The sequence below is a fragment of the Indicator indicator genome, chromosome 4 (genome assembly GCF_027791375.1).
Source record: "Indicator indicator isolate 239-I01 chromosome 4, UM_Iind_1.1, whole genome shotgun sequence".
Classification (NCBI taxonomy): domain Eukaryota; kingdom Metazoa; phylum Chordata; class Aves; order Piciformes; family Indicatoridae; genus Indicator; species Indicator indicator.
Genome location: NC_072013.1, coordinates 6,460,110 through 6,530,617, shown reverse-complemented (window position 1 = coordinate 6,530,617; position 70,508 = coordinate 6,460,110). Strand labels below are relative to the sequence as shown.

At 43.6% G+C, this 70,508-nt stretch overlaps 4 protein-coding genes across 5 annotated transcripts in view; 3 read left to right on the top strand and 1 right to left on the bottom strand.

The window, feature by feature from the left end:
* Positions 1-19,420, bottom strand: part of TTC9 (tetratricopeptide repeat domain 9) — a 24,668-nt gene extending 5,248 nt beyond the window's left edge. Inside the window, exons 1-2 of the mRNA XM_054400618.1 lie at positions 19,051-19,420; positions 37-219 (exon numbers count right to left, since the gene is read on the bottom strand). Of these exons, the coding sequence (XP_054256593.1) occupies positions 37-219; positions 19,051-19,420 (553 nt within the window). The remainder of the gene's footprint in view (positions 1-36; positions 220-19,050) is intronic.
* A 23,324-nt stretch (positions 19,421-42,744) lies between these two features.
* On the top strand, positions 42,745-52,792 carry MED6 (mediator complex subunit 6). 2 transcript variants are annotated; one of them, XM_054400321.1, is made up of 8 exons: positions 42,745-42,777; positions 46,818-46,977; positions 47,965-48,056; positions 49,440-49,522; positions 50,226-50,334; positions 50,780-50,895; positions 51,691-51,718; positions 52,304-52,792. In XM_054400321.1, the coding sequence occupies exons 1-8, from the start codon at positions 42,756-42,758 to the stop codon at positions 52,432-52,434; spliced, it is 741 nt and encodes a 246-aa protein (XP_054256296.1). In that variant the 5' UTR covers positions 42,745-42,755; the 3' UTR covers positions 52,435-52,792. The 2 variants fall into 2 exon arrangements, with proteins under 2 accessions (XP_054256296.1, XP_054256297.1); XM_054400322.1 differs by lacking the exon at positions 50,780-50,895 and having other exon boundaries at positions 52,304-52,360.
* A 6,424-nt stretch (positions 52,793-59,216) lies between these two features.
* LOC128981430 (disintegrin and metalloproteinase domain-containing protein 21-like) lies at positions 59,217-61,385 on the top strand. The gene has a single exon (XM_054400219.1). The coding sequence runs from the start codon at positions 59,217-59,219 to the stop codon at positions 61,383-61,385; it is 2,169 nt and encodes a 722-aa protein (XP_054256194.1).
* A 2,005-nt stretch (positions 61,386-63,390) lies between these two features.
* SYNJ2BP (synaptojanin 2 binding protein) lies at positions 63,391-70,164 on the top strand. The gene is made up of 4 exons (XM_054400137.1): positions 63,391-63,454; positions 66,642-66,778; positions 68,285-68,380; positions 69,837-70,164. The coding sequence occupies exons 1-4, from the start codon at positions 63,391-63,393 to the stop codon at positions 69,978-69,980; spliced, it is 441 nt and encodes a 146-aa protein (XP_054256112.1). The 3' UTR covers positions 69,981-70,164.
* The last annotated feature ends 344 nt before the right edge of the window (positions 70,165-70,508 follow it).

Below are 70,508 nucleotides of genomic sequence, written 5' to 3'. Positions count from 1 at the left end.
TGCGTGATGCCAAGCCCATGCCCGCTTCCCCCGTACCTGTCGGCTGGCGGGATCTTGCCTCTTTCAGGTAGTAGAGAGCCTTGTTGAAGTCACCGAGGTGGTAAAAGGCCACTCCTGATCGATAGAGGGCCTTGAAGTTCTCGCCTTCTTTCTGAAGCACTTTGAGGCAGTACTCCTTGACTCGCTCGTAATTCACCAGCTCAGCCTGGAGCAGGCAAGCTGCAGGGGATGGGGACGATGGGCAAACAGACAGACAGACAGCAGAACGTTAGTGCCGGTGGCGTCATTTCTTCCTGCCCTGCAATTTGCACTGGGAAAACGAGCGGTTTAGGTGAGGGAAATGACTCAGTCCCGTAATTCAGACAGGGTGCAGCCAGAGGGATTGTTTGCCAAAGCTGATTGTTCGCAATTTAAATACAAATGCTTCTATTTTTGCCATTGCAAAGAGAAAGAATTGTGTTTTCTCTGGGGGTGTGGGGAGAGAGTATATAAACAGCTTCTTTTGTAGTTATCACTTCGCAGACTGAGGGCTGGAGCTCAGGAAAGTAAAAAAAGGCAGTCAGTTCTCTGACAAGGAAAAAAGGAACTAAATTACATCCAAGTCTATTATTTGTCTTAATCCAAGCTTGTTAAAATTTACAAATAACCTCTAACTGCCTTTTATTCAAGAGGCCCTGTACGGAGTTTTGCTATAGGGAACAAAGTGCTCTGCTCTTTAGCAACATGCTGCCAGCAAACCAGACACCTGGAGTTACAAGACAGGCAACAAATGTGCTACACGTGTGCTTTCTGCCAAGTATTGCAGCACAAGTTCTTCCCCGGAGGTCAGTTCTGATGATTTCCTCAAGGAAAAGGCAAACACAGTGAGGCAACAGTGTGCTGAGGACCGTGTGCTGAAGGACAGTTGCTGCATAAATGTCAGGGAACTAAGAAAATCCCCATAGTGAGCTTCCCACAGCTCGGAGTGAAATAGAGGAAAAGGGGAGATCCTTCAGGTGTGCTTTACAGCTCTGTTTGTGGCTTACTGTAGTGCTTACTCTGGTGGGTTCAACTTTGTTAGGCATAGTCAGCGTTAAGAATGATTTGGGGAATACTGACAGGAACAGGACACAGTGCAGTCACAATCTTTGGGAAAATCAAAAAAATTGTGGTGTCCAGAAGCCCACCTGGTTCTGTAACCCAAGGCAGCTTTGGAATTGACATACTTTGGGGAAACAAGGCAGGATGTTGCTGCAAGAATCAGTTCAGAGGCTGGCAGTGTCAAGTGCCAGGGCATGGAAAGAAATTTCCCATGGCAGGTGGTGTTACTCAGTGTGTCTCTGGCAAAGAGACTCACTGCTCCTGGAAATCCAAGTCATCACAGTTCAGGTGTCACCAGTGAACTGCCAGGCTTCATTTTTTGCATGGTAACTGCAATCTCCAGCTGGGAGGACACAGTGCTAGGTCAGGAATGTGATAAATCTTGATCCCCTTCCCCTGCACCCTTTAAAGTAAGCCCTGCACCCATTCTGTATCGCTGTTTTGTAAGCAGGAGATTGGCTAGATGACGTCCAGAGATTCCTTTCAACCTAAATTAATCCAAGTCTGTGATCGGTTAGCATGGGCAGAATACATGCCTAACCCAAGTACATGTTTAAAGTTTAAACAGCTAACTGGGAAAGACCATAAACAGACTTTTACCAGTACAGAACTGATGGTATAGATGTGTTGAGCAAGGACAGTAGAACTAGCCCTACTTCTGTTGCCTTTGGTTGAGTGGCACAGTAACTAGCAGTGAGAACTTTGTCCCGTGTGCTTTAATGATGGACTCTTAATATGTTTTAACAGTTTCTGCCATTAAAGTGCACAGGTATTTCAAAAGCATCTGGTTGCTCACTATTTTATTGTCAGTTTAAAAGCACCTATGTTTCTAAAAGCTTAGAAGCATTTCCTTATCTGGAGTTTGTCCTTTCCTACTTGTCAAACGTTGATTTTTTTTTTTTTTTTTGTCACTCCATTTCTAATGGAGCTTGAAATGATTGTGCCTTGTTTTCCTCTATTTTTCAAAGCTATTAAAAAGATGACTGTGTAGATTTACTGCCAGCCTCACGATCCTGGAAAAGGGATCACTTTGTTTATCTGCTGACCAGTAGCATGTCTAGCAGTGGCAGTAACTTTCTGCACACTGCCAATCTGGTCCAGCCTTTCAAGTTCTATGAAAGTGCCTTTCAGAACAACGGCAAGGGGTGGGTTTCAGTCTCTCTGTTCATTTAGTACTTGGTATTGCCAGAGCCATAGAAATGACTCTTGTGAAAAATGACAGGCAGCCTATTCACGTCTATGAACGCAATAATTCCATGTTAGACTTGCTTCATGGATTGGTTTAAAAGAAAAAAAGCTCTTTCACATCCTGCTAATTCATAAACCCAAACGGGCTTCAAGATATCCAGCTGGGTTCTTTTGGTGACTCACGCTCCCAGCAAAGATTCTGCAGGGCATCCCCAGTAACCCTGCACATGGCAGAGAGCAGTGGGTACCACATGGCTGGCAGGAGAGATGTGTGTTCATCTGAACAAAGCGAGCAGATGGGTGTGCAGGAAACAGTTCTGCTGGAAGAGTTGGCCATTTGGAGAGCCACTGTTGGAAGCAGCTCTTGGAAATGAACCTGGGGGGGGAGGAGGTGAGTATCTCCTTTATACATATTCAGAGGTGTGTGCTTGCAGTTCTTAGTGGGCTGGAATGATCTTAATGGGCTGTGATTCAATACAAATATCGAGGCTGTTAGTAATTCAGCTCTCAGATGGAAGAGACATTGAGTCCTCGCACTTCCTACCTAATTCAGTCAGAAGAGAACTGTTTTGAAAACTGTTGTTTTGCATTTTTGACTGGGAGTGTTTGTTTACCACATCAAACACCTCATCGCTTGCTTTCTTACTTCATAATAGGCCCCCAGTGAATCCTTCTGAGGAACAGAGCTCACTCAAAGAGACCAAACAGAGACATTTATTCAGCTCTCCCTCCTGCTTTCCCAAAACTGAATGGGCTCAAACCTGCACAGCACCATCTCTAGCAGCTCTCTGGCATTAGAAGGGTGCACTTTACTTGCAAATGTAAACTTACAGGCAACAATTCCCTGCAGGTCTCATTGTAATATGGCATCTGGGGGCTACATCTCTCCAGCTCTGAATGTAGGGAGTTCTGCTTCCCCACAGCATGTGACAGTTATCCATCATACTTGGTTGTCCATTCTCAATTTGGCAGCTGATGTACTCTGTCAGTTTAAGCAATAAGTAACTACTAATTTCTAAAACGTGTATGTCATGTGGTGATGAAGAGACCCTGTCTGCTATAAAATAAGCTGTTTTGAAACTACTAGGTATGAAGTGTGCTAAGGGGAGGGGGAGGAGGTAAATGTTACTACCTCCAATGGAGGGGCCCTGTCCATCCTGCTCCCCAGTTGTTGATGTTTAAGTAAGGAAATGGGAAGTTTGGCCGATTTTCTTCATAAGAGGACTGTTAAGCCTAGATTTTTTTTTTTTTTAACTTGTGGACTCAATCTATGCCAGCCAGTTCCATGAGTTGCAACAATGTGAATGATGCAATACAGATCTGGTACCAGTAGAAAACAGTACCCTTAGAGCAAATTTGTGTGGCCTTCCTCAGCACAAGGTTAGACCAAACAAAGATTAAAGCACCTGTAGAGCCAAATCATGTCTGCATCTGAAACCTTTCTCACTAACAGTGGTGGGAAGTTGTAACTAAAATCCTGGCAACTCAGGGTTTTGTATTCTACTTTATTGCACCTTGAGTTAGCGGTCAAGCACTGGAATAGGATGCCCAGAGAGGTGGTGGAGTCACCATCCCTGGAGGTGTTTAAAAAAGCCACTTAGACATGGCATATCAGGGTATGGTTTAATGGCCACAGTGGTGTTAGATCAATGGTTGGACTCAATAATCATAAAGGTCTCTTCAAGATGGAACAACTTTATGATTCTGAGTTAATTTTGATCCCTGAGTATCTTTGAGGAAGATATCTAAACTTGACAGGTGCTAGTGAGAAAGGATCTGTGACAGCCCTTTTCTTCCAAAGGTTAATCATCTTTTTAAGAAATGATATTACATTTCTGTGCTGTTTTCTGTGTGAATGCCTCTGCAGGTTATGTAAATAGCTCAGCTTGGCCCAAACTTTCAGCTTCTAATTCTGGCTGAGCCAAGATCAAAGCCTGGAAGTAGGATATATGTACGGGTCTTAACATGGAGATTTTGAGCAACAGTATGGGGAGCTTTGCCCACCTGGCAATTTTCACCAAGGGGTAAATCTCCATGCCAGAACAATCCACCAGACACAGTCTATATCAGTGGCTAAATTCCTGCTGTAGGCAAGGCTCAAGACTCATCCATGTAACAGAACACTTAAGAGTGAGCCAAATTACTCTGCAAATAACACTAGCGTATCCCTACCCTGTGGCATGTTCCTTGGGCTCAGCACATTGTTAGTCATAACAGGAATTCCATTTGCTGTTGCTCTGGGAGATGAAAATGCCTTTGCCCTCCAGGAATACCTTGGGTTGCAAGTTCATGTTTCACCAACTCCTGTCTTGCTTGCAATATATTTGCTGTCACTCAGGTAAGTCAGCAGTGCTGCCTGTTCTTATGATTGCCTTGTACCTTCCACCATAGGAGAGAATCAGCTGCTTATAACTTTAGTTTTTCAAGCTTTTGGTTTCAACTGTTCCATGTGCAGTGTCTGCCTTTGGAAATGTCAGCCAAGTCTCTTCAGGTATTTTTGAAAAACAGGCTAGGGAAACATAACTTCTTTGTACCTTGCTGAAGATCTCTGGTGACTGCCTCTCTGGATTTGTCTGATGCCTACTCATCACTTGGCTTTGCAAGCTGAAATCTGGCAGGTATCATTTGTGTCAAGCAGGTGCCTTCTGTCATCACTGGGTTAATCTATAGCTGGCCAAGTGACAATCTTCCAAAAATAAAACCAGTATAGTACAGCGTATAGTATTCTGAAGAGATGTTCTAGGATTTTAGTACCAGTCCAATGACTGTACTCCCTGGGTATAATCCAGTCTAGGAAAAATTGGGGATTTGGAAACTTGGAGAGGGAAAAAAAAAACCTCCAATTGGCTCACTAGTCATAGGAAGAAAGAAGTGCAGAAAGTGGAAACCAAGCTGAGAGGGGTTGTCTGTGTTATGACAGAAACACAGGGAGACAAGCTTTCAAGGGGAGGAGACCAGGGCTGAGCCACATGAGTGCAAAGGCACCAAACTGTTGAGGTGATGAAAGGGGTATAAGAGTGAGAAGGGAAAGCCTAGGGCAGAAGTGGAACTGTGAATCTGGGACAAGGTGCTAGGGGCAGAGAGACCCAGTGCAGCCAGCCTGGAGACCAAGAAGAGCATTTATAGCGGTGAAATTCAAGCAGAGAAAACTGGTCTCCCTAGGTGTGTATGGCAGCATCTTCTGTAGCAGATAGATCACTTAACCACAAGTACATTCCTGCTCTGAATCATTCTTTTCTCTGCTGGGTGTACTCACCAAAAAAATACTAACCTGCAATGCTGAGGGCTAGCCCTGGACTCTGGAGTTGGTGTCCTCTGCAGGAGCTAGCAGTAAATCATGTGGCTGAACCACTCTTGTATAATTATGCAAAAGGATCTGAATCCAAATGACCCTTGTTTTCCATTCCTTAGACTGAAAACCAGCCTGTATTGTGGTGGTGGGTTTGGTTTTTGTTGGTTTTTTTGTTTGTTTGTTTGTTTGTTTGTTTTTTGGTGTGGTTTTTTTTTTTTTGGGGGGGTGGGTTTCTTTTTTTTTTAGTTACAAAGAGAGAAGTAGATAAACCCATTTCTGCTTAAACCTGAAGTGGATATTCCCTCTTCACTGTATTTATTTTTACTGGAGTTGAACAGTCTATGTGGATTATCACTCCTTAGCAAGTGCTAGGTACAGCAACCACTACAAACTCAGTTTGTATTTCATAAACTGACAGCGTCTTTCCCAGAAGTAACCACAACTAAACTCTGCACAATACTTTGCTTTCTGATCTGATTTTGCCCCAAGTATAGCAGCCAGAAGCTTGCTTAAAATCTGTTTAAATTGCAGGAAGATGGTACATAGTCTTGCCCTGGTTCTACCCTGGAAAACATGTGACTGATGCTTTCATGCTGCTGCCTCAGGGTTTTATTCAAGCATTTGATTAAGACCTTTATATATCATTGAACAGCCTTTGTTCTCGTAGTATCTCTTTATATAGACTCAAAATAACAGAGCAGACCAGGAGAGTCATACTTATGAGACCTGAGAAGACTTGGCATCCTTCATGGTGATGCTTTTACTCAGGGGAAAAAAAGAAAACATGGTAGTGATAACTTCTGCTTTGATTTAAGTGTTTGGGAAGAAATATTATTGTAATATAACAGCAACAATAACAAGAAATTAAAAAAAAAAGGAGTAAAAAAACCCCAGTAAAATATTTTTCTTGAAATAGACAGCATTTTCTAACCATGCCACTAATGGATGCATCATTAATCTCTGCATGCTGCAGCCTGTGTAAATGGTATTTACAAAAAGCACATGGAGATTGCAGCATCCACTTGAAGAATTAGAAGGGATGCCATTACTACACAAGACTGGAAAAAAAAGAAGAGCCATGTGTTAGTCATTTAAATTATCATTAACTGCTAAAATAAATGAGGTAAAATGTATCTCACAAGATGTAGAAAGGGTTACCTTAGATTAAAACTCACTTTGGTCTTAACCTAATGTGATTTAGATATACAGATCTGGAGTACTGGAATATTATACAAATTTCTCTGAAGCTGAAGTTATTGATCTTGAGTGCAGAGCCCCCACAGGCTACCTGTGGATGGCACAGCCTGATTTTTTTTTTTTTAACCTGTGTTAAGTTTTCACCCTGGATTGGCACTAAAAGGAACCATATAACACATGGGAATGTAAGAAGCCTACACCAAGAGAACAGAGCAGAGGTAATAAAGCATCTGTATCTACACTAAGCTCCAAGTGTGCTGTGCCTTTCAAGAATGCATCCCAGCATTCCTCAAAAGAGGATGTTTAAAGCATCTTTCCCACCACCCCACCCCTACAGAAATGCTGCATGAAATTGCACTAGGCTAAGACAGGAATTAGGATTTGTAGTTTCCAAACGAACTCTTCCATGAAATATTTCTCTTCTTTCTCTATAGTCCAAGCTTACAAACAGAGAGGATTTTCTGGCTTCTCACCAATAAAAAGATAATTATAGACAGCTTGATAATATCTGGCAATAGGCTAATCATCTGACTCCTCGTCCCAGACAACCTTAATGGGATGAAACCGGAGTATCAGAATGACAGTACAGCTTCCCAGCCAGTGGCTTTCCTTTACTTCTCTCTAGGTACCAAAAAACCCTAATCATCCTCACATGCTTCTGCTTGTGTGGAAAATTAAAAGCCAAATTGTATGATGGGTTCTCTCTCTCTCTCTCTCTCCATAGGGAGAAATTAATGCTAAACGAAGTGTGGATCCACAAATATTTGGGAAGCCCAAAGAAAGCCACCTCTTCCAAGCTGCCTTCCCCTTCTTCTCACTCTGCCTCGCAGTTTGTAGAAGAAGTTTGTAGAAGCTGTAGAAGAAGTTTGTAGAAGCTGCGCCTCCCCATCCTGCCTTCCTGGTCATGCTTTCATTCCAGTGCATAGCATGGTCTCAGTTCTCTGCTGCTCCCGAGTTCTTCATTCCTCTTCTGGAAGAAAGGCCCTGACTTCACTGTTCTGATTAGCTTGTCTAGGAGAGAGAGTCAGTAGTAGTGACTAAAATATGTGGATGTTTCCACACATCAAAAGGTATCTAGTAGGCAGAATCTAGGATTCTGCTTACTGGCATCCCTTGGAGTGCACAGGACTGGTAAAGAGATAAGTAACTGCAACAGTGCTCTACTGACTGTGGAGTTTCAAGGCACTGTCAAAAGGGACAAAGATGACAATGTGATATAAACCCAGTAACATAACCTGGTACACAGCAGTACTTTTATTTGGGATGGCAGTTGGCAATACGAAATTTAAGATTGTACTCTTTGGGACTATTAATTTTTTTTTTTTTTTTGCTAAAATATGTCAGCTTGTGAGCTGGAAACAGTCAAAGAGGAAAAGGATGTGAATATGCTAGTGGATTGCAGGATGACCGAGTTATTTATGTGACATGGTTGTGGACAGGGAAATGAGAATCTCAGAAGTTTATTCATAAATCCAAACCAGTTAGCAGTGGTTCCCAAGCATGAAAATGTAATATTGACTTTACAGTTTTTATCCTATCTAACATAGCAGAGAATGTTCTGATTAGTTGCATGTCTAAGCCTTCTTTTCTAACCTTATTAGGTTCTTTAACTCCATGATACCTTCTGGCACTGTACTCCAAGCCAATCAGCCCTGGGTTTAAAAAATTATTTTGTATTAATCTACTAATTTAATTTACCCCCTTCCACCACATGAGCCAAGCTCATGGGCTGCCTTGGTCTGAGCATAGTAGAGAATATATAAAGGAAAATGAATACGTTTTCTTTGTACTTCCAATATAGACAAGGGAGGATCTTATGCTGCTCTGATTTCCTTGCAATATGAATGCACTACTGTGTCTTAAGCACTGCAAAGCATTTAAGAGGATAGCAATCTAGGATTTGAGTTGTGCTAGGATTAAAAAAATATGGTGACTGAAGGAGTTGAGGCTGAATTTTGAGCTGTGTAGTTTGACGAAAAAAAAACACAACAAAAAACATTGCTTACAGGCATGGGGCTGAGATTCTGATTTGATTCTTTTTGAAGCATTAGACAAGAAGAAAAAGGTGCCTTTGCAGAATGACGGCTAGGGCTGACTTATGATGGCTTTCCAGAGTGTTGTGCAGACTTCTTGCCTCGTCATTCTGCTTCTGCAAGACCAGCTGGCTAGGCTGATGACCTCCCAGGGTCATCAGGGCAGTGCCTGTTTGTGAGAGGCTGTAGCCATTCCATGGATTTATTCTCTGAAAGTGTGGAGGAAACAAGCTTTCTGCCCCTTGCCTCTCTAGGAGCAGGAATGTGGCAGAGAAATGTGAATTCTCACAGCTTCTTCTCTACAGCTGGCTGAAAGATCATTCTTTCTGTCAGAAACGCGTTTTGTTTGAGGGTGAATTTGTAGATTAGATGGTGACCGTAAGGATACTGCAGCACACCAAAGCTAGATACTTTTTAGTGACATCAGGCCAAGAACAGCCAAAGGAAACACTAAAGGTCTGACAGAAATTTTTAAGTCCCAAACATTTCCTCTGCTTTTAATTTGCTTCCAGGAGTAAATTTCCTCTCACACTACACTGGGGAATGTGCAGGGGAAAGGATTTGTTTTTTTTATTCCCCTTTCCATCTGCTTCAGGTAGCAGCAAACAGCTCTGTTGCCCAGAGTTAGGTCTTTTCCAACTTGAAAGACTTAAGTAGCCTGCAGAAGAGGAGGCTCAGGGGATACCTTATTGCTCTCTACAACTACCTGAAAGGAGGTTGTAGACAGGTGGGGGTTAGTCTCTTCTCCCAGGCAAGCAGTGGCAGAACAAGAGGACACAGTCTCAAGCTGTGCCAGGGGAAGCTTAGACTCGAGGTGAGAAGAAAATTCTTCACAGAAATAGTAATTGGCCCATGGAATGGGCTGCCCAGGGAGGTGGTAGAGTCACTGTCCCTGGGGGTGTTCAAAAAAGGCTTGGATGTGGCACTCGGAGCCATGGTTTAGTTGTCAGGAGGTGTTAGGTATTAGGTAATAGATTGGACTTGATGATCTCTGAGGTCTTTTCCAACCTGGTTGATTCTGTGATTCAGTAAGTAAAGCAGCATCCAGCTGGGCCTATCTGAAATCAGTCTTTGTATGTTAGGTTAAGCCTTACAGATGGATCAGATGGGTGGTGAATTTTTACCCCTGCCTGATTAGGCTCTAGCATGAGGGGCCTGAACCCTCTTGCTGTACAGAATAAGGTGACTTATAGTGAGGTAGATGCCTCTCTTGAATTTCCTGAGCTTGTCAGATACCTCAGAGTAACATCAGAGATATGAAAACTGACAGGTGCAACCAGGGCATTAACAGGAGCTTTGGAATCAAAATTTGAGTAAACCTAGTTTGGTGGCTCTTTGCTGGTTGACAGAGAAGCTCCTTCCCAGCAGTTCCCAGGCAACTAGATCGATGGCTAGATTAGGAGAGTTTTGCTGCTGCCACTCCAATATGAAATGAATTGCTGTTGCCATCGATGCAGAACAATCTACATGACAGCCCTCTAAACTGGCAGCAAGCAAATGCAATGGGCAGTGCCCTTACTAAAGAAAGGGAGGGAATACTGAGCAGTAGTAGCTAGAAAAGTACTCACTTTAGAAGGGCAGAGAGCTGACCTGTCAAAATTGTTTGAAGAAGGGTTGGGTTGAAGAAGGAAAAAAATGCTGTAGCCTTGCAACCAAGTGTCCTGTGTTCTGAAAGGTTTATGCAGCAATGTAGAGATGGTTGCTCTCTCCACAGAGGGACATGTAAGGAGTTCCTGCCTTGCTGATGCTACATATGAGTGAATAGGAATCAGATGCCTTGATAGCCAGGAGCTTGGGCCACAGGATACTGACTCCAATTGAGAGGCTGCTGCAGAACCATTCAGGAGTGGTGAATTAGTCTAAAGCTTTCAAGACAAATATGTGCTGCTGCCGTGGGTGAAGTTATAATCATAGCTATAGAGGACAAGCATGTGTTAAAATGTATGCCCTGGATTGGAGGAGTTGGTAATTTTATCAATGGGTTTGAAGCAGAATGGGTGTGAAGATATGGAATAGAGTCACATGCTTGCACCTGTACTTGCTGTTGTGAAGAGGTGTTCCTCCTTGTTATACACAAATAGGTAGCCAGCACCAACTGTCTTCCTGTAGGTATTAGAGCAGAGATTGTACTGCAGCTTGGGAACAGCCGGGAAGGGAAGGAAGGTCCAACCTACTGCAAGCATAATCAGTTCAAAGGAATCTGGTACAACAAGGTGCTGTGGGGCAGAGTATGAGAACAAAAAGAACAAGAAGGCTTCACTGACAGAACAGATATGGGAGAAGCATTGGAAAGGACAAAATTTTGTCTAGGAGGTAAAACAATAGGACATAACTACATCAGAACTGGGAGAGCCAGAGGAGGAATTCAAAGGGTAAAGGTATGAACTGCATAAGCAGTCTTGACTTTTGAGCTAAGAAACATGATGGGTACACAGGACAAAGCCAAGGAGAAGCAGATGGTGCTCTCCAGTCTATGAGCCTCAGGGCAATGGTGTGTCAAGAATTTTGGAGAGTAGGGAGAATGGAGTGGATTTTGAAATTAAAATTGTGACATTAGCTACATCCTATGGATAGTAACAGATGAGCTCTGGCATGTCAAGCTATGACAGCTAAAGACCATTGCTCCCAGCTGTCGCTTCTGCCATGGGTCATCACAGACAGAAAAATGTGACTGTGCCTTATTCATTTCCATGAATTGTCTTAATATTGTTTCTAGCAGTGCCCTAAAAACTCCAAATGGCTGCGCTGAGACAGACTTACCTACTCCAGCCCCACCTTCAATGGTTGCCAATTGTAGCTGCCTAGGCAAGTGTGTAACAGGAGCACAGCAAGCTACAATGTCCTGCTACCAGCCCCCAGCGTTACACGGGGGAATGTGCCCAAGCTGAAGCTCTGCTTCAGCAGTTCCAGCAGAGCTTCCAGAAGCTGCACTGACGCTACAACCTTTGTTAAATAGAACAAAACAGTAATGCTCCACACCACCACAAGATTTACCTGCATTCATCTATCAATGTCCTAAGCTTACTGTTTCCCATCCAAGGTGCAGTGCAGGAATAAACAAAAGGAGACAAACTCCTGGGCAGCCGTTAGTAACAAATTTCTAGTTAATTATAGTGAATATTGACTTTTTTTTTTTCAAATAATTTTCAGTCTTCACTATTAGTCACTGGTATGGTTGCTTGAGCAAGCTGAAAACAAGATTAATAAACAGTTGTCTTCCTTCTACATCAGTTTCTCATCCATAAAGTGAGAGAACAAAGATGAAAATAAACAGCCAATACATTTTCTCAAAACTTCATTATATATCTTCTCCCTTTCTTCGTTTGGTTTCTTTAGTTTCATTGTCCTTGTATGTTATTTTCTGTGAGACAGCGCATCAGCAAGAAACTGGGACCTGGCAACATTTAGAACTTCCCTTTTATTTATTCTATTTACTTTTACTGTTCCTTTCCTCACAGCAGCTCCCTTATCAACTGCATATTAGATCTCAGCCTAAAATCTCAGTGTGAAAGCTCCATTCTTGGAGCATTACTTATACTGTGCAGAGGACACTGATAAGGAACAGGGGATGTAGCAGTTCTAGGAGGAAGGCTGGAGGGGCAGATCTGCACTTGGGCTTGAAATTTCTGTGTCTGAGCTCAAGTCAGTAGGAAGAAAAGAAGGATACTTCAGCTGCTGAACCTTGCAGAGGTGGCCCAGCTCTCAGAAAAGGAGGAAACCATGTAGCTCATGGGTGTGTTTAGCAATAGATTGCAGACCAGGTTTGATTTTTTTACTGATTTTACTGAACCAGCTGAGCCATCTTCATCAAAGCAGCGATGGAAATCTGTCGAGGTGTAAGAGGCTGTGACTCAATGGAGGAAAGTCTAGGACAGCATTGCAGAAGATGGAATAAAGCTGGCAGGACATGCTACTATAGAACTCTCAGAAAACATACCAGTGTTCTCAAGGTGAGAACTCCAGCAGGAGTAGGGAGGTGATTGTCCCCTTGTACTCAGCACTGGTGAGGCCACACCTTGAGTATTGTGTCCGGTTTGGGGCACCTCAATACCGGAGAGATGTGGAGGTGCTGGAGCAAGTGTAGAGGAGGGCAATGAAGCTGGTGAAGGGCCTGGAGAATAAACCCTATGAGGAACAACTGAGGGAGCTGAGGCTGTTTAGTTTGGAGAAGAGGAGGCTGAGGGAAGACCTCATTGCTCTCTACTACTTGAAAGGATGTTGTAGAGAGGTTGGTGCTGGTCTCTTCTCACAGGTGATTAGTGATAGAACAAGAAAGAATGGCCTTAAGCTATGACTGAGTAGGTTTAGACTGGACACTAGGAAGAAGTTTTTCACAGAAAGTGGTCAGGCATTGGAATGTGCTGCCCAGGGAGGTGGTTGAGTCACCAACCCTGGATGTGTTTAAAGATCATTTGGATGTGATGCTTGGGGATATGGTTTAGGGGTGAACTTTGTAGAGTAGGGTTCTCAGTTGGACTTGGTGATGCTGAGGGTCTTTTCCAACCTGAATGTTTCTGAGAGTCTGTGAAGAAAAACCAATATTCTTTATGTTCTTTATGCTATGTTCTTGAAACTTTGTGATTTTTTTTTTTTGTTTGTTTGGGATTGTTTTGTTTTGGGTTTTTTGTTTTTTTAATATTTCCTGCTTCATCTCCCATGGACTCATCTCAGCTCACCAAGACTCCTCTGGGCAGTCTGACCAGGGGATCCATACCTTCTCAGTAACCTGTTTCAGGTAAATGATAAGGTCATTTATGAGGCTTCTCCTCATTCAAAGGGAAGGGAATTAAATATGTGGTAGCAGTGCAGGAAAAAACCACCAGAGACTCAGGTTTTGAAAACGTTTGGAAGAACAGTGATATATACAGAGGAAAATGCATCTCCTGCCTCAGCAAGAGAGATGCTGTCAGACATGTATTGTTTGAACCAAGTTCGGTGGCAGCTTGCCATCCTTTCTCTTCCTCCTTCCTACCCCCTAGCATCTGGATGTATTTCCATCCCATCCTCTCAAAGCACAAGAAACTCCCTGAAACTGGAGAATTTTGTTCTCCAAATAAAAGGGAATAGAATGTTGAGTATTTCTAAAGAGCAATTCATTAAAATGGCTTCAGATCCCACTTTTTCTTAAATGCATGTCAAGGTTTGGACCTATCACTAAAAAAAAAAACAAACAAACAAACAAACAAAACAACAAAACCCCAACCAACCAAAAAAAACCCAAACCAAAACACATAGTGATCTGTGTTTATTTCTTGCTGCAGTTGCACCTACCTGGAGCAGTACTTCCACCAGGCCTGTAAAAGAAGACATTCCCATGCACCCTGGCTGAGTAGGTGCATATATACCAAGTGTCAGGAAAGTCCCCCTCAATCAGTGGAAGTACAAACCACCTCCTGCTGTTTGCTGCACTCTCTCTCTTTTCTGTTGCATGACATTCTTACAGAGGCTGTTTTCTGTTGATGCAGCACATAAACCCTTTGCATCAAGCAACAATCCAAGACTGCTTTAACACCCACAGCACCATGTGTCCTGGTAGAGTCTGTACTTGTTAACAGTTATATACTGAGATGGGATTTTTAGCAGAGACTCCTTGTGAGGAGGCCTAGTGGGTGGTCAGCAGAGACAAGTTTTATCAGCTTTTCTCATGTTTAGTTATTATTTTTACTGGGATTAGGTATGAGAAGTATTTTTACTTGAATTTCTCAGTGGGGCTACTCAGTATCTGTGCAACTGGTTGACATTTGGGAATAGTACTAATAGCCCAGCCTAGGGCCAGAGGATGCTAAGAGTGTTGCTGGGAGTGACATGTTTTGTGGGACTGTCACTCTGACCTTTGCCTAGTCATGACAGTACCAGTGCATAGTTCTGCCAGTGTAGGAAACCAAACCTCATTAACCAGGCTGAAATGTATCTTGCATGGCTACGTTTTGTTACACTCTGTGCAGCTTTGTGTGCCCTCCTGCCAAGACTACTACAGTAAACTAACCGTACCTGAATGGGGACATACACTGTTATGTTTCATTTACATTCATGTAATTAACAAAGCCTTGCTGTGCTCCCAAGAGGTCATAAATGCAGACAGATAAACTGAGACAGATAAAGAACGGAAAGATTTGGTGAATGTAATACAATGGGGTAGCAGAGAGATGAGAGGATAAGAAACCCAGATCCCCCCAGCATCCCTGCTTGTTCTCTCCCTGGTTCCATTCCTCCTGTCAGGAATAGCTCTAGCATTTCTACATGCTTAGGAAAACCAGCAAAAGTTTGCTTATCACGCTACAACATTCCCTCACTGAAAAAAAAAAAAAAAAAACAAAACCCAACTTAAAACTGTGCTTACCCTAAGCATTTTGCTGCTTTGGAATGATTAGGACTTGTTTCTCTCTGCAGAGTAGACATAGTCCTTTTGATCCTGTAAACTTTTAGCCCTAATGCTGGAGTGAAAGAACACTTGTGTTTAATGAGAGTAATGGTTGCACTTACAGGAAATGATCCCTACCTGTGTGCAGTACTTAAAGTATTTAAGCTTCTTCTAGATCAAAGTGCTGTAGGAATAGAAAGAAGACTAAGGTCTCCTGAGGGGTATTTGGCCAGTTTGCTTTACTGCAGGCATTCGTCACATACTCCTTCTTCTAAAAGGACACAAACCACTGACTTGGGGGAAACTCATGCACCATCAGGATGAGGTTGTTGTCCCTGTTCTTTATTTTTCAGTAGGGCTGAGAGAGGCAAAAATATGTCAAGTGACTTCCTCAAGGTCAGAGACCATAGTGAGTCATAAAGAAAGGACTGTTTGCCTTACAGCCCTGCATTCATTCCACAAGGCTGTATGCTGCTGGTAGACTTTTTCTTTGCCTACCCCAGCAACTTCTGGGAACCTTGACCATGCTGCTTGTTGCTTGTATTTTTGGTGACATTTATCAGAAAGACTTGTGGGACAATGGAGGGGTATCAGAAGACCCATGTGAGAACACAGCAGCATTGGCTTTCGCAGATGTGAAGGGGAGTTCCTTTAAGGCAAAACTCCTAGAGCTTAAACTGAAGCCCAGCTAGTAGCTTATTGAAAGAAACATGAGCAGCACTGCCAATGGCAAGCAGTGAAAATCCAAGGCTGGATTTACAGTCACAAGAATTTAAGCCCCAGCAGATTTGGGCTCCTTTGAAATGGGCTAAATAGTTTAGGTTGTGGAGATGCCACGTAGCTCTGCACCAGGGGACCTTGGAAAACATGTTGAACATTGTGGGGGTCTGATTAAATGCAAGAGCTGCCCACCCCACCTCACAGTATGAACGTGCTCTACAAAAGCTTAAAAACAATCTGTGTGCATTTGTGCCTTAATTGACATTTTGTAAGGCAATACAGGCACTGACAATAGTTTAATGTTTGTCTGCATGTTCTTACTCTGTGTAATCACTCGGATTTAAAAAAAAAAATCAACCAACCCCAGCCTTTGCCCATGAGATTGCCCCAAATCCCCTTTGGGTGTGTATTTCTCACCTACTTATTTGGCTAAATGCATATTTACCTGTAGCTGATGCTCTCCTCTGACTGGTATGCTGCATCTAAACAAGTAATTGTGTATGTGCCACTACATTTGTGATGCAAAGCCTCTCTGACAGGTGGATGTGTGGTGGCCACACGAGAAATGACAGTGCAAGAGCAAGGTGGGTTTCTTAAAAGCTAAGCTAGAACAGTAAGCAGAGGTGCTAAAAGAACTTGTTAATAAGGACACTCAGATGACAGCTGCTAATGCCAATGGGTATGCATCAGAGCTAAGTGAAAAATGGCTTTCTCCAGAATTAACATGTACTGCTGTTATGCTCTTGGCACTACGCAGATTTGTTTATTTTAAAAACAGCTTTAGGCACCCATTCCGTGCTCAGAAGCAAAACTTCCTGCACCTCCTCTCCTTGCAGTGTCAAATAACACTGCCTTCAACTCCAACAGAATGCACTGGTGCCTCTGTGTAGAGAAACTGGTGGCTTTTGCTGCAGCACACTAAGAAAATCAAGTTCCACTGCTGCACCTCTTGAAGTTGCTATTAGAAAGGCATGCTAATCATTATGACAGTTCTGGGGAAACTCCCTGTTGCCTCTTCCCTTCAGACAGTATTCGCAGATCCTCCTGCTAGAAACAAAGCTCTGGGACTGGGCTAGGAGCAGCAACACTGCAATTCCAGTTCCTCTGCACAGTCCACTCTCCGACATGCAGGGCATTTGGCTGCTTGCAGACAGCCCAGCAGCCACATGAAGCTATGGGTTGATGAGACAAATGCTGTTCTCTGCTCTGTGCATGCCATCTACTGAAAACACGTGACAACCGTCTGTGCAAAACAACAGCTTGACCTGCTGTGAGGTTATCCCAGGAAAAGCACTGCTTGCAACTCCAGGGTTAATTATACTTGTTTCCTCCTGTGTTCACACTGGTTAAATTTAGGAAAAAATCTGTTCAAATCTAGGTTAAAGATGGAGCATGTTTCTCACACTGTTTGCTACCACTGATGAGATCAGATACAACCAACAGTTAAAAGAAATTCCCTGCACAAACCCAAAATGGTAATAAGCAAGCTGGACAATGACCATTATGCAGGACAACTCTGTCAGCAGGAGCAGACACGTTTCTAGCAAGTGTAACCTGTGTACTCAGCAGAAAGTGCCACAGGGGTGAATCCCACCTCTTTGCCCTACCACATTTACCTTCTACCTACCACATCTCCTTTGTGTATGTAGCAGGGAGATTGGCTGAGAGCACCTTTTTTTTTTTGAGCCCGAGAACTTCACAAGCTATATTGTTTGGAGTACTACAGGCTCTTTGTGTAACCCTGCCAATCTAAGTGATCCTTGCCAAATACAATGGATCTTAATAAACCTGTGAACAGAAATTTGAAGAGAGAGACAAAGTCACAGCTGTGGTATCCCTCTGGAATCTCACCTGCCTCTCCCTTTATGCAATTTCAACAGGCTTTTGAAGGATGAATATTTGAAAACAGGATGAAAGTGGTCTAAACTGCCCCCCATTACATCTCAAAAGGTACATCAAGTACAACAGATTGTCATGGATTAAGACAAGGGAAGATGCTGGCTTAGTGTTTCAAACCATTTGCTTTATGCTGCATCTTTTTTAGCACTAAACAGGAAAAAAAGCTAACCAACTGTCTAGAAAGCCCAACGCCAAATGATGATGACAGCTGACACACCAGTGTCCTGGGTTTTGCCATTTTCCCCACCCCAAGGGGTAATAAGTGAGCCTTAATTCTTCTGGAAAACAGCACAGCTTTATTAATGTTGTCACTTTGTGCACCTCACCCAGGTTATGAACTCTCTCTTCCCTGTGCATACCTAGGCACAAGTTTTTGCTTCAGAGATGCTTTCAGGCTTGGAAAGGAAAAATCCATGCCCTGCTAGGGACCCAAAAATAACCTCGAGCCTGTAGAGGCACCCTTCTCGCTTGGGTACAGCTTCTTGAAGCCAATGGGAGTCCTGTCCCTGTAAAGGACTTTCAGCATCAGACTACAAAGTAGTTAACCCCCCCACACCCTTTCCCTCCACCTTTCTGCAGCACCTCTTCTAAATAGATGGCAGGGAGCAATGGGAGTGATGAGCAAATATCTACTGCCCACAGTGGTCAGTAGTGAAAGGCAGTATGGTATCTGCTTTCAACTTTCACTGCTAAGACGCCAAGAAATTCTTTTTATATCTAGTACTATTTGGAGCTATTGCAGCAGCGCCCAAACCCTTCTCCTTCCTTACATCAAATGTGGTAGAAGGAGTCTGTCTCTCTGTAATACTGTTAATTACAGGCACCAGAACGGGAGCTGTGGTGAAGGCACTGAAGGACATCTCGGGCTGAGGGAAAATCACAGCATGCAATGTTGGCCACTTCCCGGGCCACAATTTCTCCAAGTCTGAGCATCCCACGTACGTGCCGCTGCCTTCTCTCCTGTTTCCCGGGGTAAGAGGACACGGGGATTCACCCACTGGCGGCGGCTGGAGCAGCCCGGGGAATGGCTGAGGGACCGCAAGGCTGCAGGGGAGACCCGGTGCAAGGAGCGGCCTGACGGAGCCCCCGAGGAAGCCGGGCCCCGAGCCGTGCACCGGCAGCACTTCTGCGCCAGGCGTGAGAACGAAAATAAAAATGGAAGACAACGGAAGGAAAAGGGGATGGAACGGGCTGAGAGGCGAGGCAGGGCTGTTTTGCGGAGGGGAAAGGCAATGTGCCTGGCCAAGGTGGGGGACCCCGCCGCCCCGCGCCCCGCTGACCTGCCAGGCTGTTGTAGCAGTCAACCTCGATGGCCTCCACCGCCTGCCGCTGCTCTTCGCTGAGCCCGGCGGCGGCAGCGGTGGCGGCGGGAGGGCGCTGCCCGGCCGGCTCCTGGCTCAGCAGCAGCAGCAGCGCCTTGAGCTCCAGGAGGGCGCGGTGGTACTTGCCGATGGCCTCCCGGAATTTCTTGTCCTTGTAGCACTGCGCCCCTTCGCTCTTGAAATCCAGCGCCCGCCCGATGAGCTCGCCGGGCTCTGCGCTGCCCGCCGCCGCCGCCCGCGGCTGGGCTGCCCCCGCGGAGCCGTGCCCGTCGCCCGCCCCACGGCCGCCGGCGTTCAGCTTCCCCGCCGCCGGGCTCGTCCGCTCCATGGCTACGGCGCCGCCCGGCTCCCGCGCCGCCCTACGCGGGCGATCCCGCGGCGCCCGCCGCCTCGCTGCCGGCCTTGCCCCCGCGCCGCTCCCCGGCTCCGCCGCTCGCTCCCATCCTCCGGCGGCCGCCGCTCCTCCTCCCCCGCCCCGCAGCCCGCGGGGCGCCCGCCTCCGCCCGCCCCCGCCACCGGCCGCCCGCCGCAGGCACCGTCGCCGCCCCTCCGCTCTGCCGCGACCCCCGCCCTGCGCCGCGCGGTGTGGGACGGCGGGGGCGAGGCCGAGGTCCGGGGATGAGCCGGCTCTGCAGCCTGCCCTCTGCGCTGGCCCGCCGGGGGATGAGTGCGTGCCCGGCCGCCCAGCTCCCCAGAGTGGCCATCCCCACTGACACCCCAGCTGTCCTCCTGCACTTCCTCAGGCTGGGCTCCCACCAGCTCCTGGCAACCGAGTTCCTCCCGCTCCCTGCGCCTCGCCCATATGCACCTTGAGGTCTCATGTCCCCGTCTGCAAGGCTAGGGTCCCATCTTTTCCTTTCCCCTCCTCACTCTAATTTCTCTCCTCCGTTGTCTCTCCAAATTCCCACCAGCAGCCATCCATCATCTTCACCTGCTCGTTGTCCCTCACGGTGTAAGGTGGTTAGGTGGGTGTAGCCCACGTCGCTGGGCAAACAAGCACCAGGCAAACAAGCATGCTGTGTGCTTTGCATTGGGGCAGCAAAAGCAAAGGCCTGGCAACTGCCCTGGCACTGGTCATTCAAGGATGTTGATTTTCCCGTGTTGGATTTTCCCTTGTGCTGCTGAAAAATGGGGCAATGCCCACTAATGCCTGGAATCTTTTCTGATTTAGGAGTATTGGCAGGGAGTGGCTTTTCTCATACAGACAAACTGAACTGCTCTCAGCACCAGGCTGTGCTTTGTTAGGCCAAACACCACATCTGCATTGTCAGAGCAGTTCAATGTATTTTGGGTGCATTGTTGTGCCAAGATGTCTTGTAGGTTGTACCTCAACCATAAAATTTAGAGGGTGGATGAAAATATAGTGAGGGGTTTTTTTGGAGTGTTTTTTTGGTGGTGGTGGTTTTTTTGTCTCAGTAATATACTAGGAGCATCTTTTCATTTCCCATATAAACTTTACATGATAGAGAGAGCTGGTACAGTGTGTTCAAGCTTCCATCTGCAACTAGAAGGACATTTTAAAATGGAGACTTGAGTTTCTCTTTGAATGTCCAGCCTAGTCTGATGGCATGGGGTAGTGCAGGGTGGTGCAAACTGGGATAATTGTGCATCACAGCTCCATGTAAAGGTATGAACACAGGTCTGGCACTGGTGCCTGGATAATTCCTGGTTAGCGAAGCTAAGAAGTTGGGCTTTATGTACTGGGAATGCAAGTCTACTGCTGCTAGGTTTCTGGAAGTTGTGAAGCTGATGAAGTTGTGTTCACAGTGTGCTGCAGACATGCATCTCCTCACCTGAATCCAAAAACCTCAAGGAAAAGCAAATAGCATCATGCTTGTGATAAACGTATAATTGTAGAAATACTTGCATGAGAGAGAAATTAGAAGTAGGATACTCAGCAATGATTATATGATTTCAAGTACTTTGATTTCCAGGCACCCTACTAGACACACCTCCATGAAATCTTACTCTGTGAAAATGGATACTCAGCATTCTCAGGTTCCCCAAGCCAAGAATAAGATAAGTTACTTACAACTCTTGCTCAAAGCATGCGTGATCTAGAATCAGGAAATCCTGAGGGGTGGGTGTGGTGGTGGTGGTGGGTATTAGTCACAGTAGCTAGAACAGAATTAATGTGTAGAATGTGAAAATTAAGGAAAATTCCTGCTGGGTCATTTTTTAATCTGTGTGCTAGTCATATTGCACAAAGTAAGTAACTTCAGAGGTTTCATTGTACTGTTATTGATTGCTGTTCAGGGGAATTTACAAGGACAATGTAAGTCTCTTGTGCTGGAATGGTGACTTTGACAGAGGAAAGGAGATTGCCACAGAGGTTTAATTCTTCAGACCGGAGCAGCTGCAGAAGCAATGGAAGAAGGAACTGATTTATTGGAGGATGGTCATAGGTAACTTGTCCTCTTTTCCTTTCTATGCATTAACTTTAAGGAAATCTTTGAGATTTCTCCCTTTGGTTACTAGTCATCATTGGATGCTTGAAACAAGCTATATAAAGCAGAAGTTTTCTTACAGGCACGTCTGGCAGTGGTCGCTAACAATATGGGTGCAGATGTGTTCAGAAAAGGTCACAAAATATTAATAAAACTTGTGTGCTCCTCACATCATGAACTATACAGAATATACCAGACTGTGGCTTAGTCCCAAATGTTGCCCAAACACCCAAATGGGTTTTCCATCTTGTAGTTCTTCCAGAAACGTCCAAGCTCTCTTCCTAACAGCTTGCTGGTGAATATGAAAAGGAATGTCACAACTGTGTAAATTCCAAAACAGATCGTAGCAGAAGTGTCTGAATGATTGCTGTTTGCTGGCCAACTTAGACTCTATGTTGATACCAAATAGTACCCCTCAGCTGTGGGCTGGATCTCTCAGCCAGAGAATTTAAAGCTGCCACAAGATCTGTGCAGGAAGAATGGCAAGGGTCAGTTTAGTCCATCAGCTACTTGCTTCCTCCAAGAGGAATGTAATGTGGTGTTGGCACTAAAACATTTAGGAAACATTTCAACACCATAGGGTCACCACAAGGATCATTCTTGTAAGAGCCCACTCTTGTTTCTTTTTCAGGGGGAGCATGGTGCTTAAGAGAAAACACGAGAAGCTATTGCCTTTCTAAGTTAGACAAGATTTGTACTTGAGAAAGACCTCACATTTCATTTAACGTATGACTTGATGTCCTGATCCAGATCTCAGCTGCCTGGGGCCCACTGGACTCCCTGTACAGCCTTGCAGATGATCAACACCTCTAATGATATCCAGCTTGAAAACCTGACAGGAACCTGACAGCATCAGAAAGGGCAGGTTTGTATATTATTTGTATATTTAGATGGGCGATGAGGCTCATGAAGGGCTTGGAGCACATGACCTATGAGAAGCATCTGAGGGAGCTGGGGTGGTTTGGTTCAGAGAAGAGGAGGCTGAGGGGAGACCTCATCACTCTCTACAACTACCTGAAGGGAGGTTGGAGCAAGGAGGGGGCTAGCCTGTTCTCCTTGGTGTCAAATGACAGGACTAGAGGAAATGGTTTCAAGCTGCACCAGGGGAGGTGGTGCAGGATATATCAGGATGGATATTAGGAAATAATTCTTCACAGAAAGGGTTATCAAACATTGGAATGGTTTGCCCAAGGCAGTGGTGGAGTCACTGTCCCTGGAGGTGTTTAAGCAATGTCTGGACCTGGCACTTATGGACATGGTTTAGTGTTGACCCTTCAGTGCTGGGTTGAGGGTTAGGCTGGATGATCTTTGAAGTCTCTTCCAACCAGATGTTTTCTGTGATTTTACAGATACACCAGGCTGTGAAGTAAGGCAAACACTCAGATAAAACAAAGCCAGTTTGCAAGCATTATCTCTATGCTGTGAGATGAGGTCATGGTACTGGTCAGTATTAGCTGTCTTTTGTCCAGCAGGGAGGTTTTTTGCCTGTAGAAGCAGAACATGCTTATCGCTCTCATTCTGCAATAGATGGGGTGTGCCTGTCTGTCTGGATGCCCTTAGGTGCTGTGAGTGCCTCAAACCGCCTGGGTGTGCCTCTCTCTCCTCCTCCACACTGAGATTTCCTTAACAGGTTCCAAAAGTGTACACTTGCATTGCTCAATTATTATAATTATTATTATTATTATGCAGTGGTACATGCTTCATAGGGTATTTTAAGATCTGTGACTCACTAAACCAGAATTTCCTGCTCACAGCTTACCTGAAGAAAATTGTCTTTGTGGGGTCCTGCTCATTATGGGGAGATGTGCTCTGGGGTGAATCTGGAAATATTAAGAAAGACACTAGGTGCACATCTGTGAGATCTTCAGATCTTCCTCTAGCTGTGATTGTTCCTTTCTGCCCATAGGAGGATTAATTTACAGGCAGCTGTAGGACTGTTCTTGTATTTCAGGACAGTGTTGTAAGGAAACTGGGAAGGCTGAGAAGACTTCTGAGTAGAGCTAAGGAGGCTGGGCTCTGGTGATGTATTTTTCTAGCTGGGTGTGTATTTGCTGTAGCATTTACACTGTGGGTGAGTATTATATAAATGGAAAATTTAAGGGCTGTTTTGAGACCTCAAGTCTGTAAGTTCAATACCAGATATCAATTTGGAAAGCAGAACAGACTGTAAAGCCTCAGTCCAGTTCTCCTTGGACACTCACTGGTGGTGAATGGGACTGTTGGCCATGTGAGAATTGTTTCATCAAGTCCTTTATGGAGCAAACCCCTTTCTGCATAGGCCAAAACCAGATTGTTATAAAAATGGTATCAAGTCCTTGTGAACTGCAGAAGAGGTTCTTCACTGCCCCCATTCAGCTGCAGAATTCCCAAGCTGCTGTGAGCTTCCAGCATACACAGCTGCTGCTACTGTCTGTCACCAGCTTCGTCAATCATCCATTATTTATTTCCAAACTGTATGTAAAGCTCTGCACCATAGTTTCTGGAAGACCTGGGCAAACAAAAGTAGAGAAGTCTCTGAAAACCTTTCCTTAAGGAGAGGGTTGCCCCTTAGTACAAATTCCTTTAATCTCTCCACAGATTTTTTTGCAGTCAACAATCCCTTCTAGCAAAGAGATCTTTTGTTTACAAGTGTTAATCAAATGCAACACACTTCACTTGGAGAGTATTGTCCATGTGTTTTCTTCCACAGCCTGGGCCCTGTGATCATTTGGTGCTGCTGAGGTGTTTGAAGCCTGCTGATTGCCTGGCTGAGAACAGTTAATCAGGGCTGCAATGTATTCCCCAGCAACAGTATACAATCAAGGAAGAATAACCAACAGAAATGTTTGCAGGCAAATGAAAGCATCTCTGTGACAAGTCATCCCTCAGGTGTGTATATGAGGAGGATCATTGTTGCAGAAATGTTTGCTGATAAAGAATATTAATAGGTAGATAGTTAAACAGAAGAGCTGTTCAGAATTAAAATGAGTCTTCCAAATTCTGTTAACATAGTGGATTCTTTCATTCTTTTTCATAAAGATGCTAACATAATAGCTAACTAAGACCCAGGATGGGCCAAATCAAACCCATTTATCATTGTATCTAGTATTTCCTTTTGCACTTTAATTAAAAATGAGTACTCTGGTTTGCAGACTGTTTGTACTGAAAGTGAATACTGCTAACAAAGTTTGAGAAACACTTTTAAAATCAGTCAGTGATAACCCATCTGCAGGCTGTAGCTGTAATCTCTCAGCTGAACCCCAGTGTACTCAGGTTGGACTGAAGAGCAGCAAGGTTGATTGCTGTGTGTAAATAGAGTAGATTTGGAAACAAACCCCACCCACGTCTCTTGTCAGGCAGATATTGAGAATTGCAAAGTGGGCACTCCCATATATTTCAGCCCTCATTTCTCCTCTGTCTTCCCTATCAGCATCCAAGCTGTCCTAATTCTGAAGAAACATCTGTGCTAGGCAAAGGAGCATGGTGTGAGGTTTTTGACTGAGCAGTGACCTAGGCTTGACTTGAGAGCAATGCCTTTACTGAGACGCTGAGGAAGCAGGCCCTTGCTCCATCATGCCATTACTACTGACCTAAGGAGTCTTGCAGAAATGTTTAATGCTATGGGCTGAGTTACTGTGCTCCACTACAAGTGGCAGGGTGTCTGCTCTGACCCTTCATGAAGGTGAAGACACTCGTTCCTGTAAAGAAGGAAGACTGCATATTGCGCAGCACTTACCGCAGGGCTGCTTATGTCTGGCATCCTCTTAATGCCCAGGTAAATTGCAAGTAGTTCAAGGTTAGTAATGATCACTTAACTTCAAGAGGTGGACCAAGTGGCACTTGGTGCTGATGTTCTGTACAGAAGTATGAAGATCTGTACAGGAGTCTGGAGTAAGTCACTTGGGTCTGAATCTAATCAGGCAGTATGTGAGTGTAATTGGAAATTGAATTACCGAACAACATAAGAATCCTAAAATGCACTGATTCCCTGTGAGTCTTGAATTGCTGGCACTCAAGAGAAATGCCATCCAGTGAGCATTAGCAGCAAAGCTTGCTCAGTTTGTGTGCCACAGAACCACAGAATGTTAGGGGTTTGAAGGGACCTCTAGAGATCATGTAGTCCAACTCCCCTGCCAAAGCCAGAGTACCTAGAGAGGCCAGACAAGAATGCATCCAGGTGGGTTATGAAAGTCTGCAGAGAAGGAGACTCCACAACCCCCCTGGGCAGCCTGTTCCAGTGCTCTGTCACCCTCACTGTAAATACTTTTTTCCTTATGTTGAGGTGGAACCTTCTGTGTTCCTGCTTGTACCCGTTGTTCCTTGTACTATCACTGGGCACTACCTGAAAGAGATCATCACTTTCATCTTGACTTTCACTCCTCAGATATTTATAGGCATTGATAAGATCCCCTCTCACCCTACTCTTCTTCAGTCTAAATAGCCCCAGTTCTCTCAATCTTTCTTCAGAGGAGAGATGTTCAAGTCCCCCAATCACCTTTGTAGCTCTTAGTTGGACTCTCTCCAGTCCTAGGACTGTTACCTAGTCTTTATGTCATCCTACAACTTCAGGATCAAGCAGTGATTGCAACTGCACTCCAGGATAAATGTGTATTTGTCATCATTACTTACATAACTAACACCAGCACCCCTGGGTTGAACCCATACATGCAGCTGTAACTCTCATTCATCTGAATTCTTCTTACAGACATGCATGAAATGCACATCTAACTACCCCAAAGCTTGGGAAAAAAAAAAAGTTTCCCTCTCTCAATTTTGTGGATCACTCTCTCTTTATGAGATTAAAAATGAAGTGTGGGAGCAAACGGGGACGCTTGTGCTCCTAATTGCTTGCTTTGTGTGACAGCCAGATAGTGCGAGGCACAGCTCTTCCCAACCCTTCTTACAGCTGAGCGGCAAGAGGAAAACTGTGAGCACTGATTTTACAGAGCAAGCAGAGGTGCTAAAGAAGCATCTGCTTTTTAATATCTGTTCCAGTGACGTGCAAAGGAGTTAAGATCTCAGAACAAGCAAAGTTGTCTGGGAAGTTCCTAGTTTAGAGACGTCTTTGGAAACCAAGGCTTACATGGATTGTCTTACATGTGGCATCCATTTTTATTGACTTATGTCATGGGCCAGTCTTTGCTAAGGTTCAGTACCTACCAACCTCATTGTGCCTGATGTGTACCAAACCCTATCAGAAGGCTCTTGCCGTGTTAGGTATGTATGGCCAGATTGGTGCCAAAGGGAAAGTTTCTACTGTTTTCCTGTCTGGTCCCAAAAGTCCACGCAAGTTGTAGATGGTGATCAGCTGAGCAGCCTCCAAGGAGAAACAAGCTATTTCAGGAAGTGTGGCTGATGATGCAGTAAATGGTACTCTCCCTTAAGAGAGTACTTAGCCACTCTGTCGGCAGACTGGCAGGCCCTGCGGCTCAGTTAGCTATGCTATCTTTGGAAGAGAGGTGAGATGAAGGTGGTTTATGCTCTGACCTTTAATACCCTTGTGCTGTTACTGAGTTTGAAGTGTCAGCTGCTGCAGGTTCTGGGTCAAATTTCAGCGTAAATGCATTTGCACTTGCTTTTCCATTTGGATACAGTTATTCTGCTTGCTTTTCTCTCTCTCCTGACGTGCTGAGGGTGCTGCAGTACACAGCTAAGCAGATGGCTCACATCATCCTAGAGACAGATCCATTTCTGAGCATGGGGATTCTTGTATCTAAAGAAGTGCTGGTGTGAAACCACTTGAGTGAAAGCTGCAGTGGAAACCAGAGATATTTAAGATCATTTACCAGACGTATGGATGAGCCGCTCACTAGAAAGCAGAAAAAGGGAGGAAAGTTCTGAAAGAGAAATGCTTCTTGCTGCATCCCCAACATTCATCATCCTGCAGTATGTGGAGTTTTCCTCAGGACATCAGTCCCAGATTTGCTAGAAACAAATTTTTAAGGTCTGGTGAGCACAAAGCCCCAGGCAATGTGGTTGCAGTCTTACCATCTGTGCATTATCCTACTAGCATCAGGCCTGTAGTTCACATGTGAGGTTCTCAGCTTTCTTCTTTTGATGCAAAAATGGTTCTGTTCCCCCTCCAGGCAGCTTTCCAGAACAGACCTCATCTCCCAGGACACTGCAGCGGTGGAAGGTGGCCAGTAAAATGTTGCATCCATATAACTCTCCATGTACCAGGAGCTTAAGTGAACCTTAAGTGAGGAAACATCATTGCTTCATCCTGCAAATAGAAGAGAAATTCTAATGGACCTTGATTTATGAAAACCTTTCAAAGTCATTTAGAGAGGCCATGTGATGTTGCAAATGTAAGGTCCCAAGTGTGGACACATAGAGATTAGCACTATCACTGTTTAGTCAAAGCTCACTGAGGATTTGACTGCAGAAAATGTATTCAGCTGCTCCTGCAATGCACAGTTGTTGTATTATACTCTTCCAGAGGGTAATTCTTTCCCCATAAGCTGCGTATAGTAATGTGGGGTGTGGAGAACATCTCATGAGGAGCAGCTGGGGGAACTGGGATTGTTTAGTGTGGAGAGGGTTGAGGGGAGACCTTATCACTCTCTATATCTACCTGAAAGGAGGTTGTACTGAGGCGTGTGTTGGTCTCTTCTCTCGAGTAAGTAGTGACAGGACAAGAGGAAATAGCCTAAAGTTGTGCCAGAGGAGGTTTAGATTGGATATTAGGAAAAAATTCTTTGCTGAAAGAGGGGTCAGATATTGGAACAAGCTGCCCAGGGCAGTCACCGTCTTTGCAGGTGTTAAAAAAACATATAGGCATGGGACTTTGGGACAAGGTTTAGTGGTCATGGTAATGCTGGGTTGACAGTTGGACTTGATGGTCTTAGAGGTCTTTTCCAATCTTAGTGATTCTATGCTTCTATAAGATGACCCTGAGGAAAGCCTGAAGAGCAATCCTTATGGCCCTGCTTTTCTGCAGAGTGCAATCACATACTTTCTTAGCCCCAAACAAGGATGTCCTGGCAGCTCAGGAAACAAAGGCTTCTAAGTGTAGAGGAGATTTTGGCATTCAGTTTTCTCTAACATTTTGACATTATTTTTTTTCCTTGTTGCTGTCTACTGTGGGCTTTTTCAGGGCCTTTTCTATGATTTCCTAATTAATTTCTGCATTTTGTGTGACAGTGAAATGTTCCTTGGCCTGGTGGCTTTGCTCCCAAATATCACTGACAGGCAATATGTGAAAGCTTTGATGAAATGTCCTCAGTGAATGCAAAAATGCATCTCCTGCTCATGTACACGTGTACATGTACTTACACACAGGGGAATTGTAGTCATTACCTAAATAACCACCAATAGGAATACAACCCAAAGACTTTGGTTCATAAAATAAACAATTTAGATGATAAAATATCATTTTTAGCACCACTTTTATGCTTTCACTATTTGAGCTACTTCTAAATTGGGCCATATAAAATGTGGGCAAGATGTAACATGAGTGAGTTTTGCCCTGGAGAAGTATCTTGTACAAGTTGTGTCCCTCAGGTAATACAACAGTGACACAAAGTTCAAAATATCTTATATATGATTGTTAGGGCAATATAAAATATGTTTAATCAGAATACACCATGTAAACAAAAATAATTTCAATGTGGTGTTTCCACATTTCTGATAAAACAGAGCCGTTGTGAGCTGTACTCATGATCTTTTTTTTCCCTACCTTGCACTTGCATTAGAGGGTCAGAATAAGAAAACAATTTAAAAGCATGGCACACAGAGAACTGTGCCAAATTGCTGCTTTGAGCATCTGAAGCTGGAAATTCCTCTGTCTTGGATGGAAGCTATGAGTTTCCTGTCTTGGTATGTTGGTGATGTGTTTTCTTCTTCACAATGTCCTAATTAAAAAGTTAAATATACACAATATAATGTTGGTTGTGGAGGATAGAAGTAATTTTTTATTCCTATTGATGTTTCTGTAAAATACTGTAAAAAATTGTTTAAAAATGGCAGATAGCAGTTAAATACTACTTATGGAAAGGGGAAAATGTATTTCTGGCAGGGATTTGGAAAATGGAGAATCATTGGTCTAGAGGGCATCAGGTGGACACTCCAGGGAAGGATCTGAACAGAAGCTTTGAAGTCAAAGGTACTGAGAATGAAAGGACAAAGTGGAAAGAGGAAAAGATGAACTAGAAGGATGTCACAGATGGGGAAGAAAATAGAAAATACTGCAATAAAAACAGTATCTTTGTTCCTCAGTGAGGAAGCAATGGATGTCTGAAGCTGGTGCAGCTTCTCGAAAGAAGTGCTGGTGGCTGGAACACCTGTACAAATCTGCACTTCTAGACCAGGGACAAACAGAGGCCACAGGAGCAGAGGAGTGAGAAAGCAGAGCTAATTATCAGTAGCAGTGTGCAATCCATGTTGAGGCACAAGCAGCAAAATGTGCAAAACTCTTTTCTCTTGTCATCACCCTACAGATAGCATTTGGTATCCAGATGACTGTTCCCTTGAGAAGTGAATTTAATCCTCAGTTAATTATAAACGTGGCCAGCCCTTTTCCAGCAAGCCCTGTGACAGGAACAGCAGGCAGAATTTGTCTGAACCCTGACTCGCTTTCCTTCAGACAAACCTGTAAAGTGCCATGCACTGAGTGGTTGCCAAGTCATACCGGAGATGTATTGTAATCAACACTCCACAGGTGTGGATCTCTACAAATAATAAAAGGAGATGGGTGCAGTGCAGAAAGGTGGTTAAGAAGAAAACTAGTTTTCTAAACAGGGATGAAAAAGTTGTAGGGGCTTGATCTGGTCAACTCAAGTCAGTAAGACACCCCTTCTACAAAAGATGGGCTTGCAAAATTCCTGCTGCCTAAATCCAGAGGTCTGTGCGTGTACCAGTGAAGTGCATGGGCATAATGGACAGGCTTTCTGAAAGCCTGTCTGCAATCCTGCCAGATCTACAGTAAATAACAGACTTTGCAGCTACCTGGGATTTTCTCATGCCAGGGCCAGGTGCCGTGTATGAGGAATTCACCCGAACTCAGGCTTTCTTGCCATCATTATTCTTATACTTTATCTTAACCAGATCTACACTGACCCCCAAAATAGACACTTTTTCTCTAAAACGAAAAGACCTGTATTAGTATAGATTTATGAAATTACTCATTGATTCTGTTTGCTTCTCTGGTTGCATCTCCTGTCAGCTACCCCCTGACTTCAGATTTCATTTAATTCTTAGTCCATTGGTTTTCAATTATGGATGGTTTGTTCATGAGGATCAACCCAGAAAAACCTCTCCCAGGGTTGTTGCCTTCCTTTATGGAGTTGCACAATTATTTGACTGTTCTTCTCACAGTGCTAGGCTTAGAAATACCAGTACTGAAAAATAGAGTGCTTAGAAGAATAAGCTATGCTTGACCTTATTAGCAAGATCACTCATTGGGAGGCTTTGGGAATTGGGCCAGTCTGCTGGGAGTAATGGGGTATTGTCACAATTGTCCCTATGTTGTTTACTTGCTAACCCATTGAGTATTTTGTTTAGTTTATTGATTATTCTTTTTCCTTTGTGTTTAAGGGTTCTTCATACAGTAGCTCATATAATATCTCAAGTTATTAAATGTGAAGGCCTCCATGTAAGCCATGCAGTTTACTCAAATTATTCTTGGATGATGCCCACAAGAAGATGAGACATTGCCCAAACCCATCAGCTGATAACACAGAATGGGTGAAACCACACTCATGAGCAATAGTGAGCTCCTGAAGCTGCTGATTTCAGAGACTGACCCTGCAACATACCAGGGGATTAATATTTGGGAGTGTGATCCAGCACAGGTGACAGGGGCTCGAGGTTAAAGTCCAACCTCTTAGACGCACACCTTTGTAACTCAGCTGAATCGCCTTCCCATCTGTATCCTCTGAGTCTCTCCCACTTCTCACAGTGACCAAACCCCCTTACATGTCCCCCAGCACCATCATCTAGGATGAGGCTTCTCAGCTGTGATGGTTTGAAACCGTCTTTTTAATTTTTCTTCTCAAAGTTCAAGCAGAGAAAGCTAAAGAATGTGAATAAGTCACTACTGGGTGTAAGAAAGCAAAATAATGATTGTTCCAAACTCTTCCATTGGAGAGAGAGAAATGTTTAAGAACCACTACTCAAAACAAAGTTGGGGCAGTTGGAGTCTGGGTTCACAACTTGCTGGGCTTCTGGCTGCTGCTGCTTCTTTTTTGGCTGAAGATAACACACGGACCTTGGTGAGCTAAGTCTAACAGCCTCTCTGCTTTTTAACTCTCTTCCTTCTGCCAGGGGCGTCTGGGTCCTTCTGGTTGGGGAGGAGGCCCCTTGGGAGGTCCCCTCTTTGGAGGAAGCAAAGGGAGCTTGGTTGTGCTTTTCTGTTGATTGTATATATTTGTAAATGTTGTGAATTTTGTATATTTGTACATATTCATTGCATTTCATCATAGGTTGTAGATTTGCTTGTAAATACAGCTTTTCACTTGCTTCCAGACTGAGCTAGCCTGGTTGTCATTGGTGGGGTGGATTTCAGCTCTCACACTGATACTTCAGCTGCATCTCTCAAAACGGGGTGGGGATGAGGGCCAATATCAGTGTACAGGATGTATCATACATTTATGAGTGTATAGGATGTATCATACATTTATGAGTGTATGAGATGTTTTAGCATTTAGGCACAGACTAAATACTTTGAAGCTTGCTTCTAAATACTGCATGAAGAGTGCTTTAAAGTGAGGATAAATGCTGAAATGAGGTTATCTTCCAGCTCAGGGGACTCGGTACCCAGTACTCGGTACTGGTCCTGCTGCTAAAGGCTAAGGCAAACAAGGTACTGAGTACCTCAGCCCTTCCCTCATCCTTGACCACTATGTTGCCCCCTGAATCTAGTAAAGAACAGAGATTTTCTTTAGTCCTCCTTTAGTTGCTAATATATTTGTAGAAGCATTTCTTGTTGCTTTTAACAACTGAAGCCAGGTGAATTTCTAGTCGGTCGCTTTCATTTTCTCCCTTCATAGCCTCACAATAACTCAGCAGTCCTCCTGAGTGGCCTGCCCCTTCTTCCAAAGATGATACACTACCCTTTTTCCCACGAGTTGCAACCAAATGTCACTATTCCACCAGGCCATCCTTCTTCCCCACCAATTCATCTTTCCTAACATGGGGATGGTCTGTTCCTGAGTCTTTAAAACTTCCTTCTTGAAGAATGTCCAGCCTTCCTGGACTCCTTTGCCCTTCAGAACTGCCTCCCAAGGGACTTGCAGCAAATATTTTATGAAAAGGTCAATTTGTGTAGACAAACTGAATAAGCAGCAACATTTTTGTAGCTTCATTGATTATTTTTCTTCTCCTGTTTGAGGGGTAATATTCTGATGCACTTTTGCACTCATAAATGCAATGTTTATCTGCCTAACAGTCTGAGGTGTTACAGAAATGAGAAAGAAAACTGCAGAATGAGATTCTGGATACCACTGAGACAAGGTGTTGCTTTGAAAATTGTTACAGGAGATGATGCAGTTGCTATCTAGAAAACAAATGCTGTGTATGGTAACTTCCACTCCATCAGCAGTGAAAGGTATTCACAAATGGGAAAGTCGGTGTTTCCTGATTTGGAGGGCCTGAGATCTTGTTCTAGTTTCACTGGGATACAACCATAGGCTAGCCTGGGCTGCAGGCTATTAGCAGTTTAGAGTCAGCCGGGGCAGCTGACCCAGTCTGGCTCCCAGGTGTATCTCCGACCATGGGAGTGCTTTTCCATTTATTGTGACTACTGTAAATTCACTGGGCTGAGTATAACTCTATGTACTTTATGTTGGCATTGGTATTAATATTAGTTTTGCTGTCTCATTAAGTCTGTTCTCACTTCAAACCCATGAATCTCCTCTCCTTTCCCTGATCACCATTCTTGGCTGGGGAGAGGTTGTGACAAAACAACTGCTATAGTTTAGTCCTGGGTATGGGCTAAACATAGATAGATCTTTGGGGTGAAGCACAATAATTTTCAACAGTTCATGTATTTTGTATTTTCCCCACAGAGACTGAAAGAGATTGTAAAGTATACCGATGAATAATGATTACAAAACATAAGCAGACATATAAATTTTAACAGATGAGACTCATACAGAGAAAGAAATGTGTGATGAATACAGCTTTTCACATCCACTTTTGTAAATGTTCAAAGACAGGTGAGGCATTTGATCTGCCATAAAAGCCACCGTGGATGAAAAAGTAGAAAACTCATGAGCAACACAAAAATTCAGACTATGGTTTCTGTATGCTTGTTACTCACCCGAGATGCAGTTTGAAATGATCAGCTATTCTGCCCAGAATGGAGTCCAAGCTTTTACCTCAAAAGCTACTAAGTCATCAGCTACAGAATGTTCCTCTCTGCTCATCTTTCCATTTTAGGAAGGTGCATAGATGGATAATATGGATAGAAAAGGTATCCAGTCAACATGGAACTTAAGTCTGAAAGATACTGCTTTTATCACAGCTCTGATAGTGTGCTAAGTAATGAAACTCATTTAACCCAACCTTCCTGAGAGATTGGTAAAGTGGCAGAGACTAAACAAGGGTTCAGTGATAGTGTGATAAGTAATGAAACTCATTTAACCTAACCTTCCTTAAACACAAATATTGTTATAACTTGGAATATTAAAAAACAAGACAAAATAACAAACAAACAACCAAAACAAAAGTGTAACAGGTTTGAGGGATTGCTAAAGTGGCAGAGACTAAACAAGGGTTATTTTGAAGCTGGGTGAACAATATCATAGATCTTGGTAAGGCTCTTTTCCAGTACAGATCCCAGACTGATAATATAAAGGCATTTACTACCGGGCAAAAATACAATTTCTTACCAATGCAATTTTTTACAGGTGCAATGTGTGAATGACATGCTTTGCTGCTGATTTGTCCCATACTGGAGAAGCCTGTCCTGGAAGAGCAGCCCTACTGGTGGAGTGTGCTCATTGCTCTACCCTACCTTTTGTTTCCTCAGACAACAGTCCAAACTTCATGGCACTGAATCAAGCTATGAAGGTCAGTTGTGTGGCGTATTGCTGATGGTAAATGTTAATTTTTGGCAGATTTGTAGGACATATAGCTTGTCTGCATTTAACTCCTGATGTTTCCATTATTATTATCTATCACTGGATCCTGATAGCTTCTGAGTCCCAGTGGAGCCCTACTGTGCTAAGTGCTATAGAAACACATGCCTGGCTTTGCTGTTTTGGCTCCATTCCACTTGATCAGCTACATTTGTGCATCTCCTACCTTGCTATCCTGACATTTTCCTGTTCAACAAAGGGGATATTTAGAACACTGGGGAGAGAAGAGTAAATGTAATGATCAAAATAAGACCTTTTGCTTATTAATCTGTTAGTGTCCTTGCTCCACTTCACATTGCACTGATGGAAAAACATGACACATTCCTCGCTGGATATGCGAATATCCCAGTGTGTTCTGTAAGCTGCCACATACCTCCTGACTTCAGTATGATGTGCAAAGCAGAGGATGAACACTTTGCTGTCCATCATTTTTCACAGGCCCAGCAAATGGGCCAAGTTCCCCACTGCAGATTATTTCGGTCACTACCATTGAATCACTCTTGCTCTGGGCCTAGGGATCACAGTATCACAGTATATCAGAGGCTGGAAGGGTCCTCAAGAGATCATCGAGTCCAACCTCCCACCAAAGCAGGATCTCTTAGGGTAGTTCGCACAGGAACGCACCCAGGTGGGTTTTGAAAGCCTCCAGAGAAGGAGACTCCACAACCCCCCTGGGCAGCCTGTTCCAGTGCTCTGTCACCCTCACTGTAAAGAAGTTTCTCCTCACATTGCGCTGAAATCTTCTATGTTCAAGTTTGAACTCATTGTTCCTTGTCTTATCACTGTGAACCACCCAAAAGAGCCTGGCCCCCTCCACTTGACACCCACCCCTCAGATATTGATAGACATTGGTGAGATCTTCTCTCAGTCTCCTCTTCTCAAGACTAAACAGCCCCAGGGATCTCAGTCTCTCTTCATAGGGGAGATGCTCAAGTTCCCTAATCATCCTCCTGGCTCTCCGTTGGATTCTCTCCAGCAGTTCTCTGTCTCTCTTGAACTGGGGAGCCCAAAACTGGACACAGTATTCCAGGTGTGGTCTCACCAGGGCAGAGCAGAGAGGTAGAAAAACTTCCCTGGACCTGCTGGACACACCTTTCTTGGTGGTATACCTGTGGCTCTCTTGGCCACAAGGGCACATTGTTGTCCCATGGAGAACTTGCTGTCCACCAGCACTCCAAGATCTTTCTCTGTGGAGCTGCTTTCCAGCAGGGCAGCCCCTAACCTGTACTGGTGCCTGTTGTTATTCCTCCCCAGATGTAGGACCCTGCACTTGTCCTTATTAAACTTCATGAGGTTTGCCTGCAGCCAGCTCTCCAGCCTGTCCAGGTCATGTTGGATGGCTGCACAGCCTGACAAGGTGTCAGCCAAACCCCCCCTGTTTTGCATCATCAGGAACGCACTGAGGGTACTCTCAATGCCCTCATCCAGATCGTTGATAAAGATATTGAACAAAACTGGACCCAGTACTGATCCCTGGGGGACACCACTTGCCACAGGCCTCCAGGTTGACTCTGTGCCACTGATGACAACCCTCTGAACTCTGTTGTCAAGCCAGTTTTCAATCCACCTCACTGATCAGCCATCTATGCCACATCTCCTGAGCTTTTCTACGAGGAGACAGTATCAAAAGCTTTACTGAAGTCAACAACATCCACTGCTCTTCCCTCATCTACCCATTTGGTTGTAACTTCATAGAAGTTACGACCACATGAGAAGCCCTGGCTATGTGCAGATAGCTAACCTGAGGTCAGTGATTGGGTGACTTGTCTGCCTTCACCATTGTGTAGTGTGGAGGCACAGATGAAGGGACACACCAGTCAGGACGGAAATAATGAGAATTTTTTTCACTACCTGTTGGGGACACACGTGTAAAATTTCTCGGAAGGAAGCAGAGGTGTTAGGGTTACCAGGCAACCAGCACTTGTAAAAATACTGTGAAAGGAAAGCAGGGAAAACGAGATCCAATCAGGGACCTGCCTGGGCAATTAGGCACTTCAGACAGTGATGGAGTGAGCACATTAAGATTTCATAGTAGGTGAGGAAATCTATTTTAGATAGACAGAGGGCATAAGAAAGAAGAGAAAAAAAGTGTTTGAATAAAGGGACAGGACAAAGACGAAAATTCTTCACTGAAATTAAATAAAATCCTTCATTTGAAGCATTGTAAGGCCTGGGGTTATTCACACAGAGAGATGTTTTTAGAGATTTCATTTATGTTCTGACACCAATGCAGCTCATTGGATTTTGCAGCTCTCTCCAATCCTGAAACACCGAAACAAAGCCTTTCTTTTTCACTTCCTGATCTGTCCACATTTTGCATCCTCTCGCTGGGCAGCACAGGGCTCACTGCCAAACCAGGGCCCTGTTTTTAACAGAAAATACAGTAAAGCAGGAAAGCAAATCCTACTTTTGTTCATCAGACTAGAGAGATTCTTATTTTATTAACACCTTCTTTCAGATCAGTTCAGTGCTTGACTGGTTTTGAAGAGCATAAAAATCAAGGATTTTTTCAATTTGGCCATATGAAGGTTTATAACACACAGTAAAATGATGGCTTTCAAAGCTTATTGAGAACTATTCTACAAATGCTAAATATGGGGTACAATCCAGAGATTGTTTATTAGATTGTATTAGATTATTATGTGTGCAATACAGAGGATGCAGGGAGAGGTGATTTGGTTTCTTTCCTTTTTTTCCTTCCCTTTCCTTCCCTCTCCCAGGCAAGCTTTGGCTGTTAGCATCACTCACTGCTGCTCCTTGGCAGCAAGCAGGGCCAGGGCTCTGCCTCACAGCCCTGATCAACCAACCCTTTGGAAAATGGGTGCAGGTAAAACACCAGTGGACTTCCAATCCAGCAGACAAACACAGAAAGGTAGAGCTGTGCGGGGTGGAGGTCATGCTCCAGGGTTACCCAACAGCTCAGTCTGCCTCTCCCTGGGTATTGGTCTGCATCTGCCTAAGAGCAGCTTCCGCTTCTCTCACTGGGTGATCCAACACCTGCAGATTGGACTTGTTGCATCCTTTTCTGTCAGAGGCTTTTATGAGAATAATGCCAATGGATCAGCAGAGATGCTAAGGTCAGAGATGCCTGCAGGAGCACAAAAATCAGCCATCTGGAGCTTCACTGTGGTTTTAATGCATGATCATGTGTGAGATGGCATTGCTGGTGCTTCCTTGCTTGGAGCTCATTTTCCCCCTCCTGCCTGCAGTTATTAGCAGCCATGTGGCATCCTGACATTTGGTCTTTATTAACTTCTTGACAGATAGCCTTTTGGGGTTTATTGGGAGATTAATTGTTTTCAGGAAGCTTTTAGACTGTTAGCAATGTTTTATCTCTTTTTCTTACTCCACCCCTTTGATCAGGTGACTCTAACAAAGCACTATAAGATATATCAAAATGCTCTGAGGATGCTAGGGGCATCACTCTTCTCATTGTCCCCAAGCTTTTCTGCTCTTTGCTTTGGGGACTTGGTTTTGAAGAGGGTACCAGCTGCAACCATCACTGCAGCCACTTCAGTTAGATCTTCCCCATGGCATTTTTCCAGGAGGGGGAAAAAAAAAAGAGCATGCAAGCCTGGCTATTTTTTTCTATAGTCAATGCATGTGATTAGGAGTATTTATAAAAACTGTGCAGAAAACAGCATCTCAGGAAAAGGAAAAGTACAGGCAGATGCACTGAACGAAAGGAGAAATTAACAGACTTTGAAGTCAGCAAAAGTGCCTGATTAAGGATTTAAACACCAGAATTTTGCAATTTGGCTGTGCTATGGGTTTCTAAAGCACAATTCAAGAGTGGCTTTTGAGACCTACTGGAAGCTGTTCTGTAAATGACTGCATGTGTAGTGCCATCTGAAGATACTAGCAATGTTGTCATTGTTTTCAGGGTGGAAAGAAAGAAACTTTACCAGCAAAAATGTTAAAACAAAATAAGAGGGATGAACTCATAGTAGCCCACTCAAACCTTCCTTTCCCCCCCACTTTAAATTTTTGTGATTTCAACATTGCTCATAGTTTTCTATCACTGGTTTGTTCATTTTTTTATGTCTTTCCCCCAAACCAACAGATAGGCATTTAAAAGAACATTTCCCCATTCCTATTTACTATAAAACCTGCAGCAAATTGCTCATTTCATAAGTAATTCAAGCCTGGCAATTTTGCATTAGCAGAGGAATTTAAACCTCCCTTGTGCTCGCTGCCCAGAACACAGAGTGGGACTTGAAAATTTTTACTATTGGTTTGTGAGTTCAAATGCAGGTTGGCAGAATCCAAAGTGCTGTGATGAACTCCTTGTTCAGCAGGCTCTAATATGCTTTGGACACTACCCAGGGTGTAATGATAAGCCTACATACACAATACTTCTCACCTGATGGCTATAGTTTGTTTATTTGTTACATCTCCATGGACTGCTAGAGACGTGCACAGAGACAGTTTTCTTTCCATTTGTAGATGTAGTTCTCTCAATTTAGCTGTGTTTATGTGAGGCTATAAAGGGAGTCCTTGGTAGTGTCCCCACTGCACCCATAACGTGATTGGAGTGCTCAGCGCTGCCAGTCCTGCATCCGCTGGAGATAACAAATGTTGTAAATTAGGGGCAGTCTCTTTTGGTGTATGTTTGTGTAGCAGAGTGGGGTGTAGTAGGATGAGATTCCTCATTAGCTCTGATCACAGAAAATATGTACAAATAATTCCTCTCATGGAAGAGTGACACTAACTGATATTGAAACACCGGGGCGTGCAATGTGCCAGTTTTTATCCCAGTACTTTACGCATTTTTAAAGCAGACACATAGAATGAATATGTCTAAATAGTCATTTCCTAAGGTGCCTTCCTTTGGCATTAAAAGCAGCGTGCATAAATTCCTCATTTTACCTGATAGCTTCCATTAGCCCTCCATCTGTAATCCACACCTCCTGCTAACAAGGATGGAACTGCAACAGTCATTAGACTCTCCCTGCAGAGGAAGCCAAGTGAAAAAAACCCTAGACTTTTATGCTGCAGTAGAAGGTGAAAATGTTACCAGATGAACAATTCTTTCCAGCAGTGCTTTGGCTACTCTGACCATGTAATTGAAGATTTACTGTAAGCCATTAAACCCCATTATTTCCCAACAAGGAGTCTTTGCTTTTCAGCCTCTCACTCATCCAAATACATACTTGCTGAGAAGAGGTGCAGAGTCAGCAGGAGAGATGGACATCATGAATAATTAAAATGAAGGTCGAGTTCCCATTTGCTGCTGAAGAGAAATGGTTTGCACAAAAATAGAGTGAGACAGGGTGTCAGAGATGTTCCAGAAGGGTGGCTGTTATGTCTGCTGGCAATTCTGCCCTTCAACAGGATTGTTCATGACAGGGATATTTAAATATTGGGTCTGGAATGGCTGCCTATCATAATATTATTTGGAAACACTCTGCTGTGGACACCACTAGAGAAGATATTTGGCAAAGGCAGGAACTGCTAACAAGTAGTAGTAAACTCATGAATGGGGATCTGCAGTGTGCACATGTGAATTACCTGGTGGAAAAGCATATCACACAGGATATTATCTCAGTAAAAAAGACAAGCACTCAGAAATAAGAAAACTGAAAAAATTGAGGTTAGTTTTGATTTTTCTTCTAGATGTGCTGTTAAGGACTATGATGTGCCATATTTTTAAATCTACTGTATTCAATGTTAAGGATAGGGAATGCTCATCTGTTCAGTGCTTTGTTTTCTTCTACTGTTCAATCTTTTTTACTCCTTAATTGCACATTAAGCAAATCCTTTTATGAAGAAGGGATTATTAATTTCCTCATGACACCAGCCACCCCAGCATCATTATATTTTTGAAGACTTTAAATTTATGTTCATAAACAAATCAGACCTAAGGAACCTGTTATTGTGTCTACCCCCTCCCCTTTTAGAAATGCAGTCTTGAGGCTCAGAGATTACAATTTTTTTTTTTTTTTGGGGGTGCTTAAACTGAGAGAACTCGACTTCTCAGACTGCAGAGAATTATGAAACAGACAAAGCATGACCACTATAACTTTATATGCAGCAAGGACCCAGCACATCTATAAATCTGGTGTCAGTCTCCAGAAAATGAGGAATTTAAATTACCAGGCAACTGTGAACTGCTGGGTTGAAAAAAGCTTCATTATTATAATGTATGACTACATCACAAGCAAGAATAGAGTCCAGTTCTTCAAAGCAGCATTCTTCTGCCTTAACTGTTTGATCCTGTCACTTCCTGTAACCTTCACTTGGTAGCTTGACATCTTTCACCATAGGAAACATGCAAAGCAAGTACTCTGCAGACAGCTCTCCATCACAGAAGATGAACCTGGTATATTCTCAAGTCATATAGTGACTCTAACAGGAATTCTGGAGGGAAAAAAAATAAGAGTATGTATGTGGTCATGCAATTAAAGTCCATCTTCTAATGCATTGCTTCAAGAGGACTGAATAAAGAGCAAATAAGCAGCGTCATCTCTAGTTCGTCCTAACTTTTGGTTGCTCTCATACAATAATAATACTCCTTTAGTGTACATTGTACACACTCAACAAATTGCTAATGGAAAGGGAAGAAATTCCATCACCTGTTACCAATCTGATGTGCCACCACTAAGGTGACAACCTCCAAGGTGACTTCACAGACCCTGCTGCTCCCAGAGAGAGAACAGCTGATCTCAGCAGCCCTCCACAAAGGCTCAGGAGAGATGGGTGCATGGGGCTAAACTAGTGGGATGCAGGGGTATGGAATGCTCTGTAGAGCATATTGGTGTGTTTTGATTGTCAGTCTAGATAAAAAGCTTGTTAACCTTCTTCCACTCACTGAATGTTTTTCTTCAGCATATAAATGACCAGTGATATCACTTAAGAGTCAAAATGCCAAGGAACAGACCTTAGGACTGGAACCATACAGTGTTTTGATGGTGTGATCTTAAACATTCCTTAGCATTCCTTCCCAACTCAGCCAGGTTGAGTGTGGTGCTCAGCAGAAACCTGCAGCCCACACTTCCGTCTCTTTCAAAGTGTCTGGCAATTACCAGAGGAGGTGAGAACAATTGTAAAATGCCTGTATCTCTGGTTTTGAACAAACAGCTCAGAATTAGCATTAAAAATACCTTTAGATTTTGTCACTAATGCTGTCATTCTGGTTATGTATCTGTCAAGGATTAAGGCTGGGCAGTCCTCTAAAGGAGTGACAGGCACTCTCTATTATCCCCTTTTCCTTCCCCATGGAGAGGAGTAAAGCAATAAGGGAGAGAGACTGACTGGTTGGAAAAGAAAACTGAAACAGCTTTAGTGGAAATGGTAACAATAAACTGAAATATACACAAAATATTGAGCCAAATCCCCCTAATGAAAATCATGTCACCAACACCACTGGTGCTGTGGGCAGGCACTGGGAAAGACTCAGAGTCACTGAAAGATGGAAACCAGATTCAGGAACTGGATTCTGAACTGGACGCAGGAACTCATGGATGAGGATTGAAAGCAGAATGGGCAGGGTCCTCCTTGGACCTCAGCAATTGAAGAGGAAGCTTGACCATTGTCCTCCCTCGGCTTTATACTGTATATGATGTATATGGAATATCTTGATGGTCAGTTTAGGGTCACCTGTCTTGTCCACTCCTCCCCGGAGATGTAACCTCTTATTTTCTGCACCCTCCGACGTGGGACACAAGATTCAGCAGTGACCTTGATCTGCATGGGAGGAAGTGTAAGCAAGAGCCTTTCTGCCCATACCAATCCTTCATAGTAAGCATAAACATTGAGTGTTATCACTTGTAGAAGCCGACACTGTCTGCAAAAACAAGCTATTAACTTCGAAAAGTGCCATCACTTAGGAGGGAGTGAGATGAAAGTAAAATTGCTGAACAGAATGGGTTCTGCTCCAACTCAAGCCAGGACAGTATCGCTCCTAAGTGAAAAGCCGCTCACTGTGGCAGTGGATGGAGCACGATCCGGGACAGCGCAACCCTACGCTTCACGCTGGTCCTTCCCTGGCCAGTACCTGCCTCCTGGTCCGAAGCTTCTCCGCCGGTCCCGCCCCATTCCATTCCTCGGGGGTGGGCTGGTCCCGCCCCTGGGGCTGGTGCCGCTCTGCCCTGCTTCCGGTCCTCGGTGCCGCTCCCCGCTGCTGTGGGTGCGGCGGCCGGAAGTGCGCGGTGCGGCCATGGCGGCGGTGGATATACGAGGTAGGGCCGAGGTGTTTGTGGGCTTTTTTATTGGTAGCTCTGCTGAGTGCGGAGCACTTTCTGCGGCTCCAGGTCCTGGGCGGGAGGCTGCCTCCATGTCGAGCCGTGGGCCCTGCCTACTGCCTGAGCTGAGCCCCGGGGAACGCGAAGGGATGAGCCCCCGCCGTGGGGCAGAGCGCGGCGCCCGCCTGCTCCTGGGCAGTGGCGGCTGAAAGAGGAGGGTTGTGTGATGGTCACCTGCTTGTGTGGCTGGAGGTTGCAGTGCTAGTGTTCACTCCAAGTTAGTGCACCAAAGGTGCGGGGCTGGTAGAGTCTGCGTCCTTTGATAGTGCTCCATGGGGACCACGGAGCAGCCAAGTTTGTATGTCTTGGAAGACTCCGCACAAGGGAGTTCACTAGCGTTGGTAATGCATCTGTGTCGCGGGAAGGAACTGGAAAAACCGGCCAAAAAGAAGTGTTTTTGGGTATGAGACAGGCTAAGAGGGTCTGTTCAGGGCCACCCGGGCAAAGCAAGCTTCCCTTCCGGTACACTTCTGCTTTTCCCGATGGAATAAGGACTTCCTGGAATGAGACAGTAACATAAGGGAACATCTGAAAAAGAGACGTATTGCTGTGAAGCATGGAGGAAACTGGGAAACACTGCTACGAGTGGGACTTGTACGGGACCAAAGCGGTGGGTGAGGCTGGTGATCCTAACAGCACTTCGGGTAGATATGCTGAGCAGCACAGGTGCTAGAAAAGCCAGAAAGAAAGCTGGAGTAACTGAGAACAAGAAAGGTTTGAGTAAGAATTCAGCGGTAGGTGTAGAAGGAGAGAATGTTTTGAAGAAGAAGGGATGATATTTGAATGAAGTATTAAAGACTTACATTGTGAACAAAATGCAGGTTAAATTACTGTGAAGAGGTTGAGAGGAGCAGGGAGTTGAGAAGGGTACAAGAAATGATTTTTCTCCATGAGGCATCTGAATGGAATTGTATCAAAAGCCTGTGGTGGAGTCTCAGAGAATGGCCAAAATACCTAGGGAAAGCTTATGTGGGATTCTTTTCAATAGTGTCACAAAGATTTTTATCTTTTTTTTCTTCTAATTCTTTTGGTTTTGAAAGACATTTTGGATAATCAGTGCTACCACGAGTGATTAATAATGTGTCTTAGTGCTCTGTTTCTGAGATTCCCTTTTTTTATAGTGAGGAGAAAGAATGGTCACAGAATGTTAGGGGTTGGGAAGGACCTTGAAAGATCATCTAGTCCAACCCCCCTGCCAGAGCAGGGTCACCTATACCAGCTCACACTGGAATGCATCCAGGTGGGTTTTGAATATCTCCAGAGAAGGAGACTCAACAGCCCCCCATGGGCAGCCTTTTCCAGTGTTCCATCACCCTCCCAGGGAAAAAATTTTTCCTCATGTTTCCATGGAACTTCCTATGCCTCAAATTCCACCCATAATCCCTTGTCACTGAGCATCACCAAGAAGAGCCTGACTCCATCCTCTTGGCACTAACCCTTTACGTATTTATAAACATTAATGAGGTCACCCCTTAGTCTTCTCTTCTCCAAACTAAAGAGCCCCAGCTCCCTCACTCTTTCATAAGGAAGATGTTCCACTCCCTAAATCATTTTTGTGGCTCTGCGCTGGACACTTTCAGCAGTTCCCTGTCCTTAAACTGAGTGGCCCAGAACTGAACTGTGCCCAGGCAGCCAGGAGAGCCAGTGACATCCTGGCCTATATCAGGAATAGTGTAGCCAGCAGGACAGGGGAGGTTATTCTTTCCCTGTACTCAGCACTGGTCAGGCCACACCTTGAGTACTGTGTCCAGTTCTGGGCTCCTCAATTCAAGAGAGATGGTGAGGTACTGGAATGTGACGGGTGACAAAGCTGGTGAGGGGCCTGGAACTCAAGCCCTATGAGGAGAGGCTGAGGGAGCTGGGGTTGTTTAGCCTGGAGAAGAAGAGGCTCAGGGGAGACCTCATTGCTATCTACAACTACCTGAAGGGAGGTTGTAGCCAGGTGGGGGTTGGTCTCTTCTCCCAGGCAACCAGGAGCAGAATGAGGGGGGACAGTCTCAAGTTGTGCCAGGGGAGGTGTAGGCTGCATTTTAGGAGGAAGTTTTTCACAGAGAGAGTGATTGCCCATTGGAAATGGATTGCCCGGGGAGGTGGTGGAGTTGCTGTCTCTGGAGATGTTCAAGAAAAGACTGGATGAGGCACTTAGTGCCATGGTCTAGTTGATTGGGCAGGGCTGGGTGATAGGTTGGACTGGATGATCTTGGAGGTCTCTTCCAAGCTGGTTGGTTCTATGGACACAGTATTCAAGGTGCAGCCTCACCAGGGCAGAGTAAAGGAGAAGGAGAACCTGTCTTCACACCTAGTCTGTGTGAAGTAACAGCAATGCCTCTAGACTCCCCACTCCTGTTCTAAGAGGCTGGTAAATTTGAGATTAATGAGGAAAAGTGATTTAGGCATGGCTATTTATGCTGCATTTCTCCTGCTTTGCTAGGCAGCTAGTTTTACTTTATTAACTGTTCCTCAGAGAAGCTGCTAATAGTATTGTGAGCTGCTGTTTCTGGAACTGATCCAGGTATCCTTGAGCATGCAGAGTGTTGCAGAAGTATAATATTCACAGTGGAAAGATAAGTGGGAGTTCTGGGTATGTATGTCATTCCTGAGCATAAGGGATTGGTTCCTGCAAGAAAGGAATTTCAGTTCTTCATCCAGTCTTCTGTGGCTTCTCATAATTTATATTTTTTAATTCTAAACAATGCATGCTTTTATATTCCTGCTTGGAAATTATATTTGCTTCTGCTGCAATTTAAAATGGAGAATTTCAGGGTGCTTTCAGGGTGCCTATTAGATCTTCAGTAATAGTAGATTTGTTAGCTTTGGAACCAGTTGTTGACTCTGATCTGCTTTATCAGCACACTGCTGCAGTGTGATAATAAAATGCAGGGATTTTGATTCCAATTCCCCCAGATGTGTAGAAACTTAACTGGCATATAATTGATTTGCAGGTTATAGTGTTTGTTTTGTTTAAAAACTTGCTTTTAATATAATTGTTAATTTAATTTTTATTACAGATTTCTGTAATATCCACTGAGTTATGGAATAAGTAATGTGTTACAGACAGTTTGGCAGATTAATTGTAGAATCCGGAATGGAATATCTTGTTCAAAACTACTGGGAAACATCTGCCCAGTGATAGCATCTTCATGACTACTGTTCTGGTTTTGTTTATTATAGATTTCTTGCAAATAAAAAAGGTATATTTGCAATATAACAGTATCAGCTGCTGTGGTATGTATTTTAATAACAGAACATCTTTGAAATGTTGCCAGTGCCACTATTTTGTTTCGCTCAGTAGCTTACTCATTTGCTTTAGCCAAAGAAAACTCTTGATGTAATTAATAGATCTCCCTAGTGTTTAAACTTTTTCAGCATCATAGTTTGCATCTTGGAAACTACTTTTGTGTGAAATAAGCAGTTTTAGTCCAAAGTCAGATTCAGTGTGGAGTATATAACTTTTTTTTTTTTTAATCCCTGTAACTGATTCTAACTTCCTGTAGTAAATTCAACTAGCTTACTAGAGACTTAACTTTCAAAGGAATCATGCTTTGAGTTGGTTTTATAGTCAGTTAATGCTGTGGGCCATAAAATAAGCTGTGTATCAGATTGATGGGTAGATGCAGTATGGTAACCTTATACAGAGTATCAGAGCTAACTGAGTCACACCAACACAGCTCACATGTGTGCACATCGACCCTGCTCACATTCTTGAGACAGAGAGGTATGCCAGCAGATAGTGGTCAAGGAAAGAAAAGTGGAATAAAAAAAGGCTCTGTTTCTATTGTGTACCTACAACAGAACTGCAGAAGGTAAAAGGATAGTAATTATTATTTGAACTATGTGAAACATTTATAATTAGAATTGGCTTGTGTGAGGCTGTGTTCTACCTCCTTCCCCTGCTATAATCATCAACCAATGGCAATTTGAAATTACTTGTAGCGTTTCTGGCTGTTTTGGTACTCAGTGATTATTTCTTTTCCTAGATAATCTCTTGGGAATTTCCTGGGTTGACAGCTCCTGGATTCCAGTATTAAACAATGGGAATGTGTTGGACTATTTCTCAGAGCGAAGTAACCCATTCTACGATCGAACGTGTAACAATGAAGTCATCAAAATGCAAAGGATGACCTTGGACCATTTGAAGTAAGTTGTAATTTGGAACTGCTTCCTATGCATTGTCCTTTGTCTCTCCATCGAGAGGCTTTCATGATTGAATGGAAGCGTGCTGGAAACATCCTGTTCTGTGCTTTTTGCTCCTACCGTTTGCCAGGGAGTCCAGCTTTTTTCATGTTTGAATGTCTTCGATGTCCTCTTGTGTTAAGCATAAAGAATGAATGAAGCATGTTCTGAGATTTCCCTAAATTACCTTTTAGATAGTTCTGTAAATTAGGAAGCCTCTCTTCTCCCATCTTTCCAGCTCAATAGAACCTGAATAACACTTAATGTAGTTCACTGTTTTTCTGTGGTGAGTAGGATTTATGTTAGGGAATGCTTTGACTTCATAAATAATTTGGGTTTCTGTATCCCACTGGCTATCTGCCATGATTAGTATGTAATTCCTCTGAAGAGATGGCTTTTTAGTATGGATAATAGAAGTAGTGAGTGCTGTAAATAATCTGATCACAGATGGTTGTGTAATGAGATTGCAGCCTGTGTGAGTTAACTTTCTTTGCAGTTCCCCATCTGCTACACTGAGCACAAGTGGGATGCTTGAGAACTATTTAAAGGCTCCACAAGGGAGAGTGCAAGATGAGATAAGAGTTCATTGGTAAAGGCACTTTTGCTCAGATGTGATTGCAGAGAAGCATTCACATCAGACACACAGATGGTGACATCATACACTGATGTTTTGTTTCTGTGTTTAAATGGTACCTCTGTGAGGATAGATGGTTAGCTTACTATGTATTTGTTTGCTAATGTGCTGCTTAGATACCGTGTCAGGTTGTTGTAACTCACTCTGTTTTGATAGCTAGCTCAGGAAATCCCATGCCTGTATTTACAGTACATTATATAGAAAAGCTTCCAAAGCATCAAAACTTCATCATTTTATTGCCAAGCCTTTTGGTAGCTCTTCACATCCTACAGATTTTACTTTGAGGAAGATAGTTATTCTAGTTGCTTCTTTTTCAGCCAGATGGTTGGAGTGGAATATATCCTTCTTCATACTCAAGAACCCATTCTCTTCATTATCCGCAAACAGCAAAGGCAATCTCCAACACAAGGTAAAGCCACTCTGTTCTTGTCACCGTTGAGAAGGTTGATCAGTTAGTGGCTTTTATCTGTTCATAGTTTGTGTTTAAGCACTTCTGGTTCCCTTTTTCTGCCTTTATCTTAAATCTAAATAAAAAGGCTATGAAACAAAGAAATTAGAAATTACACTTGATAGCCAATGAGTTTATCAAGTCGTGTTCTTTATTGCAGCGCTGGGGTACACCGGCATCTTTCCCGAAGTGTGTGCTGCCAAATCCATGAACTCATGAGCTTTTGTAGCATGTAAATATTACATATTCACAAGTTTTCCCAGGAATCATTATCCTATCCCCTCCTGTACCTGGTGCTTGCACGTTATTCATAGCTATTATACCTTTATGGCCACTTGACCTTATCTGTTGTCCATGGTCTTTTAACACCTCCATATGGCTTGGTGATTGTATCCTCTCTGGTGATTGAATCTTCTTGGACACTTGTCCTTCAGATGTATGCCCTCAAGCCAACTGTCTTACCAGGACTCTGTCTCTCAGCTCTCCCTGCGCTCCTGAAGTCCTTTTTGTCTAGCAGAGCTATCAGCTGGTGACCAGCTCCGCAAGTTCAGCTGGTTTTGCAGAGGCTGAGCCTTGCAAAATTTAGTTGTCTCCACAAATCCCTTTGGATTCAGACGGTTACAAAATGCAACAGTTTCTTAAAAAAAAAAAAACCAAACCAACATATTTTAAGTTTCCCTCTTTCAGCTATGAGGCTTTGTGGTAGGATGAAGGTAATTCTGTCTGAGTGACCACTAGTGTGCTGACAGCAGGGGTTGCCATCTTGTGGTGAAATGGGAAGAGTGCAGTGAGAAGGTGCTGCCCTGTGGTATATTGTACCGTAGGAAATTGCTAATACAGTTCATGCCGTGTCATGTTCATCTGCTAGGCTTTGCAAGAGTTTTCAATGTAATGATTTGTGCATAAGGCTGCTGATATCCTTGGTTAGGGCTGATGAGCTGAAATGGCTAGTATGTGACTGATTTATTTTGAAGAACCATGATTTCCACTAGTTAAGGAGAAGGCATCATTCATGCATCTGTTTAGGTTGTGTCACTCTCTTATTCTGCATTATCACTTGACTCCTTTTGTGTAGCTCTCAAAATCCCAGCTCTTGCAAGGTCAATTATTTGTTTGCAGTAGGGCAGCACTTAAAGCTGATGCTTTTCTACCTGTAAAGCATACCTCGTCCCTTCATCAGTATGGCTAAGGTGCAAATAAAGCACCTTGAAGGAAAAGGTTTAAAAGAGAAACTTTGAGATAAATATTGCAATTTCTGCTGTTAACTGCTGAAATTCAGCAACAAGCACACAATCTTCAGCCAGAGCTTTAAACTGATCCTGCTTTTTTTTTTATTTCCCACAGTTATTCCATTGGCTGACTACTACATTATTGCTGGAGTGATTTATCAGGCACCTGACTTAGGCTCTGTCATTAACTCCAGAGTTGTAAGTGTTCTGTGATTTTCATATATACTGCTTTGTATCTGCTTTTACTTTTGGTTGTTCCTCAGGCTGTTTAAATCCCTCCTTTACTGCTTGAGGACAGGTCCTCTGTATTACACAGTGGTTGATACCATGTCCATCCCACATGGAAATGAAAGATACATGGACCAAAAAGTAGGATACATTGTTTTGCAGCATGGTATTGAATATCAACAGATTCAACTCAACCCATGACAGTTGTTCAAGGATCGGGATAACTACAGTTGGTGGAACAGTATGAAGTTTGAATAATCAAAAGAAAAATTACATGACAAATACATATTAAACAAAAGTAAACACACATTCAGCAATGCTTGCTTTGGAATGTTAAGGTAGTGCAATATTTCTCTTTAAATGAGGCTTATGTTTTTAAGTTGATGTATTTATATTTAAATAAGATATTCGGCTCTGTTTTGAATTCTTTTGTTCTAGAAAACTACTGCTTTGGCAAGTTTTACTCTTGTCAGTTTAGAAATGCACATCAGCAAAGGTCTTCTGAGAGCTTGTTAAGAAGATCACATTCTTGGTTCAAAACTAGATGTCCTAAATTCCCTTCCCAGAATAAAAATGAATATGGAATACTAATTCTAAAATTCCTTCTTTCAGAAAGGTATGCTGTATTTTCTCCTTAAATTCTGAATGCTGCCTTATGTTCTTGTTCTGAAAGCTCACTGCAGTGCATGGAATTCAGTCTGCTTTTGAAGAAGCTATGTCCTACTGTCGCTATCACCCATCCAAGGGCTACTGGTGGCATTTCAAAGATCAAGAGGAACGAGGTCTGATTCCTAGCTGATCCCATGTACTTTGGAAGAGGGAAGGTAACATAAAGAAGAGCTTGAGGCAATGCACAGTGATGGTAGTAGAGATGAGGTTAAGCGTTTGTCTGCCTGAAGAGTAAGTTAGTGCTCCCTGTTAGGTGAAGGGAATCTTGGTCTTCTGTGCTGCTGGGGATGTACATTGAGGCATGAGTGGGAGATTAAAATGGTTCTACAAAGTGGGCAACTCTTCAACCGACTGGAGACCAAAGTACATTTTCAGAAGCCAAACCATCAGAGGGTAAGAATTGTCCTTAATCTACCTTCCACACCACCACCCCTCTGCCAAGGAAAAATACAGGTGAAATTCAGAGATGAGACAAATACCAACTGGTCAGACAACAAATTCCTGCTAGGAGAACAGAACTTTTGTTACAGCTTTCTCTTGCCTTTGTGTGACTTGCAGAGAAAGCTAAACCTAAAGCCAAGAAGAAAGAAGAACCAAGTTCTATTTTCCAAAGGCAACGGGTAGATGCTTTGCTTTTAGACCTCAGACAGAAGTTTCCTCCCAGATTTGTTCAGGTATGACACTCACAAGCCATAGCATTGCTGTTAAGTTACTTAGAATTTAAAGCAGTCATAAGTACTTGAACAGCTGAAATGGAATGGGAATTTTGTGGGCTTTCTGCAATGACAACAGACTAAATTAGTTTATAGATACAGATAAGCTAATAAATTTGAAATTGAAGGCTCTGATTGCAGTGTAGGATTCCCCTTTGTAATTGCAGAAGTCATTAAGACCTTGGCAAAACCAAAGGTGAATTTTATTATACAAATTTGTTATATAATCACAGAGGATCTGTTCTTGTCAGCTATCAGATTCTGCTGCTGCTTCCAGTTTCCTGTTTTGTGAACTCAATCAAACCACCACAGCTATTTTGCTTTAGTTTCTCCATTGTTCTGGAGGCTTGTTAATTAGCATGGAAATTCCTGGCATTCTGTGAAGTTGTTGTGATTACCTCTGATTGTCTCTAGTTATTATTTGTTCCACCAGGTCTTCTGCTGGGGAGCAAAGGAAATGGTGTTTACAGCATCTCACAAAACCATTTGCTCCTCAAATGTGGGAAAGACTGGCTAATTGTTTTTGATTTAGTGTTCTTCAGTTGTCAGAGGGAAAAATGGATGTTGTAAAACATTAACTGCATATGGTTTAAAGTGTATTTAGTGATCCCTTCTATGCTTAACTATTAAGAGTGTGTTTATATTTCTAAATGATTAGTAGAAAGGATTAAGAATTATGACTTTGTTTCCACTGATGTGGGGTTTTTATAATGCTTTTACTTCTTTTTTTAATGTTTTTATTTCCTCCCCCCACAGCAAAAGCCTGGAGAAAAGCCTATCCCAGGTAAAACTCTAATATTCTCACATTACTTAAAAAATAGGCCTTACACAGAAGCATCTTCCAGTTGCCATATAAGCTCCTTGCTGTTGCTGCTGAGGTGGTTAGGAATTCTGGCATTGCCTAATTGTGCAAAGTACTGGGTAAGGGGGGAAAAAAAAGTGCTAGGTAAGAGTACGTTGTGACAGCCAGAGTGAAACTGAAAAAGTTAGCTTTCTACTCCTGCCCTTTCTGTCTCTAAAAATGTATTGCCTGAAGGTCCAAATGTGGGAAGTTGTCTTTGAGAGCAGGAGGAAGTTGAAAGGTTGAATGTGGGAACAGTTTAGTCAGTGCTTAAGCTCAAGAAAGCATGCAGAGGCCTTGAGGTGATCGTAAGCAACCTCCTAGCAGGAAAAGCACGAACTATCTCTTCAATCTGTTCTACTTTTTAACCCATGCAGGTATGAATTTAGTCCTTGGTTGTTCTTACACCTTTGAAATTGATTTTGCCCGTTTGACATCAACAATATTTTCTATGTACTCTGAACAGGGTTAATAAATTCTAGAAATAAAAATGGGAGGTTTAACTTTTTTTTCCTGTTTCTTCTTAAGTGGATCAGATCAAGAAAGAGCCAGAACCAGCCCCTGAAGCTGTCAAACCAGAGGAAAAAGAGACTGTTAAGAATGCTCAGCAGAGTTCTGGCACTAAAGGACCACCTGAAAAACGGATGAGACTCCAGTGAAGACAGGAGTTCTTATACATCTGGATGAGTCAGTACCTTGAAAATGGGAGATTCTTGCTCCCCTTTCTTTATATTTAAGCTCTTCCACAGAGACTGATGACTCAGGCACTGAAGTCTCTCTAGTAGCTTTTTCTGTAGAACCCTGTCATGCAAATGTTCATGTCAGGATGTGAACTGCCTCCAAGGTGTTTTCAGTCTTCATCTTATTTGGAATAATGGCTTCTGAGAATGGTGTTTAATGGACATATTTTGCAGCCTCCTGAAATCTTCACAAACTTGTGCATCCTTTGGGTCTTGGCTTCCTATGTGAAGAGCAGAAACTTTTATAAAAAGAAATTAAAAAACCAAACCAGTCTGAGTTCTTGGAAAATAAAAGTGGCTGCTAGAATGCCGTTCTTAAATGCTTACTTTTATTGTAGGAAATACACCATGTGTGCTAGCAGCGTGGGTTTTTTGCTTTCATATTGGAATATATTGTATGCTATTTTGAGGAAGAAAAGTGCAGCTCAAGGGTTTAGGTTGTCTGCTATCAATTGCCACATTGTGTGTGTGCTTAGGATACAGATAAAAGTTTTGATACCTGGAGACTCAGATCCATGCAATTAGATGTCTAACTGCTCTTGGTGTCTCAGTGTTCTTGGGCACTCATTTTACTTAATGGCCAAGCTGGTCTTTCATTATAAAAGCTAGTGTTCTGAGAGGGAGATTTATGATGACGTCAACCAGGTGAAAATGTCTTGCTGTTGCACACTCAATGAAGCTGCTTAGTTTTTCTACTTTATTCATTGTAACTCAATTATGTCAATTACATCTCTTCCTCTATGCTTCTAGCACTTTCTTGCTGCATCTGGTCATCTTGATTAGGCCTGAGGAGGTAGGGCAGTGGAATAGAAACACCACTGACAGGTATACACTTTGCTATTTACGTGTGTTGCTTACAGAAAGCTTCCTGCCTCCCTCACTCTTCACCCTAGAAAATTGAGAAGTCTTCCATTATAAAGAAATTACTGCTGGGATGTTTGTGGTTTTTTTTTTTTTTTTGTTTGTTTGTTTGTTTGTTTGTTTGTTTGCTTGGTTTGGTTTGGGGTTTGTTTTGGTTTTTTTCATTGTAATGGAGCATTTTTTCCCACAACTGTTACCTGCTTTCTTGTAGTAAGCTGCAGTAAACAGGAAAGATTTGTGCATAGCAAGCAAAATGTAGATAGAAAGACTTAAGATATGCTTAGATGGCTGTGTCAAATTTATTTTGAGGTTATAAGACTTTTTCTGTTTCAGTGACTTAAAAGCTCTGACTGGGTAGCTGTTGAGTGATGGAAAGACCCATGTAATTTTTGTCCTGTAATCTAAATAAGTAAAAGTTAAACATTTAAATAAGGCAACAGCTGTTCACTGTTGATGCAGATACAGACCAAAAATTCTTATATTGGTGTACTCCAGTGTGTATTAGCTTTGTTTCATACCATGTGGGTCAAGTTTGAACACCTCTTTCTCCAGCTGTTGATAGAAGTAGATAATATGCTAGTGTGAACTCTTGAGTGAAGATACAGAAAGCAGTTATTCTGGGATGTTTCAAACAAGATGGAGCTAATTATTCAGTACTTAATAATTACAAGGTAGTGTGAATTCACTTAGAAATCAAAGGTGTTTGTTCTTTCTTTTATTAAAGAAATTCCTCTAAAAGCAAGGAGCTCAGGAAGCATCAAAGCCATTGTCTCATCCATCCCCATGATGGAGAAGGGGGAATCTTCAGAAATGAGGCATGAGTGGTGACAAATCTCAATAGTCCTTGCTGGATTTTTTTTTTTTTTTGACATTCAGAATAAAATCCTTGGAAATGGCTATTAAAGGAGGTGAATTTCTCTATAGTTATATTATTAAGAACCTATATGTCATTTGGAAAAACTTAAGTAAGAAAGATGACAAGACTGCACTGTAATGAAAATCAAAACTCAAATACACACCACAAAGATTTAACATTACTAGCAGAAGGAAGATCTTAAGATCTTGCTTATTGTTGAAGGCACATACAGCTGTGGTCAAAAATGGATGCTAGAGCACTTAATATGGGAAGGTATTCTATCAGTCAAGAGCCTTCACCTGAAATACAGTGTGTTGCACAGCTCAATGTCTGAAAGAAGTTCTCCTGAAGGAGAGAGGTTTGAGGAGGAGCAATAAAATGAGTAGAAGGTTTCTCCTATGAAGCCATTGGGAGGACCAAGACTTTAGTTACTTTGGAAAGAAAAGGCAAATACTGAGCCTTTAGAAAGCAGAAGCACTGCAAAGCAAGTAGGAAAGTAGAGAACTCGTGGTCTCTCTTGTAGTAGAAAAATCAAGAGACAAGTTAATGAAATTGAATTTGAGTTACATTTAGACTGAATCATTCTATTCTGTGCTCAGAATCTGAGGAGATTCAGAGATGAGGGTGGAACTTAAAGGGCACACTGTCCTCACATCTGCATCTCTTAACAGCTTTTTTTTCTTTATGCAGAAGTACCTGGTATTGTCTGGTGTTGGAGGGTGTTACAAAGGAGAGGCTTCTGGTCTCATCCCATCTAAGATAATGAGAGGATAGAAAATGGCTTCCATGCATGGAAAAAATGCATTAGAATGTGATAAGTGTCTTTGAGAGAGAGCATCCTTTCCTGAGAGAATTAGATTAGAAAGCAGTGAGAGATGTTACCAATGAGCCTGTTGCTTTCTCAGTAGCTGTCCTTCAGTGCTGAAGATTTGCCATATGAGGGACTGAAATACCTTCTGGTCCTGTTACTTGTGGACAAGATACTCTGAAATAATTTTATCAGCTAAGTGAGCTTTGCTGTTACCTTCAGTGGCATTGTCAGATATTACTGTTAAACTCCAAGCAATTTACTGTCAACAAGCTGTTAAGCAGCTATCTTCTGGTCAGTAATGTTTTCCAGTGTATGAGAATCTTAAGTCTTGTCTCTGGTATTTAGATGCTGTCTCTTGGTTTGGAGCCTAAGCACTGAAGTCCAGAGTCCCTCAAAGCACTTTTGGTATTTGTAAAGCTTACAGATGAAAGGGAAATAAGCAGGTAGTTCTGAAATTTGCCCTGTACATCACTTTGTTTTGCATAAAAGAGAGATTTGGTTGTACAGGAGATTTCTCTCTACTTTTTTGTCACTCAGACTTCAAAAAGTTTCTTGGCCTAAATGATGGGCTTGGAAGGAGCTAAAAATGACCTGGAATTCTTAATAGAAACATTGTCCTGAGAGCCTGGAAATACCTAAAAATGTATGTATGCACAGGAACAGATATGCATACATGTATATATCTCTTTATTTATGCACATATATGCAGAACTCCAGCCAGAGTGTAGGCAGAGGGGCAGTCTGGCTACCTCAATTCATTGTGTCAAGCCAGTGCTGCCTCAGATGCAGCAGAAATACCATGTTTTTCAACCTACCCCTAAGGTCTGACCAAGTCTTTGCTGCTCCACCCCCATACTTTGCATTTTGGTAACATTTTCCTAGCAAAGAAAGATGCCATTTGGACAGTCAGTACATGGTGTACTCAGAGCAAGGTAGGCAGGAGGAGGGACAAGGCAAAGGGGGAGATACTAGCTTTATTTTGAGACATGGAGGTTACTGGTGAGGAAAAAAAGTGAAGATACATTGTGCAAAAAATATTGTGGCTTCACTAGAGCAATAGATTGCTTCTGAACAAAAGCTGACATGATACACTTTCCCAATTGTTTTTGCTGTTTTTTCAGTGGCAAAGCATCTGATAATAACTAGGCATTCAAGGATCAAGGCAGCTTTTTGTCTTGGAGAGGAAGGTGAATTTTTGATAAAATGTTGCTTTGGTCCTGTAATCATGCATGGAACAAATGGTCACTTACATAGCAAGTGTCCTAGTGTCCTTCTGTAGCCCAATGTGGATCATAGATGGATGAGTGTTGGGGAGAAATTTTCCCAGTGGAATGAGTTACGATGTATTGAATGAGTTACGATGTGTTCATCTCTCCACAATCATTTCTTTCTGCCAGGACAGTGGATTTCAACCTGTGGTTCAGAAGGCTGATGTCTTGCTAGTAGGATTCAGTTCCATGGAAGGTTGCATCTTCACTGGAAATTTCAGAAGCCTACAAGATAGGAGGAAAAAATAGAAAGGTGAGAAAATACCATTAGACCTTCCAAACATCTGTTTCTGCAGTTGAAATAGCTATGGATTGCTGCAGTATTTTTTCCCCTGCTCTACTGGGAAGTCAGTCTTTTTTTTTTTTTTTTTTTCTTCCAACCTGGTCATTGTCATATAGTTGGAATCTTTCCCTTCCTCCCCATTGATGTTTACCTGATTAGATCTGGTATGGAAGTGCAAGGCTCTGGTAAATGAACCCTCCTGTGTCATCCCTTGTTACATAACCTCAATGCTGAAGAGCTTGTTTAGATGCTCAACACAGTGTTGCAAACGTAGGTTGACACTTCATGCCCAAGTACTCCCTAGGCCTAACTATTTAAACGGAAAGAAAGTAGTAGGCAACTTTGAGGGCAGGGAGCTGGCACTAAGGCATGTCTCCAGCACACTGGCAGAGTGATTTAGTAGGGCCTTTTCTATAACTTAAGGAGTGATCACATAGCAGAAGTATGCATTTAAAAATAGTGCTACAAACATTGCATGCAGATTGTGTAAGAAGATTTTTCTCTTGCTATGGTCTGGGTTACTTTAATTTCAAAAGACATAATCTGATGTAGTTCAGTGCTGGGATGCAAAACATACTTGAAAAAGTAGTGGGCAATTGTTCAACAACTGCACATAAAAGACTTCTCAGAAAAGAGCTTACATAATTTTAAAATTAATAAGGCTAATAGGGGTCACGAATTTGTTCACTTTAAAGCAGTAATAAATTCCAAATCATATACAACTATGGATATCTAGAAGGAGCCGAGAGGTACGCTACTAATGCTGGCCATGAGCATGCTGCTAGTTCACAGAATCTGAAGCCCTTCTGGACAACTGCTGGTGACCTCCACAGCTGTTGTTTAGGCCTGCTGTGTGCTCAGCTCAAGGTACCAGCCCACTCAAGGCCCTGAGGCATAAGGCAGCACCCTGCCAGCTCTTTCACTGCTCAGCCTCATAAGGGGCAGTGCCTGTCTTGGACAGATGGAAATATTTAGTGTTGCTGTCTGTGCTGGGGGGATGGTCAGGACCCAGAAGCTGGTGCCAAAAGGCAGGATTCCTGAGATGCGGTGGGAGGGTGTACCTCTTGCAGCTAGGAAGGATGAGGGCCATAGCAGGTTGGACTTCATCCCAGACATATTTTATTGCCGAAAAGAAAGTTGTGAACAGTTCCCAAAAGATAACAGCTGTGTCTGTGTTGAATCCCAGCAGTACATGCCAAAAAAACCCCAACCTATAGTGTGCACAGCTGTGTTGCACAGGACATCCTGTCTTACCACAATCCGGATCACTTTTAGAGCTGTGCCTTGAGCTGTTCCCTAAAATGGGGATGGCAGCCAAGTGGTAGATAGAGGCTTTCTCTTCCCCATGGTCTGCAAGCACAATCCTTTCAGAAGGCCATGGTGGGACAAAACAGCTATTGCATCAGTGATGTCTGTAATTAAGGCACTTTGCTGTAGGTGTGTAGCAGTTGTGGCGTGGATAGGCTTTATGCTTTTATACTTTGTGCTGTTTGTCTTTTTATTATTGAACATGTTGGAAGTGAATTCCTTTTTGGTTCCACCTTTTTGTTTAGGAGGGAGTGTGTGGTGTGTGTATAGCTGTAGTAGCTATAGTAAGGCACATGTGAAGGAAGGGCACCAAGGTGTGCTGACACCACCTAGGAGAACTGGTGTTTCTGTACTTCTTATTCATTTCAGTTCTTAAGCTTTTCCAGATATTTCCTAGAGCACAAGTCCTTATGAAAGAGCTGGGATTGTTCAGCCTGGAGAAAAGGAGGCTGAGGGGGAAGTTGGAGCAAGGAAGGGGACAGCCAATTTTCCCTGGTGGCAAGTGACAAGTCTAGAGGAAATGGATGCAAGCTGTGCCAGAGGGTGTTTAGGCTGGATATTAGGAAATAGTTTTTCATGGAAAGGGTTATCAAACACTGGAATAGGCTGCCTGGGGAAGTTGAGTGACCACCACTGCAGGTATTTAAATTGGGAGTGGACCTGGTACCTGGGGACATGGTTTAGTGGTGACCTTGCAGGGCTGGATTGAAAGTTGGACTAGATGATCTGGAAGGTCTCGTCCAGCCAAATATTTCGTGATTCTGAGCTGAAATAGTTCCTGATCTCCACTCACAGATTACTCTTTAATAAAAAAAGTAAACAAAGCAAAAGCCAGCCTTTCAGCTCTCAAAACAGATTTTCCCCCCTTGAAGTCTAACCAAAAGATCCCTTTGCTGAACACAAACTTCCATGACACGGAGTGTGAAGCTGAGCTGGGGCCCCTCCTTGCTGTGTCTGCTCAGAAGGCAAAACACCCATTAATTTGAAAATTAAGATTATGAAAAACTGGGAATGTGCTTTATGGTAGGGTAATGTATTTGTTCCTCCCCACAGGAGCCTCTGTACATGCTCAAAGAGCAGAGGATGGACGTCTCTCAAGGCACCCTTGCAGCCCTCTGAAATGTGTCCCCAGGCAGCAGGGTGCTGCTTCCACAGGGGGAAGCCGAAAGGGGCTTGCGCTCCTATGGAGCGGTGCTGCGGCTCCTCCCCGCTGCGGCCCTCCTCAGCGAGCGGCAGTTGGAGGCCTCGGGGTGGTTACCCGGGGCAGGGTCCTTCCAGACTCCATGCCCTCACAAACCAGGGTCTGGGGTGGCCATGGAGGCACTGCTGGGGCTGCTGGTACTGCTGGGCCTGGCGGGGTGCCCTGCTGCCCTCAGGGACCTTTCACCAGGGGGGCTGCGTGTCACTGCTACATGGGTGACGATGCCGCGGCAGCTGAGCCCCCGGGCCGCTACCAGCGCCCCGGCCGTCTCCTACTGGCTGGAGCTGGCGGGGCAGCCGCGGGTGCTGAGCCTGCGGCCCAGGCGGGGCCTGGTCTCCCGCCCCATCACCTTGGTCACTTATGGCCAGGACGGGGCCCGCTGGGAGGAGCACCCCTTCGTGCAGGACGACTGCTTCTACCAGGGCGAGGTGCGGGGAAGCCCCGGCTCCCTAGTGGCCCTCAGCACCTGCGGCAGGGGCCTCCATGGCGTTCTCTGGGTGGAGGGTGGCACCTACGAGATCGAGCCCATCCCCGATGATCCGTTGTACCGGCACCTCCTGCACCGCATGGAGGCGGCCTGCAGCCCCGTGGGCCCCACCTGTGGGCCGAACTTGGTGGGGATGCAGCACCAAAAGGCTTCGCTGCCCTGGTTCAAGGCCCCCGAGGTGGAGGAGGAGGAGACGCTGGAGGACTGGTGGACACACATCAGGTATGTGAAGATAGCAGTGGTCGTGGACTACGTGCGGTTTGTGAAGTCAGGCAGGAAGGAATCTGAAGTCTTGAGGCAAGTCCTAGAAATCATCAACATTGGGGACTCACTGTATAAACAGCTTTCTGTTCAGCTGTTTCTTGTCGGATTGGAGATCTGGACCAAAACCAACTTTATAAACATTACTGACTCTGCCCCGAAGACACTTAGTGATTTTAACAAATGGCGAAGGTCAGACCTGTCTCCACGAATGCCCCATGATACCGCTCACTTATTTGCCTTTCAGAGGTTTGGAAAGAACCTGGGGCTGGCTTATGTAGGGTCCATATGTGATAATCAGTGGTCATCAGCAATTTCTTCCTTCACTGATAGGAAATTGTCCTTGCTTGTTAACACATTTGTTCATGAGCTGGGCCATATTCTTGGGATGCAGCATGACGAAAAGAACTGTAAATGCAGACGAGAGAAATGCATTATGTATGAAAGCAGTGCCGACACTGATGCATTCAGTGACTGCAGTTACAAAGACTACTTTAACCAGCTTGCGCGTGATTCCAACTGCATTCGTCAGCCACCAGCACCTGGCACTTACTACACCATGAAGCGTGAATACTGTGGGAATAGGATAGTAGAAAGTGGAGAGCAATGTGACTGTGGTTCAGAGTCAGACTGCAGAAAGGATCCTTGTTGTCACCCAAACTGTATGTTTACTAAAGGTTCAGTCTGTGCTTCTGGAAAATGCTGTAAGAGCTGTCAGGTCCTTCCAGCAGGAACACTTTGCAGAGCTAGTACTGGTGACTGTGACCTGCCAGAGTATTGCAATGGGACTTCCCCTCAGTGCCTGCCAGATGTATACGTACAAGATGGAACCCCTTGCAAAGGTGGTTCTTACTGCTATCGAGGAAAATGCTCTTCCCACAGCAAGCAGTGCCAAGATCTCTTTGGCAAACAAGCCAGGCCTGCTCCTTTAGACTGCTTCAAAGCAGTGAATACTCAGGGTGACCGGTTTGGGAATTGTGGTATTCGTAACAATATCCATTTCACAAAATGCAGCATTGAGAACATCTTATGTGGCAGGATCCAGTGTGAAAACATACACAAGTTACCTGTCTTGCGGAACCATGTAACGCTAGTCCAAACCCCTGTTGGAGATAAAAAGTGTTGGGGTTTTGACTATCATGTAGGGATGCCAATAGCTGACATGGGAGCTGTGGAAGATGGCACACCATGTGGTAGGGATATGCTTTGTATCAATAGGACGTGTACCAGTGTATCACTGCTGAACTACGACTGTAATGTGACAAAGTGTCATGGCAGAGGAGTGTGTAACAACCGTAAGAACTGTCATTGCTGGTATGGATGGGATCCTCCATATTGTGAACAGGAAGGATTTGGAGGTAGCATTGACAGTGGACCTCCTCCACCCAGGGAGATTTTTCAGACAGAAAAAATAGTAAAAATACTACTGAGTCTTGTTTTCCCCTTTATCCTTTGTGTAACCCTTATCATATGTTACAAACAAGAAATAGTGGGATGGTTTAGGAAGAAAAAGGTCCAAATCCACCTAAGGTAGTTGTTTCAAATACTAGAAGCACCAGCAGTTCCTAAAGGAGAACTCCAACTGGTGCATCAAAATCAACCACAAAGCAGTTGCCAAAGACCAACAAGCAGCAGTTTTGGATGCTCTTAGTGATACCTCTCTTGAGCAAAGCCAACTGAAAATTCATCGGAATAATTCAACACATTCTCAATAGTTCTAATCTCATGTGGTATCATTAAATGTGGAGTAAATGTTACCTTGTTTATTTTAAGTTAATAAATGCAGGCAGTAAGGCATGCTGTTCTTTGCACCTTGAGCTCTTAAACTGAAGTAGGTAGGTAAGCAATAGGTATAGCTTTTATGCTTCATATCAACAGTTTACAAATGCAAACTTCTTAAGAAAAGTGTAAGTTATTTGCTCCGTTTTCCTCCTTCCTCCCAAGCTTTCCTCAGTTCAGGAAGAGAGATGTTTCTGAACATCTTGCTTCTGTCCTTTATTAATAGCCACAAACAAAAAATTGCTCCATTTAATTCACATCTGTAGCAACACAAGCAGGCAAGAAACAGGTATTGCAAGAAACAGGTATTGCAGGGTGTCTGTGGCATGAGCCCTTCCAAACTGTTTCCAGGGAATAGCCCTTCAGGAGGGAGGTACACCAGAGGGAACAGGGTCTTCATTTTGTGAGACAGTGAGGTGTTATTCAGATCATGCTGGTAGGTGTATTTCTGACCCAACAGATGCACATCAAGAGTGTAGTGACACCAAAACAGACATTTTGCAAGAGCAAATTGTCTTTATTTTCTGGAAACTTTCCAGTGCTATGTATTGTCTCTAAGAAGAGTAGTCTGTGAAGCTGCACAAGTTACCTGGATTTCTAAAACACTTGGAACTATTCTGCAAGTGCAGTCATTCTCACCTCGAATTTCTGCAATATTTGATAGATGCTTTAGCTAATTATCTCATAGAGTCTTCATTTTGTGATTGCTTCTTAAGCTATTGTCCTTGCAGCTCTACTTAGTGCCACACAGAAACATTGTATTTTTAATTTTTTTTAAACTCAAGATCATAAAATGCATCTAACTTATGAGAAAAAGAGGAGGGATGTGGAAATACCATTCAATAAGTGGGTTTTTTTTTAATATAATAGCAATTACTAGATCTTCCAAGCAGATCAGCACAAATGGAAGGCTGGAGTCCAGATTTACAGTGAAAACTTTAAAGGACAGGTGTTTCTGAGTTGAGGGCTATATAATGCACCTGTCTATTACCAAGAGAATTACTTGTAGCTGGAAAGCAAAAGACCGTGTTTTTAGCCAGCATACTGTAAAGGCAGGATAAGTACCCCAACACTTGCAATATTTGGGAGAAAAGATGTGGGTGGCCACAAATGGTGATACTAAACTGCCTCCCAAGTATGACATTTATGTTTTTAGAATACCCATTTTTCTGTGTACGCTTTTTAAAAAAATGTGTTCTGCATCCAAAAAGGTCTGGTTACATTGGGGTTGGATGTAAAATAAAAAGGATCTGATGTGCAGTTCTTTGCGGCTTTTTGGCTAAAGCAGATGGGCCCTTAAGCGGGGCCTGGCAAAGGTGCTGTGTGGGAGCAGGTGCTTCTGGGCAGGAGGACGCAGTGTTGTCCACCCAGGCAGGCAGGGAGGGCTCCCGCCGCTGCGGTGAGAGCCCGTCAGAGGGCATTCGGGGACAAGAGGGAGAAGTCCTGTACCGCAGCCCGAAGGATGTACCGCTGTCTGGACGCGTACTGACACCGCTTCCGACGGCACTGCCGCGGTGGGCGACTGAGGACCGGGCCCCGCGGGCACGAGCCAGTGCTGGACCCCGGTGCTCCTCCCGGGGTGCCCGCGGCGATCCGGGGACGCTGGCTGGCGGCGCAGCCCTATAGCCGGGCGGCGCGGCGGGCCTCGAACTACAACTCCCAGTGCTCCGCGGAGCGGCGCGGCCCTCCGGCGGCGGCGGCGGCGGCCGAAGAAACGAAAGAGGCTGCTCCGGGAGCTGACTTCACCTTCAGGCCGCAGCATGAACGGCAGCGTGGCGGGCGGCTTTTCGGAGGAGCTCATCAGCCTCACTCGCAGACCTTCAGGTACGGCGGAGGCGGCCGCTCCTCGCCGGGCCCTCGGCGCCTCCCGGGATGGGGCAGCCGCGCCGAGGCCTGCGGGAAGGCCGGAGTGAGACCGCTGCGGCTGGTGGTGGGGGCTGGTGGGGGACACCTTAGAAGACTCTGGGGTGGTGGCGGGAGGGTCCATGCGGTGAGGACGACGAGCACAGTGCTCCATGCCAGGCGCTGGAGCGGCAGCCTGGAGGCTCCTGGCGCCAGCGGCCTCTCCTGCCGTGGGGAAAGCCCGTGACCGGCGTAGCGGGAGAGCTGGCGGGGTCAGGCTTTGTCTTGGTGGGAGCAGCGGCTGCACTGCTGTCTCGGGTGGAACAACTCGCACCTGGTTTTCCCAGGAGCTGTCATCTCCAGAGCAGCTCCCGCTGCTTTCGAGCTGCAGGTGCTTTGCACTCAGCCGTGTTGGATACCCAAAATCAAGGGGTCTTTTGGAAAGCGTCAGGGCCAGTGTCCACAGGTCGTGATACTACCCGGTAGCGTCAGCTTTGCATTAACTGTTCGAGGTAGCATTAAGAGAGGGCGTCGGGGTGGTGAGTGAGAGGAATGCAGACTGGAAGTGAAAGGGAGCAGGGCAGTCTGTGGGGTACGTTTTTGACTTTGCTTTCCCTGCCGCAGCAGCCTGTGCTCTCATGGAAGCCTGCAGACACCTGTCTGCCCTTGTATTATTACAGGCTTTATGATGCAGTTCAAGAAGTGTGCTCTTTATCTGGAATTTTGACTGCAACTTTTTAAAGTAGGTCTGGCGCTAAACATCTCTGGCAAAAGTCTGCTGAGGAGGTGAACCTATTTACAGTGGCCAAGCAGTGTGTGTATGTCTCGTTCAAATTTCCTTCTGAACTACTAGGCCAAAAATAGGGAGAAAAATGGTTTTATGGAAAGCTAACTAACTTAATCAGTTCAGTTTCCAGTATTACTTAATCTCTCTTAATCCTGCCAGTCATGATTATCTTAATGCCTTTTTGAGGAACTTTTTAAATTTCAAGGGAGTAAATAAGGCATACAGGGAAGGTCAGAAGTTTAGCCCAGAACCTGAGTTTAAAGCCCTGCCATTCCACTTCGGGTAGCTTGCAGACCTGGGATTTTGTGCCATGTGCTCTCTTCTTCCCTTTACTCCTTTTCTATTGGTTGTGCTGTGTCTCCTTCTATGGCTGCGTGAACTGGAAGAGTGAGCTCAAGAAGTGGTGGAGGGGAGATATTTTTAGCCAGTGGAAGTTTAAGTTCTGGAAAGGAAACTTACAGAGTGGAAGTTTAAGTTCTGGAAAGGAAAGTCAAAATGAAAAGCCCTGAGAATACTTAGTCAAGCATGAACCTCCTGCCTTTGTGTCACAAAGATCTGCTCTGATCTCATGTTGCCTCTGCCTATGAAAGCTGTGACTTTTGATTAGTTTCCAATCATAAGTGAAAAGTTGTAAAATGTATACTTTTATCATTCATATATATATATATTTGAGGTGTTTTATATATGTGAGAGCGATTCAATGTATTCTGAAACTCTGATTACTTCTTTCTGGCTTTTTAATAAGTGTTGATTAAACCTTGCACTTTCTGTGGTATTGATTCCCCCTGTTCCCAGACTATTTGCTTCAGGTTTGTGGATTTAAAAAAAAAAAAAAAAATTGGCAATTTTTAGTTTTAATTTCCATCAAAAGGTGATGCTGTGCACAATTGTCCCTTCCTGAAACAGATATTACTCTGGCTGGAATGTCAGTGTTTCTTCAAACTGCTGCTGCTTCCATTTTCTTCATTTATCTGAAGCTGCCAGGAAGGGGATAAAAAAAAAGGTGGGGCAAGGTTGCTGTTAATATTTCTTTACTTCCCAGCTGTGGATGTACACTTAAAATAGCATGACTCATCTTGTACATCCTTTGATCTATGTCTGATTTAAAGTGCTGCTTCCCAGCAGGCACAAGGTGGGTTTACTTTCATTTGCAACTCTCTTTCTAGAAGTTTCTAGTCACAGCTTTGAGAGAAAGTAAGAAAGAAAGAGAAAATATATCAGTCAGCCTGGCTGAATGTGGGGAGAATTTGCCTTCAGCTGTTCTTGACAGTAGGTTTTGGATGACTGGTTTATATCAGAAGGAGAAAAGGGTTAGTTTTGGTTTTGGTTTTTCCCTCTATTTACTTGGATTTTATATTTGGATTTAATTTTTTTTCCCCATTGACTTTCTTTTTTATTGCAAGCCATTTCTTAGGGAATCTTTTCCATCCCTTGTCACTTACCATTATTTGTAGAGAAACTGCCTGTGCAATGGGGAAAGTGCTGTTGCAACCTGTGGTTTTCCAGATTCGAAATTCAGTTTGTTCTTCTGAATTTCAGTGAAACAAGAAGCCTTAATCTTTAATTGCACTTTAATCCAGCAGGTGATTCCAGCTAGAGATTCATAGTTGAGGTTTGCTTTAAAGAGCACTATGAAACATAACAAAAATGTGAAGTGAGCATCAATTCTCTTTAATGTATGTGTATTCCTTTGCATTTAGCTTTAAATCTCATAACTTTGTCTCTATTTCCTGTCATGTTTTAAATTCTTGAAGCAATTATACACCATTTGAAGTAGTTGCATCTAAACTCATCTTATTCTTGGAGGTTAGGGATGCCAGTTCCAGCTCCTGAGATGGGAAAGGGGAGCCCTCTGAGCTGTAGGTGCCCTTTTGCTGGTCACACACTTCCACTTGCCTCTTTCCTCATCTGTAGGCAGGATCTAATGCTCTTTGCCTTTCCTCACTGTTTTCCGGCTCATGAAATTCTTGCTCAAAGGTAATGATTTACTATAGCCTCCTGTGCAACGCATAATGCATGCTTTCCTTTCCTTTCATGCTGTGCTGAAGAGGTGTATTCCTGCTGAGGGCTGAATCAGCACTCCAAAAATAATGACATGTCCCTCTGTTCCCCAACACCCACCTGAAAACAGCTCATGGATACTTTAAGGAATGAAGCATCTCCACCCTCAGGCATTCAGGGTCTCTCCTCTGCTTTGAAGACTAGTTTAATGAGAATAACTTTTCTAGTGATGATTGGAAAAAAATGATGCGGGTTTGTGCGCTGTGAGTTTTAGTGTGGTGGAGAGACAGGACAACATGGCGGGTTAGAGTTCCCAACAACAGCAAGATTGTCTGGAGCTTTGAGCGTTTTCTCATCACCTTTCTCTTTGGCTTACCTAAGGGCTGGGCTTCAACATCGTTGGTGGGACAGATCGGCAGTACATTCCCAACGACAACAGCATCTATGTCAGCTGGATCAAAAAGGATGGGCCAGCTTACCTTGATGGCCGCTTACGAGAAGGAGATAAAATTTTAGCGGTAAGCCCTTTCTTCTGTCGCCCTGTGTGTTCTTGAAATGCTGTGGTCAATGATGTGATATGAGATGCAGGTTTGCCACTGTAGTCCACAGAGAGGAAGGATGTGATGAATGCAATTAGATGATGCTGAACAACTCCATGGAGGAGCTGTCCTGGTGCCCTAAGGGAGAGATTTGAGTACCAGGTAGATGAGTGCCTGTAGATATGGGCTCATCGCCTCTGCCTTCTTGATTTGTCTCAGAAGCACTCTTTTTGTGCTGCATTTTTATTTCTTCTGTGACTTGCTTCCCTATGGTTTTAGGATCCATCAGACCTCTTGCTCATAATGAACTGTCATTTGCACATATGTAAATAAAGATCTTCCACCTCTAAATTTTGATCTTTTGACTACTAGTTCGTGATTAATGATCCTTTTGCTCAGGGGATTTTTAGGCTATATAACTTCTAGGCCTTAAAACTCTTCGCTTCAGCTTACCAGGAATAATACAGACTGCTTCTTTTCTAAAAGTGTTTCAAAGTGTCAGCAGGTTCAGTCCTGCTGGTTCTTCAGACAGCTGGCAATCATAGAAGATAATATGCTTTACAAAGTGATGAGTGAAGAGGTAGCCTCTCCTATTGCGATCTGATATTTTAAATACTCCTTAATTTTATTTTATACTTTTGCTGTGTTCCACATGTAATTTTTATTGCTTCTGTAGAGAACCTTGCACTAGTCAGAGCCTATTACTGATCCAGAAAATGATACTAAGTTAAATGCAGAATATTATCCTATCTTTTCTTGACACTTTAATATTTACATGTATTTGAGGAGTCTAAATATCAAGAGAAGGGAGGCACTGTATGTGATCTCATGGGATACAATTAGGGGTAATGAGGATGTAAAAGAAAAATTACAGTGAGTATCATGAGATAGTGAATGAAGTCAAATAGGTTATAAAACCTTCTGCCATGAGATACTAATTTAAATGAGCAAAAAACCTAACACTTTCAAGTGGATGCCAATATATATGTGAGTCCTTTTTTGTTTTGTTTTGCTACATCAATAAGCTTTTAAATATATGTTTACAACACTTTCAGACAGAAAGATTTCAAAAGCAATCCAGTAGAGGGAACAGTGTGGGAAAGAGACTCATAATCATTTTGCTGTAGCTGCTCTTTTATTTTCATTAGCAATCAGAATTATGCCTTTGCTTTGTTTCCAGTGAAGCAATAGCATAAGAAGCTGCTACTGACACAACTGCCTTCTCATATTCTGATTTTGCTTCTAGGTAGCTTTCTTCATTACCTCTGTGTTTTTGCTGGGAGTTTCTCGTCTTACCTGTCAAAATACAAAAATAATCTGTAATATGAATGGATGAACATGGATCTTGATAATTATAGTAGACTTCTCCAAATACAGAATTTTGTGAAAGAGGAAGACTTTTATCCCCTTCCTGTGTTAGCCTGCATCTTTAAAAATTTGCTTTTTGCCTTCAGCAACTGGTTCTCCTTTTCCTTTTTTTGCTAGGTCAATGGCAAAGAGTTGAAGGATTTGCGGCACAAGGATGCTGTGGAACTGTTCAGGAATGCAGGCCATGACGTGTGCCTCAAAATTCAGCACAGGGTAGGTTATGTTTGGCTCAGTTTACACTGGTTTCTGTGATTCATAGCTCTCTCTTTCATGAGACTGAAAAATTCCATGTCCAGCTGCTCAGTGTGAACTATGCATGTAAAGATGTTGTTTGAACTATGGCCTTCTGTAGTTGACCAGAGCTGTAACCATCTATGCATTGTTTATAGCAGTATCACTGATGAGGTGAATTTGAAGTCCCTGAGTCTTTGTGTTGCTGGAGTATGGTATGTTTTCTCAAAGATCTCCTTTCTCAGTGGCAAAGGCTTGTATGTGATAACAGAATCTCAAGTTCTTTAGTTTTGTTTCAAGGGCTAACATTTTTCTGGAGACAGAACTCCTTTGTTGTTTCAGAGATCATCACTTGTGTTTGTGTTGAGATTTGCCTGCAGCTCACCACTGCAAGAAGGATGTTGAAGTGCTGGAGTGTGTCCAGAGAAGGGCAACAAAGCTAGTAAGGGATCTAGAAACAAGCCTTATGAGGAGTGACTGAGGGAACTGGGGTTGTTTAGGCTGGATAAAAGGAGTCTGAGGGTATACCTTCTCACTCTCCACAATTACCTGAAAGGAGGTTGTAGCAAAGTGGGGGTTGGTCTCTTCTTCCGAATAACAAACAATAAGACAAGAAGAAATGGCCTCAAATTGCATCATAAAACATTTCTATTGAATATTAGAAAAAATTTCTTCCCTGAAGGTGTTGTCAAGCATTGGATCAGGCTGCCCAGGGAAGTAGCTGAGTCACCATCTCTGAAGGTGTTTAAAAAATGTGCAGGTGTGGTCCAGAGGGACATGGTTTATTGATGGATTTGGCAGTGTTGGGTTATTGTTTGGACTCAATGATCTTAAGGGTCTTTTCCAACCAAAATGGTTCTATTATTCTATGAAACATGGGCTGCTGTAATTTAAATGTATTGGCACCATTTTGGATATAGAAATAAAGGAATCCTTAATCCACTGTTGTAATTTGAACACCCCTGGCTGGAATTGAAGTTGACAAAGGAAATACTCAGCCCAAAGCATGCTGAATGGGACAGGTGAATTGAGGTCTCTTTTCTACTCCTTTAGTAAAAGAGGAAATCTTCTGCACCAGTGTAGAGGCCAGGTAGGGAAACCAGAGAATTTGCTATGCCCTTCATCTGGTAAAGACACCAGGAAATGGTGTGGTGAGTACTCCAAGGGATGACTGGGTATGTGTTTATCCCTGCTCCAGCTGTTATGAGTCCTAGTTTACAAAGTGGCAGAGAAACATGAGGGTGCCTGGTGATGACTTGGGTACACTGCAGTAAAGCTCAGTTCCATCCAGAGCCGTTCTAACCCTCCCATACGTGGAGTGTACAGGTGCCTGGGGAGATGATTTTGCACATCTCTACAGAACCACCTGGTCCTGACACAGAACTGGGGGCTCTCCTGTGATGGGCTCTGACACAAATGTTCTTTTTCTCCCTTGTAGTTGCAGACACAAAATGGCCCTGTGGGTCATCGAAGTGATGATGGAGAATCAGGTGGGCTTCGCCTAGCAGCCATTCTTGTGCCAGGCCTGGCGCTTGCTGCAGCAGCAGTCTGGATCTTGCTGAGGCATCGGCAGCGGATGTGAAGAGTTCACATTTTGGATATCACTGCGTATTTTACACAGCTATGATGTAATTTAAAGATAGAGAATCAACAATCTTACCACAGACTGATGACAAAAAGGATCATTGCCTATCATAAAGCTGCTGCTGATGTTCTTTATTGATTTTGTTGCAGGGTGGATTTTTGAAGCAGAGAGGAAAAGTGGAAGGGAGATTGTCCATGTGTAGAGGAGGTTTTTCCATCCCCCTCTATTTTGCACCAGGAACTTTAAAACACATTCAGTTATTCCAAGTTTTAAGACGCAACTTTTGGTTAAAGGGAGTGGGGGGTTGAGGTGGTTTTAAATTCAAAGACATTTTCTAGAGACTTTGCCTTATTTCCACTGAATTTTTCTTGAAATTATTGATCCTTCTCTGAACCATGAGTAAAAGAGAAGCAATGCAGAGGGTATATTATTTTTTCCGTTGAATTTTTGTTGGTTGTTGCTAAATAAATGCCTTAAGAAGAATGTATAAAAGTGATTCTGTGGTTTCACAGATAAAATCATCAG

Bases quoted from the DNA above. Each gene is read 5' to 3' on its own strand.
- MED6 (XM_054400321.1), top strand. From the start codon at position 42,756: ATGGCGGCGGTGGATATACGAG. The intron at 46,978-47,964 runs GTAAGTTGTAAT...CTTCTTTTTCAG, and splicing joins ATGACCTTGGACCATTTGAA to CCAGATGGTTGGAGTGGAAT. The intron at 50,896-51,690 runs GTATGACACTCA...CTCCCCCCACAG, and splicing joins TTCCTCCCAGATTTGTTCAG to CAAAAGCCTGGAGAAAAGCC.
- LOC128981430 (XM_054400219.1), top strand. From the start codon at position 59,217: ATGGAGGCACTGCTGGGGCTGCTGGTACTGCTGGGCCTGGCGGGGTGC.
- SYNJ2BP (XM_054400137.1), top strand. From the start codon at position 63,391: ATGAACGGCAGCGTGGCGGGCGGCTTTTCGGAGGAGCTCATCAGCCTC. The intron at 63,455-66,641 runs GTACGGCGGAGG...GGCTTACCTAAG, and splicing joins CCTCACTCGCAGACCTTCAG to GGCTGGGCTTCAACATCGTT. The intron at 68,381-69,836 runs GTAGGTTATGTT...TCTCCCTTGTAG, and splicing joins GCCTCAAAATTCAGCACAGG to TTGCAGACACAAAATGGCCC.